Source organism: Apostichopus japonicus, chromosome 11 (assembly GCF_037975245.1).
Source record: "Apostichopus japonicus isolate 1M-3 chromosome 11, ASM3797524v1, whole genome shotgun sequence".
NCBI lineage: Eukaryota > Metazoa > Echinodermata > Holothuroidea > Aspidochirotida > Stichopodidae > Apostichopus > Apostichopus japonicus.
This window is the reverse complement of record NC_092571.1, coordinates 4,292,035-4,357,500: the sequence shown is the minus strand read 5'-3', so window position 1 is coordinate 4,357,500 and position 65,466 is coordinate 4,292,035. Positions and strand designations below refer to the sequence as shown.

The 65,466-nt window shown below is 36.8% G+C and overlaps 2 protein-coding genes across 12 annotated transcripts; both read left to right on the top strand.

Moving 5' to 3' along the window:
- The first annotated feature begins 5,384 nt into the window (after positions 1–5,384).
- Positions 5,385–20,427, top strand: LOC139976260 (scavenger receptor cysteine-rich domain-containing group B protein-like). 2 transcript variants are annotated; one of them, XM_071984902.1, is made up of 8 exons: positions 5,385–5,614; positions 8,520–8,834; positions 9,968–10,321; positions 11,249–11,563; positions 11,956–12,276; positions 12,898–13,227; positions 13,503–13,817; positions 15,609–20,427. In XM_071984902.1, the coding sequence occupies exons 1-8, from the start codon at positions 5,539–5,541 to the stop codon at positions 16,136–16,138; spliced, it is 2,556 nt and encodes an 851-aa protein (XP_071841003.1). In that variant the 5' UTR covers positions 5,385–5,538; the 3' UTR covers positions 16,139–20,427. The 2 variants fall into 2 exon arrangements, with proteins under 2 accessions (XP_071841003.1, XP_071841004.1); XM_071984903.1 differs by lacking the exon at positions 12,898–13,227 and having other exon boundaries at positions 5,386–5,614.
- A 19,433-nt stretch (positions 20,428–39,860) lies between these two features.
- Positions 39,861–51,573, top strand: LOC139976284 (uncharacterized). Of its 10 annotated transcripts, XM_071984934.1 has the most exons (7): positions 39,861–40,303; positions 41,470–41,784; positions 44,148–44,183; positions 44,747–44,828; positions 46,621–46,701; positions 48,160–48,255; positions 48,764–51,573. In XM_071984934.1, exons 3-7 carry the CDS (start codon positions 44,160–44,162, stop codon positions 48,907–48,909), a joined length of 429 nt encoding a protein of 142 aa, XP_071841035.1. In that variant the 5' UTR covers positions 39,861–40,303; positions 41,470–41,784; positions 44,148–44,159; the 3' UTR covers positions 48,910–51,573. The 10 variants fall into 10 exon arrangements, 8 of the variants coding, with proteins under 8 accessions (XP_071841035.1, XP_071841037.1, XP_071841034.1 ...); XR_011796072.1 differs by lacking the exon at positions 39,861–40,303 and having other exon boundaries at positions 40,352–41,784; positions 44,750–44,828; positions 46,624–46,701; XR_011796071.1 differs by lacking the exon at positions 39,861–40,303 and having other exon boundaries at positions 40,352–41,784; positions 46,624–46,701.
- The last annotated feature ends 13,893 nt before the right edge of the window (positions 51,574–65,466 follow it).

The window sequence follows — 65,466 nt, the reverse complement described above, 5'->3', positions numbered from 1 at the left end:
TTCTCTCCTATCCAGTTAGTGCATTTATCAATGGATTGTTACGAACAAGAAAATAATAATTCACTTTCAACCTTAGCTCTATCTGGTTCTTTACAAGGTCCACTTTGCCAAACTGCTTCCAGAGTTCATTCTCGTCTCTCGGTTAATCATTGTTTCCTACCAATTGCTTTTAGTACAGATAAAACAGGCTGGATAAGTTTTTTTAGGTTGCCTTTTTTTGGGGGGGGGGGTGGGGTGGGGTGTAAACATTTACCAAGTGAACAACAAGTGACGAAAACTTCGTGGAGAAACAATTTGACAGTATGATAACTGACCAAACTACAAAGAGTATTCCACGTAAGTGTTACAGTAAGTGTTAGGTGATGTGTTAAAAAACTTTTCAGTTAAATTAAATGTCATGCATAGTTAAATTTGCTTCATTTATGTCCTTCATATACAATAAAGGTCTATATGAAACTTCATCACTGCTTGAAAACACTCTGACTCTCATAGAAATTGTTATGTTATTTGATTCATACTTGGCAATATTTGAATAAATGCCTTAAAGAGGTCGAGACACAGTCACATGTCACTTATTGGAATGAAACATTCGGACAATTTGATATACAAATATATAATTTTTTTGCTAAAAAAACGATATTTTCGTGTAGAAAATATTAAATAAAATAACGAACTATGACGCAATCTGAGCCCGCAAGTGAGAAAATTTTGCAGCGATAAGCCTCGTCAGATCATTGCATGAACGATATGATGATAAAAGTCATACACATGAAAAATCCATTTTTTATCAAACTTTTTTTACATTTCTCGTGATGGTTATAGTCTCTTTCTAAAGCACTCATTCCAATCTTCTACAAGAGTTTTATGAAGTGACTTTCATAATACATCCCAAACAGCCATTAATCCTGAGACTAGATGCTGAAAAACCTGTATGCAGGTGTTACCGGCCAAAAACACAGTGACCAGGCAAACTATATTTTTTAGGTTTGGAAAAATTACAAGTGGCACCTTCCCATTAGGGTAGGGTCGGTTTACTCTGAGATCGTGGGGACAACTTGAAAAGGCGGAACGCTCACACAAAAAATAAACATATTATAAGGCAAAATAATGGGTTTACTATGCACATGAATCGTGTATTAAGAGCAATGAGGTACTTAAACAAGAGCTGTTACGTCTTATAAGAAATCCACTGAACTTACATGAAAATACGGGTCCTTTACTCTAACACTGTTGTTATTATAAGAAATAATGTTGATCTTGTGCACAACCATGTCAACTTATCCTTCCTCTGTTCTCCTCTTACAATGCAAACTTGGCTTATATTATCTTCCATTAACTTTGTCCCTACTATCATACCCTATTCATTCCATCCCATAATTCCTAAAATACATCCCATAATTCCTAAAATACATCCCATATTTGTAAGAAAACATCTCATATTTTAGTGTATGGGAACTCTCACATGACTGCCTTAAACCAATCAAACACAAAGGTTGATCATTGAATATTCATAAATCGTTTTTAAAGACATGTTTTTAAAGAGAAAGGTCACGCAGGGCCACCTGACCTCAAAGTGTTGCCATGTAGCAGTTAGCAATAAAAGTGAATATTTTGGGAAATCCCCAATCTACCAATGTAATTCTTAATCATTGTCAAATGAATAAAACAAATTAAGAAAATGAAAGGAAAAGATCAAATGGATAAAAACAAAAATAGGAAAGTGATTAACATAAACAACAAAAACTCATTAACTATAGGTTTTGCTCTGGTTACACAGGCAGTATCTTGCTTGTAAAGTATTGTGACCTTATCATAATTTATATGCAACTGAATACTGAAATTTACATTAACAGTAGAAAAGAAAAATGCATATCAACAACCCTTCCCTACTGTTGACTGGTTTTCTTGGACCTGGACTTCTGCCTCTCTAGTGCATCTTGCTTGGTTGGTTTGCTGACACCTGATGTCAAGGGTTGGGGTTACCCTAACCCATTAGGCCCACGACTCTTACCGACTTGACTTGCTGTAGGCATATGCTTAACGTCATGCTTAGGCCTAGTACTAGTATGGACACTTCGAAGTTCGGATACCTAAGCCTTAAAACACCCCAAAATGATAACTTCCTTTTATTGACAAATATGTAAGTACATACTTGCACACGGTCATTTTGGAGAGAAAATAACTATAGCTTCGTAGTTTTTCGTGAAATTGGCTCTTGCTGTAGGTTGTCATGGTGAAGTCGTGGATTTCTTAGGGGTGTGCGAACTTCGCAGTGTTCTGAACTTCGCAATACTGACTATACTTCTAGTAGGATTTGCAGTAGTACTTGTACTTTAGTGGTGATGGATGGCTCCCCGAGATCGGCCGTTTGTTTCCGTTTGATTGTGTGGTACTTTCCGGGCAAGAGTACCCTACTCCTACTCCCGCCAAGTCCAATCGTGCCTTTAATTCATGCGTTGAATCGAAACAATCTTAGTGGTTCAAAATGGTCACTACACATATAGCTATAGTCTGAACACGCAAAATCAGACCGAGTGTTGTGCACAAAATCAAGGTTTTTTTTTTTAACAAAACAGTTATATAATTGTCTATCAAATTGTCCAAATATTTCATTTCAATGAGTGACATATACCCGTGTCATAACCTCTTTAAACAAACCACAAAAGCTGCCAGCATGTAAATGAGCTATTATCATGCAATGCTTCCCACACAAGGTTATATCTACTAGATACTTCTTTAAGTATCTGGAAAGGAACGAAGATTATTCTCTCAGAAGAAGTTTGGCATATACAGAGAACAGTTTAAAAGGTTTAAAAGCTACATAATAATTTGTATTAATCTGTATGTGCACACCAATGTTATGAACGAGAGTAGCAGAAGAAAAGGTGCACAGGAAGGATGAAGTTAATGAACGATGAGCAATGAGTACTAATAGAACAAATGAAAGTTGCAACATGACACATGAAGTTAAATTGCTTGAATCAGTTTATTCATTTCTTGAAGACATCGAGGGGGCGTGTGAACATAATATTCTCAAGACAAATCCAGATATGTATTTGGTTTGAATAAGCACTGTCTTATTTCTCAGTGTAGTGTTTGTGTGCCATTGGAAGAGGAGCAGAGATGTCACATTAGAGTTGATAGGCCATCTTTTGTATGAGTAAACAGGCCTTTGTGTACTCAAACTTTTAATCCAGGGAACTATTCAGATCTAGTAAATTGATGTTGGCTAAGCAGTAGGAATGTGCCAGCATTATAAAGACATGTGTATGGGACTATGGGTAGATCAACAATGCTATAGAATTGCTCAATGTCCAGGTGATCCTACTATCTGTGCTAATAGATGCGATATATTTTCTTTACAATCTGTGCTAATAGATGCTAAGTATTTTCTGCACAATGCATTAGCCAATTCATGTAGGCTATTTTGGAGCAAACATCTCACTCTGAGCTGAAATTATCATGCTGTAAGGTGTCATACGATTTTATGTGTCTCTCTTGGTAAGGTGCTCGATTATTTTTCCATTTCAACACATGGCATGGGGTATCATGGGGTATATCCGTTGGGATTAATTTTTGGATCCCACTCGTTACTTTCACCGGATGCAGCGTAATCAACCTAAACTGACTGGTGTAAACATCTATATGGCAACATAAACAAATACTGAGATTTCGTTGGACAATGGATAGTCGTTAAAACTTTGAACTCTTAATATCGTGTTGACAAGAAAATACTCTTAATAGTATGTTTTAAAACCAGCATTATCTATGTTTGAGGTATGACTTAGCTTTTCTTGTGTAAACGAACCGCTGTTGTATTGAGTAAGCGTTACAGTGTAAAACAAAATCTATGTAGAAACACCCAACATTTGTTAATCTCGTGCAAATGGTGTCAACGTTGCGTAGTACCTGCACTACATGCTTTTACCTGGTTAATATTGATAGTTAAGCATTATACCCAATTATTAATTAAAGGAAGACGAAACTTTGTGTAACTTTGAAGAATTAAATTTATTATCAAGCTTATACTTGAATGTGCTGTTGAATTTCTTGTACTGTGTCTTTATATTGGTCGAATAGCCTCTATTCGAACACGCAAAATTGTACCCTGCTCTTGTAGGTGACAATTAATTGGGCGCCTGTCCGGGAAAACTATCCAACTTGTGTTAAGTGCAGAGTATTACAGCATAGTTTAAATAAATAGTGTACTGAGATTATTAATATTGTGAATTCAAATACTTGTACTTGTGTACTTATGATTATTGTATATTCTGACACACAGGCAGGTTCCATGAGTGCAGCTGTTGTGGTGGTCGCAGTTCATGGAAGCCGGTTTCAGTTGTCCTCTGAAGACGTATCAGATATAGGCACGGCTCTAACGTAGTTTTTTCTGGTAAGCCAATTTTTTCCAATACTTTTCTCGCCAACATTTTTGCGATTCAGCTCAATGGGTGTGTGTGTGGGAGGGGGTAGAAGAAGTGGTGTGCCAATCTAACACACAAATTTATAACCGTGTGTAAGTACTAAATGCATTGTGAGAAACTTGAGAGAGTTATTTATGTAAATCCTTACGATTAGCCAAAAACTTTTGTCTAGCCTTAACGATAGAGTTATTGTTAAAAAGTTTGAGCTTGGGCATACATTCAGGGTCTATTTCTGTTTTTTTTTATAACATTTGTGAATGAGTATATATACATATATATATATATATATATATATATATATATAAATATATATATAAATATATATATAAATATAGATATATAGATATATTATATAAAGACATATTATATATAGACATATTATATATAGACATATTATATATAGACATATTATATAGATATAATATATCTATATATCAATATATATATATATATATATCTATATATCTATTTTTAGAGATAGAGATATTATTTTTATATATGTATATATGCGTTTATATTTATAATTGTATATATGTGAATGAGGTTGCTTGGGAAGAGGTGCTAGTGGATAACTTCAGTTCTGATTCCATATGCGGTGTTAATCATAACGCTAAATTTTTAACTAACATTTATCAGACTATTACTGTTTAAAATGAAGGCCGCAACACTTGCTTGGATCACACATTTCTAACCATAGCAGTTTTGTTGGTCTTTCAATGTGTTTATTTATGTATTCGACCGTATATATCTATTCCTACCTTTTATCGTTCATGCACGAATGATGAACATTAACTGCAATTATAATGCAAACTACCCTGGATTTCTGATTATGTTTTGTTAGTATAGTGGTACTTAATTACTAACGCAGTCCAAACACGTCATACTTTCTTCTTTATAAAAAATCAATCTTTTCACGGCATATACAAGACCGTTGATCGATCCCACCGTACAATAGGGAGTGTAGATTCAAGTTCTATAGAATAATACAAAAGGCACTAGTCGCACCTTAATTGTCGACAAAAGCTGCACGCGCAAAGGGGAAGCGAGCTTTACACCATACGTATATTCATAACAAAAATTATATATATAGAAACGTTATATTTATTCCGTCATCATGGATATCATGAGAAGTGTATCGTTTATATTATGTGGAATAGTTACATTGAGTGGTGATGTCGTATCTGGACAAGGTGACAAATACTTTCTTAATTTCTAAATGATTATTCTTTGCTTTCTAGCTTAAGGAGAGTGCTTGAAAAGTTTCACCACATTAATATGAAAAGTAAAAGCCCTAAGGGAAATCGCAGCCTCGTATAATCATATATCACTTCCCACCAGTTTCTCGATCAATACCGTCTGCTGACTAAGTGTAAGTATGGTGTAGCCTGTTCTAAAAAGCTTAGGCTAATCTAGTGCATGCATATAATAGTGTAGTAAGTGGAATCCTCGTTGTCCGGCCGTTAAGGCATGGAATATAGTCTGGTGTGTCTCAGTGTTGAACGACCAAAGACTTGATACTGTATAAAATTTGTTGGCTTCAGTACGAAACCTGTCATGCTCACAATGTAGGCTATCTGATCCTCCAGTTATCTTTATGAAGTGAGAGGTGCTTTAGACCTTGATATAGGAAGTATAGTGTTTTATTTTTGTTATCTTTTTCGTTCATTATGCGTATTCATTTCACTGACACATTAAGGCACCAACATTACAACACGACTGTCTGCGTGTTCAGTTAGCCACATTACAGTTAATTTAGTTATTAGTGTTTTTCTTTATATTTAAATGTACCAAGGGTGTTATTCGTGAATGAAATCTGTCATTTAATGACTGAAAGTGACAGTGATAGTTGTTAAAACTAACGGAAAAGGCGTAAAATGGTTCGCATTATAATAGCAAGATGTGAGGTTAGTACGGTAATGAATATGCAACATGAAACAGCGACAGTGTCACCGGTATATCACATGCAAAATATCAATGTTTTAGTTTTATATTCCACATTTGACTTGATATGTTAACTTGATAGCCACCCGACATGATGAAATCCATAAGCCCTTGTCGGCTTCTCCCACATTCATGGTCCTAAAGTAACTGCCTCGTGTTTGTATTTATTATCTCCGTCAGCAATATTCCGTTCTGTATACTACATACTGCACACTGCAAATATAGTACACGCTAATTCTGTTAGATACAGTGGCGGAGTGTCCATAAAGTCAGGCGGGGTGGGGATGCCCCCCCCCCCGACGGACTCAAATGGGCTGCTGGCGCCCTTTTCTGCTTTTTACCACATTTTACTTATTCGCGATTATTAACTTTTTTACTGCGCTCTCATCTACCTATTGACATTTGTCACATTATCTGCAAATTAGCAAGGGTCATTTTTGGCAATCTATGGAGTATCTTTACTCAAAAAAGTTCTGTACGCTCCACGCCAACCTGTGGTGGCGCTCCGCTTAGATAGTGTCGAAAGCGCCCTACAGACCATTCTCGCCCGCTGACCAATACCCATAGCTCCACCACTGGTTAGATAGTAGAAGGCTGTTGTATTCTCCTCGACTCAATTTTTCTCTGCGTTAGGTTTTATCACAGGACAACTATTTTTATATCATATGACTTTAGAAGCGAGATTACTGATTAAGTGGATACACAATAAAGATAAGAAATTGTACCTTCGATCAGTTTCGTCGACCGTCAGTTAGAAATTGATCTAACTGTTACTGTTGGTAGGCGTACAATGACTAGATGAAGAAGCTTAGGTCTTATAGTGTAACATTAGTAGCCTAGTCTGAGACATTATTTTTGATAGGAGAGCTTCGTATAGGTTCTAAATATGCATTACATTGCGTTTCCCCATTCGCTTGTTTAAACCACTAGGCAAGGCGTAACAGAATATGGGAATGAAATTTGTCTTCAGCGGATACATTTATTGATACTTCTGATCACTACTGTTTTAATTAATGAAACTTTTTTGGCAAACTTAGATTGGTGAATCCTCGTTTCTCACGCAACTTAATCAGCTTAAAATATGTTCCATATTTTTTTTTATAAATAAACAGTTTATGCATTTCCTTTTACGAAACGCACACAATCACTTTAAGACCAAACACATGCAAATACTATTCTGAGAGAGAAATGTATTGACCATTCAAATCTTACAATGAAGGTGATCGTATCGTCCACAAGGGTAAAGTAGGAGAATAACTACGTAAATATATATCACCTGTTAGTTGTCTGCATGAAGATGGAGAATTGGCGTTTGTGCTGATGTATCCTATTCGGGAAACTATAACGAGAAAAAGAAAAAAGAAAATTATTTCAACACGCACACACAAGCACGCACGCGCAAGGGCACATGCACAAACAGACACGCTTTATATGCGGACACCCTTACCACTAGGCTATGGACGCAATGTCATGTAGATCAACTTACTACTTACTACTACTATATGGACGCAATACCCCTCCCCAGAACGGACCTGTTTCACCCTAACGTTCGAAATCAAATGGTGTCATCAAAAGTAATGTAAGTTGCAGCGTTAATCAAACTTTTATTATGTGTCTCTAAAAACAAGCACTAGTCATTGCTTGCTCGTGCTGCTATCACGTCTCTCCCCGGGTTTTATTTCACTACAAACATGAATAACATGTCAAGCTGTCCGCCCACATAGTAATTCATACAATAATTCATATGAGAAGAGGAAGGGTAAGAACAGCAGCATCAATTTAACAATTATACAAGATAAGTAATAACTTGATGGCACTATAGTATAGCAATAGATGTATAGAAAACACAATTGGTGTATTTTACTGCTACCAAAAGTATAATCCTATTGTATCAGCAACTAAAGGGATCACATTGTTATGAGTCTTAATTCATGGGTTTGGCAGGGATAGTGACAAAATGGATTAAGCATGCGATCTCTTATATACACTCCTAGATACGACTAAGATACAAAATACTACACAAAATAAAACATGGTAAAATCAGCAAGTCATTTCACTAATAGTATTAAGCGTTCTATGCAACATCTAAGTACAATTTGTGTTATTTGAGTAACCAAGAATGAGTGTATTTTCATACGTACCATCTGTTCTCAGCTGTTGGACAAGTTCGCCTTCGTGATGGTGGTTACTACTACGGGAGGGTAGAAATCTACTATGATGGACAATGGGGAACAGTATGTGACGACGCTTGGGATATACAGGACGCCACTGTTGTTTGTCGTCAATTAGGCTTTCTATCAGCCGTCGATGCTCGTAGCTCAGCTTACTATGGAGAGGGAACAGGACCCATTTTGCTCGATGAAGTTGTATGCGTAGGTTACGAGACACGACTGGAGTACTGCTCCAATGAAGGATGGTATATACACAATTGTGTTCACTGGGAGGATGCTGGTGTAGAATGTTTGAATGGTAAACTATTTATACATATAAAATGCTGGTTTACTGTTAAGGTTGACCGACACAATGATATATTAGACAGTTTGGCTATAAGGAGAGAATACGGTATAGCAAAGAGTGTAACGTCACCATTTTATACCCAATATAACATAAATGTTGCTTGATGCGATATTATTAGAGTGTTTGGTGCGTTTCCTGCATGGCAAAGTAAGACCAGTTACAGGAAAAGCTAGTCAAATAACCTAAGTAGCATAGGTTTCTTTTATTTTATTGGAAGGGTGGGCTGGGCTGGGTAAACTCTCGTCCCAGAATAAAGAAACATTCTTATCTAAATCATGACGCGGTTGCACGGTTTCAGTAGGACATGTCAGTTGTAAGTTAAATGTTCTACATAAACTTATTCACTTACTGTTATCTGTGACTAGCTAATCCCCGACATTTAATATAGTGGGGATAAGATAATGTATGCTGTCGATAATTTGTGCAAGAATTGTTCTAAACTTGCATCCCATTTTACAAACCATGGGGCACTGAACTGTGGGATGGGGTTAACTCTCATCCCAGAATAAAGGAACATTCTTACCTAATTCATGACGCTGTTTCACGGTTTCAGCAGGACATGTTGGTTGTATGTGTAATAGTCTACATAAACATCGATAATTTGTGCAAGAACTGTTCTTCCCGCCCACCTCACAAACCTTGTGCACTGAACTGAACTTGGTGGATTAGTGAGAATAAGTGGGCACAATGAGGTAACACATTGTAATAGGGTGTACATATGGTGTATGGATTGTATGATGTCAGCCTCTGAAAAGTTATACCGTATTTATAAATGTTATACACAAACTGTCGTGTGAAAATGTCTCCTAAACGGTCAGCCTGATAGCTGTGAAATTTAGTATATGCCTACCTTACTCCCTTTCTATTGTTTGCCGGCTGTGCAATATGTTAGTACTTGAAAAAAAAAACTATTCAAATTATATATTTATGTTTTTAAGTATGCATTATTAATTGTTCCCCTTCCAGTTTTAATCGGGGAGGGGGTTGCAGAATATCTGACACTTCATGGTAGCCTTTTACAAATGAGAATTTCTAACCTCACTGATCTTCGTTATCATTGATGCTTTTGACTTTTCCCTCGGCAGATATTTACATGACATCTCCATTACCCTGGGGGACCAACGGTGATGTCAGACTGATGGGAGGTTCAAGGTCAAATGAGGGACGTGTGGAGATATATTATTATGGGACTTGGTACACGGTCTGCGATGATTCCTGGGATAGCTCAGACGCCACAGTAGTTTGTCGACAACTAGGATACTCAGAACCTGCCCAGGCAGTTCATCAAGCTTACTTTGGTTCTGAGCTTGGTGATATTCTTCTCGATAACGTAGAGTGTTATGGATGGGAATCGACATTATTAGACTGTCCTAATGCAGGTTTGTTCCAACACAACTGTGTGAACTCAGAAGAAGCTGGAGTAATATGCGGAAGTGAAGGCAAGTGAATATTGTAAAATAGCTATGTGTTGACTGTGATGACTGGATGTACGTAATTTTATTATAAATGTCATTATGTCAAAACCGAGAACATCGCGTGTGAATGGAATGTTATCTTTCAGCTTGTATTACTTTTCACCATATGAACAACTGTAGTTGATATGCGCAACAACATATAACAAAACTGCATTAGTAATTATAGATTAGCAGTATGTTTTAAAGCCCACGCATTCGAAGTTACCAAAGTCACTTTTGTTTATGAAAATTGAGTGAAAAATAATTCAATTCAAAGTTTTGTCCTTGACGCCATGCAGCATAGCAGTATAGCATCTTTTGGTAATCCACTTAGTAAATGCCAAACTTACGTTCGTATACTATTTCAAGTAAAATCTGACTCGACAATGTACGCTACCTAAATAATATCATGAAAGTTTGACTCAGCAAGATATATACTACATAACAACGAACAGTTTATCAAAGAAGTGACTGTTTCAATAGCAACATGATTATCCCAGCCTTTCCCACCACCCCTGCCCGATTACACCCTGTTAGTTTTAAATCCATGCATCGTTTTATTTCTAAACTTGACAAGGTAACACACTTTAAGTTTGTTATCACCAAGTGTGAGAAATACTCGCTGTAAAGTATCAAGACTATTTAAGAGCCTTATTTATATATATATATATATATATCTGTTATATATATATATATATATCTGTTATATATATATATATATATATATATATATATATATATCTGTTAGCCTTATATTAATGCATTGTTTATAAAAATCGACAAAAAGTGGTGCATTGATTTGAAAAATCTGCAAGGTGAATCTAGGAATAAACTAATCGGCAAATTGATCAATGTCCGTAACATACACATTATTGTGATGAATAAATTAGTAGTTTCTCCTTGTAAATTCAGAATATGATAATGTTCGATTAGCTGACGGATCCGTTCCAACTGAAGGCAGAGTTGAGATATTCTACAACAATGAATGGGGAACGATTTGTGACGATCACTGGCAACGAGAAGATGCTGAAGTTATCTGTAGGCAGTTAGGATATAGTGACGTGGATGAATTCTACGACCAGTCTTACTTTGGTGAAGGATATGGTCCAATAATGGGACAAATGAATTGTGATGGAGATGAAGCTCACTGGCAGCAGTGCTCATATAGTACGTGGAACACACCTTACTGTGCACACTATGAAGACGTGGGTGTAAGATGTCTTTCAGGTACGTCTTCAGCGCTGTCTTTCAAAGTGAGCTAACACTGTAAATCGGACAGCCACTCGTGGAATGTAAGCCATAATCCATCGGCTGTCCCCCATATGCATAGGAGGCTGCGTAGCGATGTAAAATAACTGCATTCCAGGCCATCTCTATAATGTTCAAGATCAAACTATACTAGGTGTGAAACGTTAAATAACGTGAAAATTCGATTTGGTAGGAACAGAACAAACTAGACGGTCATGGTTTGGTTTTCATTTATGTGAAAGTTGTCAAACATTGTTAAAAGAATTGCTCTTTAGTTCATACATGATACTGCCAGGAAGACCAATCAAAATCAAGTAATATTTATCTCTACATTTACATTTTAATCAGTGTTATGTATCATGTATCAATAGGTATTGAAGGGGATGTCCGTCTTAGAAATGGTTACTCTATTAATTCTGGAAGAGTGGAGGTTTATCACCTAGGAGAATGGGGCACTATTTGTGATGACTATTGGTCCTATGAAGATGCCGCCGTCATATGTCGCCAGCTGGGATACAGTGGTGTCGATACCTATTACAACGGAGCACGGTTTGGTCAAGGATCTGGGCCAATACTGAGGTATATTAGGTGCGACGGAACAGAATGGTACTGGCAAGGTTGTACTTTTTATATTTGGGCAACTTCCAGCTGTAGCCACAGTCAGGATGCTGCACTCACGTGCTCTACTTTGGGTATGTTAACATAAACTATACTAATTTAAAGGATGATTCATTAACTTTTCTAAGAAACCCTTTAAGTCTGTCATTTCATTTTTGCCGGTCGCTTCCCTGTATCACAGTAAGACGAACAATACACATACACCCAATACGACAGTTTCTAGTAGTGTAGTGAGTTATTCAAGTAATGTTTATGCAAAACATCTAATCCAAATTGATGAATTGGATGCAAACAAATCTAGGGCTCTAGGAAGCAATTTAGTCTCAAGAAATTGTAAGCCAAAGAATCATTTGTGATCTAAAACTCATTAAAAATGCCTGGGGACCCGATGAACTATGGGACAAATATATATTTTCATAGTTTCTATACTTCAGGAAGGGTGAATAGTCCAAAAAGAAATAATTATCCGGTTACGTAAGTTTCCATGGAGCCCACTTATCCATTAACAGCTTGGATATTTACATATTTGATGATAGTTTAAAACAAGTTTAGAAGTCGTAGTATGTTAAGTGAGATGTTATACATGTGTTTCATGGGACTACATCGTTCGGGGAAATGTACCCAACACGTAGTCTCAAGTTTTATTCGGGTGTCATTAAATAAAGATTGAGACATCGTTTTCTCTTTATCAAAAGAATCTCCTATCGACGGCAGCTTAAGACTTGTAGATGGTGTCTCGGTATATTCTGGACGTATTGAAATCTATCACTATGGAGAATGGGGTACAATATGTGATGATGATTGGGAAGAGGACGACGCCCAGGTTGCTTGCAGACAACTTGGGTACCCTACTGTTGACAGCTATGGTGGTAGCGCCAACTATGGTGAGGGATCTGGTCCTATTATGTTGGACCACGTTAGATGTGATGGATCGGAATATATGCTTACCCAATGCGGTCACAATGGTTGGTATCAGCATGATTGCGAACATGGAGAAGACGCATGGGTGAATTGTCAAATCCCAGGTTAGATCAGTCGCTACAATCTGTATAAGTCTTAAAACTCTGGAAGTGTGTTGATCATTGTTTGTTCTTGGCTGTCTATGTTCGTCCAGCGTTACCACTAACCCTATCACACCTAGTCGTTGTTTGATTATTGTACAAAATTAAGATGTATTACGTTTAATGATGATTTGAGTAACAACATTCAGGTTTAAATTTCATTCGTTCGTTGTCTGCATTCTGCATACACCGTAAATTCTTCGTGAATAAGATTTTCTTCATGTTTGTTTTTCTCATAGTTACATATTACCCCCGCCTGGTAGCTGGCAATAATTGGTACGAAGGTAGGGTAGAAGTCTGGGATGGATTTCGGTGGGAGAGATTATGCATCGAAAACTTTTACGAAGATGAGGCGTCAACAGTTTGTAAACAGATTGGTTTTTCCGATTATGAAGAAATCTACTATGATGATCAGTTTGGAATTGGCAACTCTCCACCTTCCGACGTAAGCTTCTCCTGTGGATCTAATGACTACGAGCTCGGAAACTGTTTCACATATGACGTTACACACGGAGACAATTGTGCAACTGTGGATATTCGATGTAAAGTTAGCAGTAAGTTATATTATTGTCAGGTAGATATGTAACAAACTAGTATTTTACTTTTGTAACATAGGATTTAGGCGAGCGTATAGCATGCTAAGAATTGCTCTTGGTGTTGAAGGGCATTTTGCTGGCGTTGTAGCACTCCGTCAGTGGTGTAGCTAGGGGTGGGGGTAGAGTCAGGTAGGGAGGGTTGGAGTCGGGGTTGTGGGAAGAGGGGAGATCTGTTAACGATTTGTACTAACGTTTATTCTCCCTTGGCTTGATGTATACAATTATGTAATGAACAACATAGATAGAATGCATATTCATTGTTGTATGAAAGTGCCGTTTGTTTTCGTAGTACAGCGAGGTAAGAATGATGAATAATCTATATTTTGTGGGCTTGAAGCATGAGTATTCATATTCCTTGCTTCAGTCTAGTCACGACCAGTGAAAGTAAGTAATCAGAGATGACGTAACTAAGGCTATACAACATATGATAGTACCATTCATAGTGAGAGAATTACTGTCACGTAAAGTTTGTGGTGACTGTCGCGACCAGTGTAAGTATAGAGATAACATAACCAAGGCTACAACATATTAAAGTTTCATTCGCAATGAAAAGAATTACTGACACGTAAAGTTAATAGCTGACTGTCACTCTGTCAATGTATATATATATATATATATATATATATATATATATATATATATATATAATATATATATATATATATATATATATATATATATATATATATAAATAAATACTCAGCAATGACGAATTTTGACGAGATTTTCCAGCCTTTATCTCTCACTCGATCGGTACAGTTGAATCTGTGAGGGTTGTCAATCGAAGTCAATTGAAGTTACTGTCATTAGCACTGCCCTGCCGGTTTTGATTAAGCTGGGAAGGGGGAGGATGGGCAAGGATGGGCAAAGAAGGGGAATGGAAAGAAGAAGAGGACATAACGATGAAATCGAAAGGCATCAGAGAGTGGGGCAAACATTGAGATGGCTTTATGAAGAGGAAAGATTTCAGAAACATGAAAAGGGAAGTTTTGACAAAGAAATCTGTGTATAGGAATCAAGTACATCAGCACATTAAGTTCTGATGCCATTACGGACAGTAGGTAGAGGTGGCCAGTTTATCGATCCACAAGCAGTGAGGTAGTCACCATATTAACATTACATCATCTCCAGAAAGAAAAAAAGGTTTTAAACAAATTCATCCCATTGGTGTCATTGTCTGGTGTAGGGAAATGTATACTAGTCTATACGTAACATTTATTGTGAGACAGATGGTTTCTTTAGACAGAGAGATATCATTTAAGGAATTTTAATAGCACACATAAATTGGAGTCAATGCTTTCATGTCTTTCTTTTACAGAACTTTAAACATGTATATGTTCATAATTATAGATAGATACAAGTGTATGCCAATCGATAACCAGAGCAGGCCCATAGTCATATCTGCAAATGAACGCTCTTGAGCTTGTGCAGTTTAAAACAAACATTAATTAATTCATCGTGCAATATAGATGTATAATTCATATCTTCCCTCTCTGTACTACAAAAAATCCCTTGCTGCGCACATGAATATGTATAATTATTCAATATGTTCGTTTCCATCAAATACTTTTAACATAAAACATCTTCTACTTTGAGTCCATCACAGATAAAGTAAAGCATATAATCTCTGTCAATAAAAAAGATAAATGTAATGGTTGTTTGTTTTTACCTACATGTATACACGAAAAAAAAACTATTTCTTAACTACTCAATGCATGAAACGTTGAATAACCATTTTGTTTTTTTCAGACACTTCATTACAAACCGGTACCATCGCTGGGATTGTGATAGTCTGTGTATTTGTAGCAGTCTTAATCGGCATAGGTCTTGTAGTCACCTATTGGTTATCTAAGAAGAACAGAGGAAGTGTTCGTATTCAACCAATCATTGCTGTAATAAGTGGAGCTGATAATCCTGCTGGACCACCCGCACCCCAGAACAATTGGACTAACTTTGCAGCACCGCCCAGATATAATGACATAGTTAATAACTCTGTTCATAACCCACAGCATGTAGGAGTAGTCCCAACAATACCAGGATTGTACCTTCCTCCATCAAACTCCGAAACTTTAATCACACAACAAGCTCCGGCGTTTCATCCAACTCCGAAACCTGACTTTCTCATCCCATACCCAGCCGCAACCACTTCTGTAACAACACAACCAGCCAACCCTTCCCAAGTGCAGGCTAGCCAATCTCCATCCGACAATGTTCCGTTCATGCTGTCCTCACAAAACCAGACAGCAACCCAGAATAGTGGAGTAATGCATGCTGCCTGATGATCCTCTCTACCACTTCATTCAGCCAAACACTCCTCAATGATTTCCCTTTTCCACATAATCTTCTGCAAGGATAAGAACTATTTTTATTCGATCGAAATACTCGCTGGCCCTTTTGCAATAATTTGAAGAAATCCACCACAAGAAAAGTGTTCATGATCAATCGCCCTTACTTCTCTTGATAACAAGGAAAGGAAGGAGAAATACTCTAAACACATTAAATTAACTACTGCAAAACTGCAATACTTCAAAACTGCAGAAGGTGAAGAATTAAGATCATCAGGGATGATCACATGCCAAAGTTGTTGATATTGAAACTATCGTTAGAAGCCAAAAGATAATGGTGTTTGCAAATACGATACTAAAAAATAAAAAATAAAGAAAATATCCCAATAATGATAAATGTTACTTTAAAATATTGCCTTCTTATCATTTGTCAGTTTTTATCTTTTGTAATTAAGTATAGAATTGTAGAACTTGATCTCAATGAATTTCTCATATATTTTTTGACAGCTTTTTATTTTTTGTTTGTAAACAATCCATTGATAAATACACTAACTGAATAGGAGAGACAAAGTAGTGGAATGTTTTAAGCAACAGATATGCCATCTTGCTCTTCCCAAAGGTTTATACTTTTCACCAAATTGGAGTTTTCAAATTCATAATTTCATACAGGTTCAGCATAGATCCATGTTATATAGGCTAGCCTTTGTTCGACCAAACAGAACAGCCTAAGTCCTTAAACTCTAACTGTTATGCCAGTAACCCTAGGTCTTATATTACATCAAAAGTTAAGTTATAGGCCTAAGTGAGGTCAGACCTCAACTTAACAAGCTGATGATCTTACAATGCAACTACGTTTTGGTGTTCAGGACTATTGGTTTGCTCTCCCGATTACTTTGCGCTCAATGAAGTAGGCTAGCAGCTACAAGAGCTTACTAAAGTTCTGAGTGCACTGTGTATATGTCGACAATCCTGTAATGTAGTACTGAAATAACATTTGGAATACTTCAATTCATTATATAAACTACAAGACAAATGTACGTTTCATGCAATGTTACCGACCATGAAAGTGAAAGATGAATGTTCCTGTATGCAAAAATGAGTGGTTGAAAAGGTAACTGCTGTATACTGTTTGGTTTCTAGGCTTGGTTGTAAATTCTGTATTCACACATATTACAAGGCATTTAGGGATGTTACTACTTTATATATGTTTGCTTTGCTTATCAATGAGGCACGATGAATGCGGTTATAGTTGGCATAAAAGCAAACCTGCCTTTTTGTTTCTTTGTTTGTTTATTTATTTATTTTATCACAAAAAATACAATGTGAAAGGAAGTCTTCTATAAAGCTTGAATTGGCTTAACAGAATAGAAGACTCCCTAGTAAAGAAAAAATACAAGTTGAAAGAGCAGAATGATACATATAATTTACGGGGTAATAACTAGACAGGATAACATTGCCCTAGCTCATAAAGAATTTAGCTATACATGTAGTTACTTCATATATATAAATATAGCATAAAGACCGTATTAGTATGTTGTGATGATGTATTTTCTTAAATACTTCTTAAATAAACTCAACGACTTTTTGGTCTTTATATTATGTGAAAGGGAATTCCATGTTTTAAATATACGGTTACGAAAGCTATAGGTTTCTATAGTACGGTAAAAATTACGATGTGCATTATAAGATATGTCTCGTTTGATAATGATAAAAAGTTTTGTTACTATTATTAAAACTGTGTAAATTTTCCGGCAGTAACCCATTCCATGGTTAGTATAGGCAAAAGCCGCAAGCTTCATTTTGAAGACATCATCGAGTTTAAGCAAGTTTAGTTTCTTGAATAGTGGACTAGTTTCTTCCCGTGGTGCGGAAAGCGTCATGTGACGAATAACTCCTTCTTGGAGTTTGCAAAGGTGATCAAGATTCACATTGTGGGTCCCAGACCAAATAATTGTACATTATGTTAAGTGTGGTAAGATCAGAGTTTGATAAAGCGTTCTAAGTATATTATGTGGGAAGAAATGCTTCAATTTAGAAAGTATTCCAATATTTCTTTCGACTTTGTTACAGATCTATGATATGTGGTTGCGCCATGATAAAGTATAGTCAAAAACAACACCTAAAAACTTCGTAGTAGTTACGTGATTAATGATTTTACCGCTAATTATTATGTCTTTATCCTAATGAAATTTTCTATCAGTGTTGAAACAATATAATTCGTTTTCTCAAAGTTAATAGATTAGCAGTGAACCAATCATATAATTAAATTAATTCATTAGAAGCAGTACTTTGTAGTGTGTCTAGATTATCAGAATGGACAAAATATATAGTATCGTCAGCAAATAATGTAATTTTTGCAAGTGTAGAGACTTGGCAAATATCATTGACATATATAATGAAAAAAAAGGGCCCAAAATAGATCCTTGTGGTACCCCACAAGTGAATTTAGCAAGTTCAGATTTTGAGTTCTTATATGAGGTATATTGATATCTATTAGAAAGATAGCTGTTTAGCCAGTTGAGCGTGGTTCCCCTGATACCATAAAAGGATAATTTGTTCAATAAAATGTTGTGGTCGATAGTGTCAAAAGCTTTTGAGAGATCAAGGAAGACGCCAATACATGCTTTATTATGTTCAATTTCAGTATACAGTTTGTCAATATGCATCTGCCAAAGCAAGTTCAGTTAATGGTCAGGGCAAAATCCATACTACTCTTTACACAAAATATTGTATCTGCTAAGAAAGTTATAAAGACCATGAAACATAAGGCGTTCAATAATTTTAGAAAAACATGATAGCAAAGATATAGGGCGGTAATTATCATAGCCACTAGTGTCGCCTTTCTAAAATATTGGTATAATTTTGGCAAGCTTTAGTTTTTCTGGAAATATGCCAGTATTGAATGAAAAATTACAGATGTGCGTCAAAGGTTCAACAATAAAAGGTATAACTTGACAACAATATCAGGTTTAAAGTTAATATCCTGCTGCTTTTTGGGGTTTTAAACTTGAATTGACTATTTTTTCTTTAAATTTCATCTCCAGTTGCTGGGTAAATAAATATAAAATGACTGTTCGAATTGTTACTGTAAATGAAATGTTCTGCCTTGCAATTGTTTTTTGTTTTACTTTTCTGGCAAATGTAGGACTTACATTTATAAAGTAATTATTAAAATTGTTAGCAATTGTTTCCGCATTGCTAGTCTCCACATTATCTCATTTAAAAGTAGCAGGATATGACGATTGCTTACGTTTTTTTTTTGTTGCAGAATACTGTTAATTGTTTTCCAAGTGTTATTGACATTGTTTCTGTTTTCATTGAATTCATTATTAAAATATAACCTTTTAGATAATCTAATGAGATGATTAAGTTTGTTGCGATATATGGTGTACGTAGACTTGTATTATTCTTTTAATAGCGTCTAAACAGGAGATTTCTTTCTTTTGATGGATATTCAAATACCAGTCGTGATACAAGGATGTCTCTTCTTGCGTCATTTCGTTTTACTGATAATGAATCGGAAAACAATTATTATAAGTTAGATTAAAGCAGTCATAGAATGCATTATATGCAGTATTAGTATCAGTTATATTCAAAACATTGTCCCACGTTTTACCTTTAATCTCTTAATTAAAAGTTATTATGTTATTATTACTATAGTTACCGGATATACATAGGGTTGTCTGATCTGTTTGTTGTTCCTATTACTTTAAGAGATATGGGAAAAGTGATCAGTTACATTAGTTACAAGTATACCTGTTGTAAGTACAGTATCATCATTTGTAATAATGTTATCAATTAATGTTGATGAGGTACTGGTAACACGAGTTGATTTAGTAATTGTAGGGAAAACAACCCATTCAAATAAAGATTGTTTAAAAAGCAAGAGGATGCTTTACTATTATTTGATAACTTAATATTAAGATCACCCATTATGTTACATTTGCAACGACGTTGTTTTAGTTTGTGACAAATATGTTGTATGAAAAATCAAATCTCCCAGTGAGCTACTGGGTGGTCTGTATACAACACCAATTATATATGTATCCTTTAATTTTGGGGAATTTACCTCAATGAACAATGACTCAATTGAATCATAAAAAGTGATATATCAGGTATGCTATTGAATATAGACAAACCCCACCCCTCTTCTATTTTGTCGATGTTTTTCAATTAACTTTTAATTTTCAATACTTATAAGGAGTGGGATATTATCACTTAACCATGTTTCAGTAAAAGCAATTACTGAAAAATCATTCCTTAGTAATGTAAGAAAGGTTGTGATATCATTTAAATTTTGCTTAGGCTTCGGCTATTAAGATGGAGTAAAGATATACAGTGGTTTAGAGGTAAGTTATTGTAAGTATCAATGTCATAATAATTACATGAATAATTACCGTTTTCAAGACCACTGCAGTTTAGTGAAGTTATGGAAAACATTAAGATTTAAGGTAGGCTGGTCATTTTGATTTCGTAACAGGAGTTGCATATTTGGGATCATTCTTAAATGGTAATTCTTTTTCTTGTACCTGACAGTTTTAAAATTGTTCTTCAGCTTTAGAGATCTGTCTCTTCATTGTTGGGTTTGTTCCTTTAGCTGAGCTGCTGTGTTGTTCACTAGTCGTGGGTATGTTTGAACTTTTCCGGCTGTGTCAGGGGTCCTGAGGTGTGGTTTGCTTGGTCCTTTGTTGAGTTTCTCTGCTTGTGGTGGTTTGGTAACAGGGGTCTCTGTTGTTTGGTCTGTTTATTCCTCGGTTGTTTCGTCTTTTGATTCTTCGGTGTTTGTTTCCATATTGTTTGTTTCTTCGTCATCGTTGGCTCCATTGTTATTATCTTCTTCAAAATCTGAATCTGATTCTCGTCCGGTTCTTTCAGGCATGTTGCATAAGAAGCGTTTATGGCCGTATTGGTTGCAATTATAGCATTTTACTATATGGCATCTGATCCCTGAATGGCCCTGGGCTCCGCACTATGAAAATATCTATTCGCATTGCACGGATGTATGTATACACTGTGTACTTTGTATCTATATACATTTAAAATTAAGGCAAAAACATAAGCCGGAACAATAAGCTTAGGATTTTTGAGGCTTTATTAAAGAGTTAATTTTTGTACATTTGCAAACTGTGGGGCACAACGAAGGATCTTGATCACAAACTTGACACTTTTCAAAGGAGACTAATTCGTAATATTCTCAACATAAGATGGACCAATAACAATTGGTTATCAAACGATGAGCTCTACAATGAAAGCAACCAAACACCTTGGTCATCCATAGTCGCACATAGAAGATTGAGATTTTTCGGTCATGTAGCAAGACTCAAGGAGGACGCTCCAGCAAAGGTTGCTTTAAGAGAAGCACTGAGACATGTATCTGCTAAACCAGTAGGAAGGCCCGTGACTACATTGCTTGGAAAAATAAAGTCGCAATTTAAGGACGTTTCCATTAACAATTTCGAGGAAGCAATAAACCTTGCACAAGATCGTGATACGTGGCGGAGGTTAATCACTGAGCATGTCGGATAGACGAGACTCAACTAACTACTTACTACTACTGTACAGCTTTTTCTATCTTACTACTATATGCATGTATGTATTTTTAGATCCTCCTGCAAGCAGGAACTCGCGAAGAAGCCTCATTCGCTTATCAAAGCCGCAAGGTGACCGAAGTCAGTCTCTTAGATTCATACTTAACGTCTATGATTATGAATTGTTAATTGTCAACAACTCTGTAACTGGACGGCATACATTAATCTGGGAGTTACTCGAACCGGGGACCTTATGATCGAAAGGCACCGGCGTTAACCACTGAGCTAACACTCCTATCCCAAACATACCTATACATTTAAACTATAACACACAGTGTTGTCTGTCCAACGAAAAGAAAGTGCGGCAACCATAGATATGACGCAAGCAAAATATCTTTGCGCTTTGCGCGAATATATGTATACACTGTGTACTTTGCATTTATATCTATACATTTAAACTATAACATAGCGCGTTACATCTCCAACGTAAAGTAAATGCAACTAACCTAGTAATTACGTAAAAAAAAAAACTTCTGTGCACTTTGGTAAACGCTTCAATGTCCGGATGTATGTATACACTGTTTACGTGGATGTATATCTATACATTTAAACTATAACATACATCATACATCAAAATATCTAGGTGCTTTGCACGGATGTATGTATATACTTTGTGCTGTATATTTATATCTATACATTTAAACTTTAACATACATCAGCGTTGTCGATTTGCACTGAAGCATGTATACACTGTTTACCGTGCATTTATATCTATACATATAAAGTATAACATACAGCGGTGTCTGTCCAACGAAAAGTAGTCGCAACTAGCCTGTCTATGACGCAACCAAAGTATTCATTCGCTTTTGTATAACGCTTTCATGCAAGGAAGAATGTATACACTGTGTAATGTGTATATCTTTTGTTCTTTATATCAGATGTGCAGAAACATGGCCGTTTAAAACAGAGATATGCATAGAAACGTTACTAGCTCTCAACAACCAAACAACCAAAAGGTGCAAACGTACATAATATCGTGACGCAACATTAGTTTCTCAAACAAAAGGGATCTTTGAAAACGAAATGATTTCTAGCACGAATTTGTGGGTCCATGAATGTGTTCTTGAAAATTCATAATTTCATATTGCAAAAGTATACAAACTGTTCAAATGTACAAACAGAGATAAGGAAGACAGTTCGCGAATGACAGTGTAATCGGAAATGAAAATGAACAGGAAAAGTCAACAGAAATGTGAGAGATTGCGACAAATGTTTGTTTAACTTTATAACGTTAGAGGTAGCGAATAATTTCCAAAAAGAAATAGATAGCTGACGGGAGAAAGACAGAAACAAAGCAAAGAACAAACTCTGAGTGAATTTGCACACGAAAATATTTAGAGATGTTAGTTGAATTTGTCGAGTCAGAGTTAGTCTGTAACATAAGGCTGATTGCGTGCACACAAACACATATGCCGGCACGCGTAATTTGACTAAACAGAACCCAAAAGTGAACTGTGATGTTAGCATGCAGGTGTATCTACATATCCTAAAATGTGAAAGCGTTGTATCTTAATTTCTTTTTTTCGCTTACACGTGACTTGCAATCACCCCCCCCCCCTCTCAAATTTGGGAAATGTGCTGTAAACTCGCATTCAGCATTCGATCTTATCTTATAAACATTACTTAAAATAGAATCAACACCCTTTTGGACAATGTTTGACAATATGGAGCTTCAAAGCACTTTTATTGCCTGTATGAACTTCCAGTTTCTATTGGGTAAATGTTTGGAAGTACACTTTTCACTGCCAGGATGATTGCTTCGAAGCGTGACATGAACGAACACTCTAAGGCCACGCGGTACTAACATATAATCTTAGACCATTGTCTCTATATATGGTTCAAAGACCTATGGTTGACCTATTTTGACTTTTTTGCTGGAGGGGGGGGGGTTGGCTGGGGTTGGGGAGTGAGGTGTGAGGGGAAGTGAATCGCAGCATGTGCTACCGAATAGTATTACTCTACTATCTTCTGTCTAATTCTTCCTTAAAATACATTCGCAAAGATTTTTTGGTCTGTATGTAAAAATTCATCATTCATACTGCTGTTGCCAGATACATTCAAAAATATTATCCCCAAATTAAAAATATTCATATTTTGCGAGATCATATTCTATATACCTGCACGTGTTTGGTCAAAAGATGTTAACAATTTTGATCATCAGTCATGCCTAGAATTAACGGTGAAATGATGTTATATCGCTCTTATCTAGTTCCTAGAAAGTGGACAATCTGCAGTCTTTGAAATATCTGAGAATGCCTTTGGGTAATCTCTAACACTTCTACGAAAAGGGCCAATGAATTCCCTCTTTTCACCACACTCTATAAGAGCGACTAAAATACCTCTATTCAAATCAATAGGAAACAAATAGAAACTTAATTTTTATTCCGTTCGTTTATTTCTTTGTTATAGAGATTTGAGATACAATTTTCATGGTTTAGTAACGTATCGGCAAATGAAATGAGAATGAGAGGCGGCGGTGAAAGGAGAGTAGCTATGACTTTGAAAGGGATGCTATTGCCTCCTATAACTCATGCTTTATAGAGATTTTAGCTGCTGATATAGTCGACCATGTCAGAGTGTTGACAAAATGTTTTGCACATATAAAAGCTATAAAAACATTCAAACCGCGTCCTCGTCACCGTCCCTTCCTCATTACCATTCATTCTTTCAAAATGCAACAATTGTTAACAACGTGATCAAGTTGGCTGACAATAGATCATTTTTGATATTTATAAAGATGATTTTAATATTTTGTATTACACTAAATACACACTTCTGTATATACATTTGTGTGGGGAATGTGATGCACACCCGACGATGATCACACAGTCCCGATACAAGGGGAGCGGGTAGTTTGTTTTCATGCCCAAGTACTTTCCTGGGCGACTAGTGGGGGGGGGGGCTTTACACGCAGTTCAGAGGATCGATAAACACAACAAGTCACTGCTGACTTAACAAAGTCTTGTAGTTGACGAGTTACCGATCTCCGTGTTTCCCAAATCTACTGGCATAAACTCAAAACCCTATGAATCCTGTTTCAGGTTTCGAATTACTGTGCTATATTCACCTGCACCATTGTAAATAAGTCTTTTGCTGAAGGTACTTTTCCATCCATCTTAAAGACTGCATACATAAGACCATTGTTAAAGAAAACTGGACTGGACAAGGAGGTACTTAAAAATTACAGGCCTGTGGCTAATCTGGGTTTCTTAGGAAAGACAATTGAACGTGTTGTGTCCGCTAGATTGAGCACTGTTATTAATGAACACAATCTTTCTGACAAATTTCAAAGTGCCTACAGGCCAAAGCATAGTATCGAGACCGCTCTTTTGCGTGTCCAAAACGATATTTTGGCTGCCATGGATGAGGGAAATGCAACCGTTCTCATCCTATTAGATTTAAGCTCGGCTTTCGACACCGTGGATCACAATATTTTGCTTGTAGACTTATCCTGTTCACAAAATAATTCTCAAATACGAACTTCAGTATCATGTCTATGTCGACGATACGCAATTGAATATGTCTTTCAAACCAACTCAAAAATATGCCAATCAATCTATCAAGAGCATTGAATTATGTATTTGCGAAATCCGCAAATGGATGCAGGAGAACTTCCTCAAGTTGAACGATGATAAGACTGAGTTTGTTGTATTTGGTTCCAGACAACAACTTTCAAAAGTTCATGTTCCGCATATTACAATTGGGGATTCTGACATTACTCTTGCTGCAAGTGCTCGTAACCTTGGGGGTTATTTTTGACTAGTCAATGTCTCTTAAGAATCATGTTTCAAATATTGTTCGTTCTTCATCATTTCACATCAGGAACATTGGTAGAATAAGAAAGTACTTAAATCCTCGTGCCACTGACCAAATTGTACATAGTTTTGTAACCTCCCGGCTTGACATGGGTAATTCCCTCCTTTTCGGCCTTCCACAAGTTCAAATTAATCGCTTGAAGCGCATTCAAAATGCAGCTGCGCGCTTAGTTACTTTAACTAAAAAGAGGTCTCATATAACACCCACTTTGAGGGAATTACACTGGTTGCCGATGGATTGCAGAATTAAGTACAAATTGCTTCATACTGTGTTTAAAGCATTGAATGACTTGGCTCCGGACTATATGTCATGTCTCATCACACCATATAACCCATCCCGTCCGCTGCGCTCCAGCACCAAATTGCTTCTTTTTGAACCCCCTCAAATAATTCTTGGGGTGACAGAGCTTTCTCAGTTGCTGCACCTCGCCTTTGGAACAGCCTTCCCATCAAAATCAGATCTTGCACTTCATTGGCACAGTTCAAAACATTGCTGAAACCCACTTGTTCAATGGAGCCTTTGCTTAACTTATTGTTTAGCATTTCATGTTTTCATGTGTAGATTAAGTTGTTTTGTAAGTTAAGTTGTAATTTTAAGATTTTGGTTTTGTGATGCGCCTTGAGCGCCTTGTTTACTTAAGGTGGATTTGTGCGCTGTATAAATCCACATTATTATTATTATTATTATTATTATTATTATTATTATTATTATTATTATTATTATTATTATTTCCAGCCATTCAGATCCCTAAATAAGATTAGTCACATGTACTTAATGTGTTTGACTTAATAAGTATTGTCCCTTCCTCATTCAAAAAGGTCTTCAAATATGAATACGCATTGTTTGTTGAAATTTCAGGCTTAATCCCAGTTCACGATCGTCTGCATAGAATAAAGTTGTAAAGGGAGACAACTTACAGCAAGACCTCTCTTGCGAGCATAATCTTAAGCAACCTTTTGTGAATAAGAAGATTTCACGGAATACGTTTTTCTTTCACATGCTTGCTTCGAAGTCATCGATAGTATCGGGGCATAAGCCTATTGTACATTTACGTCTTAAAAGGAAGCGACATTCTTACTGCTTGCTGCAACGTAAACAAAGACATTGAAGCGTGAGCTTCTTGTTAATAAAGATATTCAGATCCGTTGTTCTAAATTAGAGTAAGACAGGATGAATAGAGATTTCGGTTGAAGGCAGTGTCATTCACTGTTACCAAATGATTGTATCCAACAATAATACCAATTTAAGCTCGCTAAAAGTTAACCTGTCAAATGGCTCAGAGGGTAGAGCAGTGGACTGGTAACCTGATGAACTGAGTTCGACTCCATCAATAGTTGGTTATACATGTTCAAAATTTCTTTTTCTCTTTCAGTAGTCGACGCTAAAGTCTTGATATATTAATTCAACCATATGATTTACTAGCTGATGTGATGGCCGATGCCGTTAAGAGGGTGACGAAAGACTCATTCCTCGTCGGTCGTGTAAATCGTGGCTAGGGTTCAAGACAGGCCTCTGGCGATAATACCTGTGGCATGGTGCTTGTTTGTGGCCTAGGATCCCGTACCATGTCTCCCTTGTTGTCGCAAAAGAACCCGGGAGGATGCGCAGAGGGTCGGTCAAATCGACCAGAAGCGTACTAGGTGGCGTGCGTGAATCCTTGCCTTTGGCCAGAGGTAGAGACACTCTCTGCGACACTCTCTGCTTGCAGCCACCGTCCACTAAATACGTGGCCTGATGAGGCGCTAATCTCCTAAAAGGGAATCTACGGATCCCTTTAAGAGCCATATAGTTGTGTTATATTTAAAACCACCCTGTTTCAAACTAGCGCCATCGATTTCCTTAAAAGCCCTTATTTTTCTTGTCACTCTGACGGTGGAATCAATTTTATTGTAATGGGTTATTTGTGGTTAGCCAAGCAAAATATTTAAACAGTCATGCGATTCACAAGGGTTTGCATGAACTTAATTACACTCATTGTTTGACATAAATGTGTTGGCAAAGATTTACACAACCTATATCACTGAAACAATCATTATATTCGTTGCAATGCGAGAGACATACAAGCCAGCAAGACCATGAGATAACATTTTAATATACGAAGAATTCAATCTATATCACGTTTGCGAGAAAACCAAAGTAAACCAGTGTCAATATGGTCCCATTCTTAGCGACAGTGTTGTAGCAAATTATCATACCGGATAGAAGGTAGTTTCGGAAACTGAGTGATTCTTAAGAACTTTGTTTAAGATTCACAAAAAATACCCGTATTGTGTTTTGATAAATCAGGATTTTTTTTTAACTTTGTTATGCCGTGGACCGTTAAAAACCACTGCTCTCAGTCTTGCTAGGGTTGTATTCCTAAAGCACATTTACTTATTTCTTGTTTGTTTTGTGGAATGACCCTTTAAATAGTTGAGGTTTACTTGTTAACGTGACTGAACCTTTTTGTTTAGTACACAGCCCATCAGACTAGTTTCTCAGTTGCACTTGAACAAAACTTAATAGGAAAAATTAAGAATATATGGCCTCAAATGACATGTTTATATTTTTTTACAAATTTGTTAGGGACAAATGGTGTTGAATGCCATCCAAGGGTGCTCTGTTGCTTATATGAAGTTTAACGAACATATTTTGATTGACCTCATATACAACGGATCGACATGAACTATAAAAACTGCAATGAGGGGCCGACGTCACCATCAAGTTAGCCTAAACGAATATTCCAGAAATTAAGTATATTTAACGATTAATATCTTGAAAAATACTGGAATAGCTACAGAAACAGTACTGGACTCAAATTTGTCTGTTCTCTTTGTATTATCACAAATCAAGACTAAAATCCTGCCATATTCATTATTTAACGGCGTACGAGGCGGGGGCAGGGGGGCAGACTGCCCCCCCAATTTCCAGAGGACAAGAAACTCGGGCAAAAGTCCTGAAAAATTCGAGCAGCCTAAGAGGAGAAAAAATATATATATATATATATATATATATATATTTTTTTTTTCCCTCTTAGGCTGCCCGAATTTTTCAGGACTTTTGCCCGAATTTCTTGTCCTCTGGAAATATATACGGTATATATTACATATATATATATATATATATATATATATATATATATATATATATAAACATGCAGTAGCTTGTCCGAATCTTTTTCTAATTTTTGCCCGACAATTCTATGATTTTCTTTATTTAGCATCATGATGCCCGAATATTTCCGTGTAACAACACTGTAAGCGCAGTTCATCTGGGCTACCACGCTTTTTGCACGATCAATGTTTTTCTAACTAGTCAATTGTTTATCTGGACAAAGGGTGGCGGAACCGGGGGCACAGGGGCACGTGCCCCCCACTTTGCCTCAGGTTAAAAATGTGCCTTTTTTCTACATAAAAATTGAGGTGCCTCAAGTTAGCAAGAGGCCAGGGAACCAGAATGAACACTCGGGAAGGGCCGTTTCCGGCCATCTGAGGGGTTTGTAAAACCAAAAATTTTCTAGTACGCTCCGCGCCAACCGATGGTGGCGCTCCGCTCAGATAGTCGTGCATACAACTTTGCAAATCCTGGCTAAGCCCGTGACTTTTAATGAATTTCTGTGGGGCAAACTCAAAGCTATTTCGAATGGAGAAAATTTGTTAAGATATTAACAAGAAAGAAAACTCTTATTCGGAAGATTCCTACATTAGCAACTAGCATGATTTCACCTCATTTTGTCTCAAAAGAAAACTTGTTCTTGGTTTCCCAATTTGCGCATTGGATATTGCAGTGCTAGTATGCATATTTTCCTTTAGGAGGGGGGGGGGGGCGTTGATGGAGTGATGTGTGTACACAAATATGATAATGCAATAAGAGTTATAAAGGGTACTTAATATAAGGCTGCATCAGTCCAATCGAATTTCTGCAAAGTGCCCTTTGATGTCGGTGCCCCCCCCCCAGATTAAAAGTGCTTCCGCCGCCCTTGACCTGGACATCCCCAACATGAGTGTTTATAAGAAACATTTTCTTTTTCATGGATGGTGGGGGGGGGGGAGTGCAGGTTTATCATATTCTTTGTTATATTTTATACTTTTTTGTGAGACAAATTGCAGTCTCATCCGACACAGCGACATTATCGCGCCTACCTGTCGTTGAACAATGTATGTTTTCCTGGAGGTAGCTGAGTACTGCTACCTCCAGTATAAGGTAACTAAATAGGAGCTTAAAAAAGATACTGTCCCATTTTTCCCCTTCAAAGTGATGTTACCTGTTTTTCTTCTTCTAATTTACCAAATTTTTGGGGAAGGGTAAATTTCTAAAACGTGAGATTATAAAAAAAAGAATGTTTAGATGCAACTTGCAAGGCCTCAGAAGTGCCGTTTCCGGCAATCTGAGAGGCATTGTTTGCCAATAATTTTCTTGTACGCTACGCGCCAACCGATGGTGGCGCTCCGCTTAGATAGTGTCATGGGAACTTTCGGACACAAAAAGTTCTGCCCCCCAAAACTGAAATGGTCCCGTACGCCTATGCCGGGGATACTTTTTAAGAAAAGACACCCAGGAAAGAACCTACATGGGCACGAGAAACAAACTACCGAACGTCTGATCCGCTCTCAACCCCAGTCATATTGCATAGAGACTGTGACTGTGTGATCATCGTCAGGTGTGTATCACCATTCTCCTCGAAAGGGAACAGATACTACATATGATCGTTTAAATAGGCTACCAATAACACGTATCGTGCATTCAATTGATGACTATATCGACGAAAAGACATTGAGCACATGGACATTAATATCCTCTCACTTGAGGTACGTAGTGAGGCTCATTTGCATCCATTATTATCAGGAGTTTAGCTCAGTGGTTAACGCCGGTGCCTTCATATCACAAGGTCCCCGGTTCGAGTCACTCCGAGATTAATGAATGTTGTCCAGTAACAGAGTTGTTTCCAATGGCGAGGGGGTGATGGCGGGGGGGGGGGGGTCGGGGTTGATCATTCAGCTTATGACAGACAGAGATGACCTTTTACAAAATCTTGTAGTACAGTTCCTAAATTTAAAATATTAATGTGCTGTGCAAAGTATAAATAGTCGAAAATTATTCTAGATTGTATCAAAAGTTGCGAAATATTGAGACAATTTCGCTTTCCAATATACCAAAATTTCTCACAGGGGCAACCCCACCAGTCCCTATAGACCCTTCCTCTCTACGATATACCATCTAACGATATACCTCCCCCCCCCCTCCCCCCCTCCGTAATAATATTAAATACTGTGAAATTTTAGGGGAACAAAATCTAAGCAAATTGTTGGTATTCCAATGTTACAAATTGCATAATCTGGAGAACTATTTTTTTTTCAGTATGGTGTCATTGCTAACCACAAAATTGTAATGAAAGGCTGCATCCCAGGATTCAGAGCTGGATTTACAATATGAGCCTGTATAGAAGATACCCTTGACAAGCTTTTAGAATACTTAAGCTTGATGGTAATTCTCATAATTCTCAACTAACAGTTCCTGTGAGGGGGGGGGGGGGATGAGGCAAGACGTAATGATCTCATGGGTTTGTTGTGAGATGGACGAGAGAAGAAACTGTTTGGTGCTTTTGTCACAACTATTTACTAAAAGAAGCTGTACATTATGTTTTGTTTTATGTCAGTGTTTGTGTAGGACGTTTATAATCCAAAATACTTACAACTGAATCCATGGCACTGTCATCTCAAGCACTATCACTGCAGCACATCTAACGATGTCTTTAGCAATGCAGTGTTAGGACACTACATCTCACGTAACCTTATCATTATGTAACTATGCAACACGCTCTTATCTTGCCTGGATGATGATCAAAGTTTTAGTCTACTATTTCGTTGATCTAGCTTACATAGGATCATCAGAAAAGAAGAGACAGGGTTTAATTTTATTTATCCTAACAAGGCATATTTTGTTTAATATCATTTTGAAGTGATTTAGACAGAGAGAGCCATGATTTTGATGTTCTCAAAGAGAAATAACCCCATTTAGCTACCTTTCCAATCGAAGGGAAAGTCAGGAACGTGATTTGGTGTAATAATAATTCATTTTATTAAAAACGCGAGTACTATTTAAAAGAAATAAGATTTTGTATCTCATTTTCACTCAAAACACTCATTCGGACGCTGATTTTTCATTTTTTAATGCGTTTAGAGGAAGTAGGCAAATTTTACCATATTATAGTAAGAAATGTTGTGTTTTTCATCAAATTTTCGCAAAAAAAAAATTATTGCTAGCCATTTTTCCTATAACTAATAATTTTTTTCACGAAATTAAGTTTAATGCTAACCGATCAATGAATACAATCACCACATTAATATTCTTATTGAACACTATAAGGTCCAACAAAATCCAAAGAAAGTTTTCAAAGTGTAGTGTATCGATTAGACGGATTCATTTGTCATAACTTCTAAAAGCATTTAAACACAAGTCAATCCACTATACTTTTACTTAAAGAATCTTTGTTAATGCCATTTGTCAGTAAATTTAATTCCAACGTCTTGAAGCTTGTTATGCTTTGAATTTTGAAAGTAAAATCCGGAAGTGTAATTTCTTTCTATCTTTCTAATTTCTCTGTTTATCCTTCATACAGGCAAACAAGTTGAATAATTTGTTTTGATTCGATGAGGAAATTACTTCATTCATTGATTGTTTCTTATTACTAAAAGGTCAAACAATGTTAAATATTGAAACAAAGCACACTATATTTTTATCTTCTTTTTATGATCAATTAAGTGATTGACAATTGTATCGGACAAACAGGGATTTTTCTTTGAAGAGGTTCTTTTCAACACATTCCAGGTAGAAAGCCATCATTTCAAAGCTAGCTCTTTTACGTGGTCATCGTTTGTGCAGCGTATCCGTTTCTCCAACATACATCATTAAAAATCATAACAACAAACAAATTCACGTATGTTATTAAACTTTTCAACTCTCGGTTTGCCATTTATTTCTAAATGCAACAATTGTTATGTATTTTATTTTCTTTAACCAGACATCGTCGGTTATATCGTTGATTTGACGGCCCGGATACAAACAAGTCAACATTTTGCTATGTTGTTGCAGGTGCTTTTAAGTAATGCGCTAAGCGGAATCCAAAACCAAACCCTACACAGAGTAAGTAAACTATCAGCAACGGATCAACCCAGTAAAACACAAAACTCTGCCCTACTGACAATGATCGGTCACCAGTAATCATGTCCGAAAAAGCCTTGTATTATGTAATCTATAATGTACAGATAACGATTCTGTGCGGACAGCTCGGTCAAACAGCTTTTACTAATATGATCTCCTGAATATTAGAAGGCCGAGACAAATCCACAGAAGACTCTGGTAACGCAATGTTTCAATAATGCTAACAATAACATTATATGGAGTACTACGTTGTGGTTCCGAGTTCTGTAACATATTTGGAACCAAACGACGCACATGTAAGCCACCCCAAAAGCTGCAAAAAAATAAAAATATGGCAAATTTTCATTTTCTACTGCTAAGAACAGTAGCCTCATTAGATAGTTTGCTGTTTGCTGGGCAAATAAACAACACCCGAATCCCCAGTGACGAAAATCTTATATAAAATCATTCGTTTAACAAGTTCTGTTTTACCAGACCAAATGAAGTAAAACATTACCCTCTCAAGTCAAGTTAATACGTTGCGATGGATGGCATAAGCCGTGCTCGGGTACCACGAAACAGGTGCCGCGAAACGGTTTACGACCATCACCATTCCAAGAAGAGACAACCAGCGCTCAAAAAAGCTATCAAGTCTGCGCTCAAACAAGCTTGCCATCCCTTTCCACGTGACATTACCAGGTGCGTCACAGCCAAACCATATAACATTGATTTGGATATCATGATCCGACCATGACGCACTGAAAGACAGAGTCTTGAATCGCCAGCTATCAAGACGAAGACCGTTTGTCCTCAGAGGATTTAACTTTGCCCAAGTAACTTTCTGAATCACCACCAGGTTCTCAGACAGGGCTTTGCAAGAGGGCCGACTTGATATACATGTAATATCATCTGCGTATTGAACTTATTGGACACTCTTACCACCCGGCAACACCAAAGGAACGAAACGAACATCTTCATGAATCATATGACATTGCCTCTCTAAATAAAACAAAGCAGTGGAGATAAAGGGCATCCTTGACGTTCCCCTTCTCCACAGAAACAGAACTCAAACTTTTGGTGTATAAACTAGAAATCCAATGCAAACATTTGGGTTAAGTCCAAACTTTCTGAGAACTTTCATTAAAAAGTCGTAATCCACCATATCGAAGGACTGTTGATCAAAAGAGACTGTCATCGTTGCCGATGTGTGCTATTTGCTTAGCGTGACCAAATGGAAATTTCCGCTTGGTCGAGGTCGGGCAGAGGTCAATACTGCCCATTTACTAGTTGCCTTTCATATCCACCTCGATTTGCATGCTTATGTAATCGATGCACAATTACGTAATCGATGTATACTTGCGTATTTTGAAGTGCACATGCTTCATTCCTCTCCTGGCTCAGAGAGGCGTCGCATGTGTTCCTGTAGCACTGTTCCTTAGTATGTAAGTATTCTAATTGTTTTATATAACTATTAAGGGGCTTAATATTGTAATTGTATATCTCTTTTAATATCGCATTATAGATATTTGCCTTTAATTTGATGTTGCTGCATGCTCGTGCCTGTTATTTATTATTGCCTTTTTACTGTGTATTTGTTGTTCGCTTATTTGTAAGAGTATCTGGAGTAGAATATATCGCCAGAGGTTATTACTTTGTTGGTGTTCTGTACATTCTCCAGAAAGCCGCCGTTAATCCCAGAAAGCCGCCATTAACCCCAGAAAGCCGCCGTTAATCCCTGTAAACCCCTGTACACCGCAGTTTGTCGTGCTGTTGGTTTTGCCCGGTAACGATTGTAAGTTAATTATCAAGAATGTAATTGTCGCCAATCTTTCTCTATGTCTTGTTTCATGTTACCAAATGTTATTTGTTATACTTCTTCCTTTTTGTGCATTGTTTTATAAGAAGAAATATAATGCATTATTATGTTATTATTGATTTGTTCAATTCATGTGTTTATTTCACCAATGTTTGTATATTGATGTATTGATATCTTTACTTTCTAGTTTTCACCGTGGTCTTGTTCAAACCACGCGTGTGAATAAATGGGCTAAAACATACAACCACCTTGTTCAGCTTCACTGAGCGTCGTCTTGGTGACAGTGAAAAAATCGTTACCGGGGATCTCTTGTTTACCAAACCTTAACTCGCGTATTAAACGCTCAGTGACTAGGTGCGAGTTCCCAAACCGGTTTTCTAATATGGACCTAGTTTTAGCATAACCGCTACTACCTCCAACTAACTGGCAACTCCTAATGGCCTCTTTAGCAGAGCCCGATGTATACTGCATTAACCTAGACAACTTTAAATCGTTGTCGTCACATACCTTATCAACATTGGCCTCGAAAGCCCTGATGAAATGATGATAATGTAATGGGTTGCCATGAAATATTTGCAGCTCTACCTTAGGTAAATTCAATAAATGTAGAAATTCTTTACGAGATAAATCTGCATTTGGATTATCCTTAAGGGATTGATCCTCACGTTTTACTTCAGAAGAATTCAATGCATCTTTAACTAGATTTAAAGCGGAAATGTAATCTTTCTGCTTGTCACAGAAATAGTCGTCGCTCTCGTCAACATCCTCCTCATCAGTAAGCGTCTCGTGGTACTTGTCGTGGGCCAACGTAAACACTTTGAAAAGATCTTTCAATAAAATTACATGAATGTTAATGTCCACGTTACCTTCCGCGATATACTGCCTGACACGATTAATCTGCGTCGTAACAGCCCTCTTTGCAGAAGTCCTGGCAGTCTTCAGGTCTTCCATGAGTCAGCAGGCTGACGACGAGTACATTGGTGCTACGTGAATCAGGCACGTGGTACACTATTTCTGTCACTGGAATACGATGGTGAGCTTTTATACGACAGGAATTGGTAGGCTTATAGACGACAGGAATAGGTGAATAAGAAGCGACGGCCAGATACCGGACAACGGAGGATATGCAGGACTTCCGGTTGTCGATACCCAACGATTTTTTCGAAGCTGAACGAAGCTGAACAAGGTGGTTGTATGTTTTAGCCCATTTATTCACACGCGTGGTCTTGCTCAAACCACGCGTGTGAATAAATGGGCTAAAACATACAACCACCTTGTTCAGCTTCATTGAGCGTCGTCTTGGTGACAGAGACCAACCCACACAACAAACCAAGTTCTATGACAGATTCAGTCGAGTGACTCATTGACCAAACATTTTGCCGGATACAATACCCTCTAACGGAACAAGTCTGGAGATCACTTACAATATGTTGCATTGCGAGTGATAAACGTTTTATGTGTTTTATCGATTTGTTTGTTCTCCAAGTTACTAAATCGTGATGATCGAGGTATATGATACTAAAATTCGACCATGTTGTTTGTCCATTCTTACTTTAAAAACAGAAATATATCTCTCCCTCCCATTTCCCCTCCCGAAGTCCCCTCCCATTTTAAACCCCTGTTATGGCAATGTGATAATGAAGTCATCCGAAACAATTCTGTGTAAATTATATTACCTGGCTTAAAGTCGAGGTTTCCTAAATGTCAAATAACTCATTACGAAGCAAGTTCAGTCATTATATTTATTAGTCTCTTTTACTATCTTGCAATGGACGAAACACAGTGCGTAGAACTTTGAGAAAAAAACGTGCTTACTTGAAATTGTTGCATTCCTGGTAAAAATTATGAAATATGACCTGTGAATTTCAGATCAATGAAATCATATGTAACAAAACAAAAGCAAGCAGAATGCTTGTTATTTGTGTATTAATCGATCACGGTGTTGTAGTCTGGCTTATATCCTGAAGATCCCCGCACAGAATTTGAAATTAAGAATGCCAAGCACCGTACGTTTACTTTACTTTAACGCCGTAACTATTCCAGGAAAAACTATGGATGTTTTCGTTAAGCGAAAAGCGGAGTGTTCTTAGATGTTTCAAATAAGTGCTATTTGGCGGATATCAGATGAGACTTGCGCCGAGTAACCTGAACACCTATCCAATGAAATGCTTTTGTTAATTATAAATTCCATAAAATGAGAAGTTTTGAAAGTACCAAACGAGTGTCTCGAGGGTAGTTTCATGCGGGTCCCGAGAAGTGATCGATGAGATAAGAACCCAGAGGTAAGGGTACGGTTGGTATGGAGAGTCCAAATTAGAACACCAGTAAGTACCAGGTGAGCGCCACTACTGATATAAGATGTGCATTAATGATGGAACTCGAGTCATCCTTTGGAAAGTTGCTGATAGGTGATCCTGCGTTACACAGCATATCTGTAAATTAACATGCCAATTGCAAAATGATCATCTGAAAAAAAGTAGTCCGTGACTGGAAAAGTTAATTAGACTTTTGCACAATGCAGTAAATCAAGAATTGTGCAAAAAGGGTGTTAAAATGAAGTATTCAAATTAGATTATCTAATTTAAAAATTGAAAATTGAAAAATACCAAGCAATATATCCAGACCGCTTATACACTACATGAATTAGAATTTTGAAACACAAATACCGCAACGTTACATCCAGAATCGTTCAAAGCAATGTGATGAAATGAAACCCAAATATCTAATTATGACTAACTAAAGCTAAAAACAATTTTGTTTAGACTTGCTTGAGACAACTGTAACCGTGTAAGAAGTACCTCTAAAACACGACATCACATTATCCCAAACACCAATAGGAACGAGAGGAGAAGTAATAGCACATCTGGTATCGTTAAGTATACTCAGAGTACATTCTATCCTAAGGAAAGATCAATCATTTCAAGTCTCTTTTAAGCTAATGGCTAGCCAGACGAAACCAAGAAACGTCCCTTAAAGCAAAATATGACTATATAAAAAAAAAATTTGAAACACCAAACGATTATCTATAGAGCCTACTGAAATATTAAAAATGATATTTCCAGAACCATGAAAACATTTACAAACCCTTAACTATAATATAGGAAAATACAGCCACAATTAACAAAAACAAAAACACCTGTTATCGTCAAGTGTATTATTCTACCATTTGAATCTGTTTTTAAAGGTGTAATTATAATAAATGCTATCATTTTCCCTTCTGTGATTATCTTGTCATGTTATATACTTAATTTTGAAGTGCTGGTTTCCATTAAATATCATTAAACAGTTGAATAATGTCGTTCAGCAGAGTTTTCCATTATTTATAGTCGATTAAATGATTATAAATTCAGGTGACTATTGGTTTTTATTTTTTCGTACACAGCTTCAGTTGTCATTATTACACGTTGTCTCTTGTAATTAATGTGACCTAACAGGGTTTTACTGAATAAATTCAATAATCGTTTAATATGTATCAAACGTAGTTTTAGGACAGGTTTATTAAAAGTTACTATAGGAAGATATGCAAGAATGGATAGACGAAAAACTCCTCCTTTTTTCATTTAAATACCGTGTAGGACAAATTTCCTTTCATTTCCGTCAAAGCTTACAAAACTCAATTCTTTTTACATCATTTACAATTATTAAGCATACTTGTAGGCCTATAAAAGTATAATTATAGAGTCAAAGTGTGTGGCCTACAATATGTATGACTATGTGAATCGTTCGTCTGATGTATAATTTATACATGCATGGTCTTCACTTGATCGTCTGTACTATGGTGCTTAATATTCATTTCCTTGTTTTCTATGACAGCATCGGAATTGATATTGCAATAAGGTTTAATTAAAAAACTTCTCCGAACGATTAAGCGTTGTAATACAATTGCAATCATACAAGTATTAATTTATAAAAGAATAGAAATACCCACACAATGCCAGTTGCGTATAAATAGAAACATTGTTCAAACCAGCTTTATATAAACTCTCATGAATAGGTGGTTTCGATTAACGAATATGACAGAGAATCACTTTATACTTTCACTTTCCCGGGTAACAATAGACACTTCACACTAAGTAGTGTTTACTTTCCCCTCTGTTTATAAATGATCAATGTTGTCTGTTTTTCTCTCTATCTCTCATATTCAAGTTAATAGTACACTCATATGTAAATGACCTGGCAGAGTACATGACACTGACGTTCGTTAACATGGTTTTACATAGTCTTAAATGCTTCTTCTCTTCAAACAGATCTAAAGTCCTTTAAAAATGACATCAGAGAGAGGTCTTCAATACACCCAAGTTTCAATCGAAATCAGTATGTGAACAATATTCAGAGGCTTTATTGACGCATGTTTTTTACTGATCAAAGAGACTAACAAAATTCAAACACACGTATCATTTGATACGGGTTCACTGTTTCATCTGGTATAGCAGTCTACGGGAACCTTAAATATGAAATCCTATAAGGCAAGACACGATCCACTTTATACCACTTTACAATCAATATGTTGAAAATCCTATTGCCAACGTTCACAATGTTATATTTCGGATGACTTCATTATCACATTGCCATAACAGGGGTTTAAAATGGGAGGGGTGTTCGGGAGGGGAAATGGGAGGGAGAGATATATTCCTGTTTTTAAAGTGTGAAGGGACAAACAACATGGTCGAATTTTAGTATCATATACCTCGATCATCACGATTTTATAACTTGGAGAACAAACAAATCGATAAAACACATGAAATATCGTCACTTAAATGTTTCAATATGGCTACAAATGGATGCCTAGAACGCCTGACGGGTGCTGTGGTCCAACAAAAGGATATTGGGAAACTATGAAGGTATCTTAGTTTGATTTTTACAGTCTTTATTTTTATTAATAAGCGGTAGACTTATGCGTGAATTGGATGTTAAAATAAAATGCCAAAAATTCGAAGCGATGTCAATTTTGTTATATCACCACAGAAAAAATAGCTTAATCAGTACGAAAACTAAAGTTGAAAATCTTAAATGCCCCGATCGTTATGGCAGACATGAGTATTCATCATACACGTCATAAAATACCATATCCTATTTGATAAATTATCTAAAGAGATGTTTTCATGTACCTTTTTGGCAGTCATCACTGGTGACCTGTCACAGCCAAATATATAATTTCATTATTATCCTGATCAGTTTTATTATTTATTCAAATGAAAACCCACACAAGTGTAAGAATTTGCAGGCAGGTATGCAAGCAATACTCTGTTTTGATTGATAAAAAACGCTAATCGCCTTGCAGACGTTTTGCGAACAGTGTTGCATTAACTGCGGTTACTACATACATCGACTTACGGTTAATAATAGTAATTTTACCGTAATCTATCGATGTGGGATTTTCGTCTGCTTTACCTTATTCTTTCATTTTTCTTATCACGTTGTCACTTTCTGAGGCTATTGAGTGTGATTATCACTGTCAAGATGGACCTACAGTAAATTCTATTGACTGCTATGTGGTTGTAAGTTGTGACTTATCGTTTCCAAATATTTGTAGATTAGATTTGAACTTCACCGAGCTGGCTACCGATGATGCTGATCATCGAACTCCCATTCTTCACTCTGGTACGTTCCGGTGGTAATAGGATCATACTTACGATCGTTATATATTCCAAGTTGAACACCTGTTCAGGAATTCATCGGGGGTGTTTTACAACTTTTCGTTCCGAATCCAAGATATACGACCAGGAGATGCTGGGAGTTACCACGTCAATCTAAGAGAGATAGACTATTACGACGGAAATAACGGTCCGATTCTCTTACACCACACATACCGTATAGTTGGTAAGTTATATGCCCTATGAATGCCATAGCTTACATGGAACTAGGCCATTTGAGGACAATAAGAAATAAAAATGCCAAGGACTTGAACTAATACATCTTCACTTTGAATCAAACTCGATGTATTCTATTAATTATTCGCGACAGGAGTAGTTTCCCATCCTCCACATCTCTAGCACGGGATGCACTCCAAATCGTTGTTGGGTCAGTTGGCTGGAATATTGAATTATTAAAAACATAAACATCCAAGTGGTCGTTTTTTAGGTCATTGAGAACATGCCAAACATATTGGAAAATCACATGAAATATTCTTAATAACCTATTAAAGATTACGTCCAAATTCTATAAAGCTGCAGCCTCAGTTTCAGTAATAATCGGCAGATTTGGTAAAGTTTTTGGAATATAAACGGGCTTCAATTATAGAGATCTTCATTTAGCCCAAAGACATGGTTTGATTGATAGATATAAGAACTCCATCCGTTTTGAATCCGGTTGGGTTCGATTGTATTGATGTAAAAATTACTTGACAATCAAATGTATACTTTTAACGCTTTACAGAATACAGACACATGAAAATGTTTGAACTGCATGTATAAAATAAAATCATCAATGCTATATCATCTACCATATATCCAATACTTCAATCAGTGAAAGGTTGTAACATAACTGCAGACATCAGCAGACTACCTTCTCCGGAAACTACAACTTAGATTGAATTTCATTGTGACGTAACCATACAAACTTCACTTCCTTGTCATCCTGACCATTTTCATTTTGGACCCGCACATTCACTATTCAAATGAAAACATGTACATGTACGGGTGTGTGCGTGTGCGTGCGTTTACGTGCGGTACTTGTGGACGACTTGCCGTTTTGATTGATAAACGACGATCTACGCTTTTCAGACAAATTTTAAGTCTGTATTGCATTTACTGAAGTACTACATACATCATAATTCCTGCGAATTATTGTCAAATTATCGTTATCCATCAATATGGAATTTTTACCTGTTTTACCTTATTTGTTCCTTTGTCTAATCACTTGGTCTTTTTCCGAAGATATTGATTGTGATTATCACTGTCAAGATGCACTAACAGCAAATTCAACAGACTGTTACGTGGTTGTAGGCTGTGACTTATCGTTTCCAAATATTCTATTTTCTTATATAGCCTATATACATATATATGAACTGAGAATAGATTTGAACTTCACCGAGCTGGCTACCAATGGTACTGTTCCTCGAGCTGCATTTCTCTACTCTGATATGTTCAGGTATTATAAAGATCATATCTATGATCGTTATTTTTTCCACGTTGAAACCCTAAACTTCGAGAACTCGTCAGGGTACTTTGACCAATTTTCGTTCCGAATCCGAGATATCCAACCAGGAGATGCTGGAACTTATCACGTCAACCTAAAACAGATAGCTTTCTACAAAGAGGCTGCCTCTCCGATTCTCTTTCAACACATATACCGTCTGTTTGGTAAGTTAGATGCCCCATGAATATCATATCTTATATGGAACTAGGTTATTTGTGGTTAATGGCTATTTTATCTTCACTCATAAATGATGGGTATTGTTTTATATAAATATACATATATATACATATATATATATATATATATATTTATATAAAGTGCACATTAGGTGCCCATTGCATATTGAAAAATGCTACCTTAGAGGGACAGTAACGTTAGGGGAACATATTCGTGTTCCCCTAATGTTTAAGGGTATGTTCATTCTGTTATGAGGGCTTCGGTGTACAGGTAATTAGTACCCATTGATCGTGGATGCTGCCCTCTACACCCCTTTATTTTGATTGGACGATTATACATCTGAATGGATTTTTATAGCTTGGCAATTTTTGTAGTAGTATATGTGACCTGTGCAAAATTTAGCTATTAGGGACCCATCAAGATATATCTCGTTTATTTTATCGTCCTATCGGTATATGTTTTACTATCGATGCTCTTTTAATGCTGGTAAAACTGACCAATGGAACTGTGACCTTGAAAGTCCCAATTTCGATCCCTTTCCCTTTCGGTGATACATATACTGATATCCATGTTCATATTGACGCATTTTCATTTGGTATACAAACCTTGTGACGTCATCACCGCGCAATGTCGCTAAGTGTAATGTAGAGCTCATATGGACGTATGTACAGTGTGGTAAACGTGTTGTCCGTATGGCCGCAAGTGTTCACACTGTATGCAAGCAAGATCGGTAAACCTAACTTATGTTCGCGAATCGGCGCGGTATCCATGTTGCACTATCAAAATGAGAGCCGTCGAGATTGACTTTGGAAGCCTAGGTAATACCGTAATACTTTCTTGCAACTGCTAGATATTAATTCCTTTACTAAATGCTCTATTGACTAGCCTAGGATTAGTAATAGTATAAAGTACGCCTCAGTTCCCTGTGCAGCTGCCTGATTACCAATCACAATTTGTGCAAATTATAGCTCAGCTCTCACTTGTCTCACTCAGTGTAAGCCTAACATTAACAAGATCTAGCCTAAGTTACAGTAATGTTAGTTTTGCCCTAGATAGGCTAAACTTCATTTTAATTACATGATCTTTGTCCCAAAAACTCTACAAAAACATAAATAGTGATGAATGATGCTTACATAGCACCGTTTTTTGATACAAATGATACAGTAAATATACCCTAGGCCTAGGCCTAAGTTAAGCCTTAGCCAACAGTAGCCTATTGCTGAAGACAGGCAAGGCTGGACAATGCTTAGCCTACATTAGTAAAATGCCTTATTGTACGCTATTGTGATTTTTTTGCCCACAATTAACTTAAAATACAAAGCCAATTTTCAATTCTGCCCAAAAATTTAATTTATAACAGCTAGCCTTAACCAGGGTAGGAATTCATATTTGGCTTTGGGGGACTAGTTTGGATAGAAAAGTTGAAATGCCCCTTAATGTATTTAGGAGGGTTTTTTTTAAGGTTTAGGGGGGCTCTTTTCCAAAGTTCAATATATGCTGTTTACGGAAATGAATTGTAAGCATTCAACAAGATAAAGTCAGCACAATTGCCCTATTACTAGTGTTGCAATTTACTGTATAGCAAGTTCATTAAAAGTTTGATAGCAAAAATTTGCGAGCATTTAGCAACTTATGTCAATCCAGCGAATATATGACGAAAACCAATATCCCATCAACTGAAATAGAAAACACAGGTTTACTTCCGCTGGTGACTTTTCCTAAGGCATGTATGTTTTTGTGTGTGGATAAAATCACCTACCTTCCAAACAACTGCCAATTTCCAGCAAATTTAAAGTTGTAAACAAAGCTATGATGTTTTTGTTTTGATTTTGCAAACTGATGGTTAGGCTACATTTCCCATTGACTTAGTGTGGTTGTTAGGCTAATATTTGGTTAAAGATAGCTAACTTATGACAACATAAAAGTTTTCTGTCTTATATAGGCTACTTCACATATATGCTATATTGTGAAGTCAAAATTGACCCCCACACATACACAGACATCAAACATTTTTTTATTCCCCCACCCAAGTTGGTACTTGCCAGCCAATGACATAAGGTTATCATAAGGTACCCCATTAAGTGCCCACTAGCCCCCCAGCTTACAGTTCTATACCACAAGGGATGGAAATTAGGCTACTTGTCTGTTTACAGACCATTGGTTTGTTCTAAAACAGGTGACCCAATGGAATAAAACATCTCCCTGTCTCTAAATGTATACAAGGATGAGATAATAAAGTCACAACACAAAAAGTGACAAATATTTTAGCTCCTTGTGAGAGTTTGGTATTAAGGTGGTGATAACTTTATTAAACAGATCATGGAACATACTTCTTTCAAACATTTTACAGGGCAGGTTGCGAATGAAGACCGAGAAGAGGCAATGGGTAAGATCAAAATTATACTTGTAAGAGAAAGGAAACCATTTCATTGTGTTTTGGATAAAAGCTTTGTCACTTGAATGATGGAAACAAAACAATCCAGCAATGGCGCAATTGAAAAATTTCATGTAAGAAATTTTAGAGGCTCAGCCGCAAGTGTTTGTTTTGTGGATATACTATGTGGTGTCCTTAATAGCTAGGTATGTAAGGAATGTGCAATCACACAACTTTTCATGTGGATTTTGCGATTATTCCTCCCATGTTTTCCTCTGGGCACATGCATGCAATGGTAGACAACCTTCACTGAAATGTATTCCACATGGAAAACAACCCCAGCGAAGTTGTAACCACCTAAAATATTATTAGTGTTTGGATGTACCATTGACCACCATAGAGTGGAGGACTGGTAGTCCTCGGGGGGGGGGGGGGGGTGATGGTTCGAATATCCTATCTAAGCCTCAGTTTCTTTGCATATTTCAAATTTCATAGACGTTTCTCCCAGCCAGTCAGTAGTTCTAATATGGTGACTCATGAATTAATGTTGTTAGTTCATTTCTTGCTGTGTCCAGCAGAACAGGAGGCTGATGTTCAACAGAGAAAAAAAAAGAGCAAGAGGAGAATCCCCATCCATGAACAACAGGTCACCTGTATGTAAGTATGACAGTTTATGATACTGGATATGTAGAGGCACCAAGAATTATGGGAAGAGGGATAAATGGCAAGAATGATGTCGAAAAATATAAAATGTTATTGGATTAATCTTCAGCAAATTGAGGATAAAGTGAGACTTAAATGAGGGAAGTCAATCAGCTCCTTTACATTTTGCAGGCTAGATCATTGCCTAATAAATAAAGTGATGTTATTGAAGTTTTTTATCAAGTCAGTTTAAACATTACATAACTAATTTTGTCATTAAAAAATTAGATATTAGAGGGACACAGAAAAAGTTTTTAATCTTAACTGAGACAATTACCTGCACTGACCTATAATATACTGAAGTAGAACATGGTAGAACTAGATGTATTAATGTAATAACTGGTGAGGCTTATATTCCTCTAGCTATGCTGTAGATTTTGAAAGCTACATACTGTAAGTGATGTTCCATGTGAGAAACAGTTATCAGCTTGACATTGTATTAAAACTTTTGTATTTTGTATCTGCTTTAGCTGTTCATTGCTCTCAAGACTCAAACATCTGCATTATATCCTTTATGAAATACATTTCCTACCTCGAAACAAAGAACTACAGAACTGTAGTAAACTTACCAGACCCTGTAATAAAATACCTATGCTACATCATTGACCTACTCTATATCAAAAGAGGTATTAGTTAATAGTACCAACTGGCTGTTTGACTTTTGTCATGCAGTCTTACCAATACTATAAATCAGCAATCAAATTGAAGAATATAGAGTGATCCTTAATAAATAATAAATATACCCCAAATATTTATTTCTTGTACAGAAGGACTCTCATATGCATGTGACATACAAGTCAGAACTATGTTTTCCCTAATTCCAGTTCCTTTTCTTTCTCAGGCAATTGTAATTGCATTCCAAATGAATTATATTGTCAGCCTTAATCTCCCTGACACATGCAATGGTTAACAACCTTTACACAGTAACAGAAGGAAGAAAGCCTTCAGACTTTGTGACCCCATAATGCTTGTGTTTTGTAAATTTGGTTGGATGGATCATTCAATTGATATGAATTATCATTATTAGAGCAATTGGGCAACTAAATTTAATAAACTACATTAATATACTGTAATTTTACATGTAATTTCTAGTTGAGTCAAGGGATGGATATAATTTGGTGCCATAAGTTCTAGTTATTTCCTGGTGTCTGTTATCATTTGGTTGAATAAGATAAAGTAGTTGCATGTTTTAGGAGAGATGAAAAATCTGTGACATTTGCTTCAAGATGACTATGCAGCTACCGGAATTATCAATTAGTCTTGAAGCATAGAAATTTTAATGGCATTGAACACTCGCCCCAAACCGCGTGCGGCCATCTGAAAAAGTTAACTTTCTGTTGCTTGTGAGTGACCTTTTTTTCGTGTCACTACAAAGTGCAGATAGTACAGTAATGAAATGCGATACTTTGTTATCTTTAGCTGGACCTGAGATGTCCATCGCTGCATTGGTTTTTACACTATGCTGTGGGTATTGACCGCAGCATGAACTGACTGTACACTAGTGTCTAAATACCGATGGTAGCAAGCTGTGTGTGTGTATTTTCTGGGATCGATGGTAATGTCTAACACTTTTGTTACACCTCATTCGAAACTAGGTCAGATTACCGGCATTAGACTTTCTTTTTGAGCGAGTCTTGACACCCTTAAACTAAATACATGCTGTTATTATCTTATTTGTATTGATTTGTGTATCCTCATCAAACTCAATTGTTTTAACGGTGTTCATTTAATTTCTTGCTGTGTCCAGCAGTGCAGAGGGCTGATGTACAACAGAGAAGAAAAAGAGCAAGAGGAGAATCCCAATCCATGACCAACAAGTCACCTGTATGTAAGTATGACAGTGTGCGAAGATCTTTATGACGGAATGTCAAAAAGTGTGTTTACAAAATGTTACAAAATCTTTAAGAGTAACAAGTTTATTAAAATAAAGCGACTAGGATAATGGGAGGCTCAATTTGTCACACTTTCACTAGGGAGAGGTTTTTCTTGCATCATGTTAACATGATTGCCTTGTAACCATCAAATTTGATTCAAGTTTTTTCATCGGCTGTTATGTCGTATTCTTCACTGAGCATGTCAATTTGGCCTGCATTCAGGCAAAAAGGAATATACCAATCACTGCAGTATTGGAAGGCTGACAAAATGCTGATCAAATAAGAATTAATATTTACTTTTCTTCACAATACAATTTGATCGCCCTTGTGCGTGGGATCAGATCCTCCTTGCATACTCACATGGATGTAGGAAGCAGCTATGGTAAACTGATTTCAGTAGACAGGACTCACTTGGTTATATATGCTCCATTAGTATACTTTTGGGCAAGAATTAATCAGTTGCAGTTAAAGGTGGCAACTGCTCTTATTGTGCTATGGAAATCTGTTAAAACAATAATATTGTTTATGCTTTAGTTTTTTAGTTTTTATTTTGGGTAAATGCAATAATCAAATCATGTGGAAATCTGGCAAATGAGTCAAAGCAAGGAAGGACAGCTATTTTGAAAGAAACACCATTAGATGAGCTCCTTTGGCATGCAAACAGCTGGAGTTTATTTGAAAAAAAGTAAAACAAAAAATGTGTACAATTCTTTGTGGGAATCAACTCAACCAAGGAAAAGTTTGCAGAAGTGCTCCCATAATAAAGAAGATGTTTTTATGCTTTGTCTACACAGATGATTTTAGGCTTTGCTTGTATAAATATTGAGCATCATGATGCACCTTAGTAAGAAAGCAGGCTAAATTTAGTTTGCTCTTTTCTGGATTTGAAATGACAGAGTAAAGTTTTATGTAAGGACTGGTGACACTCTTCCAGTACCTTGTTTTTATCAATTCGTATGTGATGAAAGGAAGGTTGTTATTACTGGTGCACCTTTATATAATGAAGAAAAGGTTTAATCCTATTAAAAAGTTATACAACTTCACATACCCTGACCAGAATCAGGTAATATTACATGTGGAGGATTTCCAAGTTTCCCAATTGCCTCTACAACTAGCTGTTGCAGCAATCATTTCCAACACCAGACAAATTGGGTATAGATGTTTATTGTACATAAATATTCAGACATTATGACTGCATTAGTTTCAAATCTGCTGAATATTAATGAGCATTCGCAAGACAACACTTCCTCTGGTTGCTTTACCTAGTGTTTTATGTCAGGCATCAGGTACCTTCCATGGTGTATAACTGTATCATCAAACATGATTTCATATAAAGTTCTTTCTAATTTTTGAAGTCATGTTCTAGCTCAATTAACATGGATTTCACTTTTTATTTTCCTCATTTGTTTCAGGTAGGAAATACATTAAATGGAGTGAAAGTGCTTCAAAGTGTGTGGTGGAAAATTTTGAAAGTTACATCAAAGGACTTGCAGGAAAGAAGCTCCCAAGTAAGTATGCATGCCTAAGTTAAGGCCTGATTAAATTATATAATACATATTTGCTTTATCTCATGAATATTAATGAGATCCAAACACTTAATGTTAATATCTTTAAATTGGGAAATCAGGCAACTGTAAGGTGTGATTTCTTCAAACATATTCCAATTGCAAAAGTACAGCTACCAAATGTTGGAGGTTCTTCAAACTTTGATATGTTGACATTGGCAGATATTTGGAAACCTGCTGATATGTGCTGTACAACTTATATCAAGCACGAGGGACAAGTCTTAGCATTATTTGCAAACACAAATTTTTGCTCTTGTTTCCATAGAGCTTTTTAAAAAAATCCCTATGAAAGTAATCAGTGAACATTAGCAAGGAACTGTGTTTTCATTCTAGTTGTGTTCCTATCAAAAAGTACCACTGGAGTTACCTTTCATGATCCTAACCCTCATAATATTTTATAAGCAAAAAAATTCATTTCTAATTTGTAGAGTTATTTTTTTTTTCCAACTAGGTCGCAATGAGATTGAAGATTTTCTGGAGGAAGGAGCAATAGACCATATGTTTGATTGGTGGACCGTCAGAACAAAAATTTTCAACGAGACTAATAAACATAGATTTAGGGAAAGGGTGAGATCAGTAGAGATGAAGATGTTATAGAATAAGTGTGTTCTAATTTTACTGTGTTGACTGTAATGGATATAATAAACACTGACCAGGGACGTAGCTAAGGCCTGATGATTAGGGGGGGGGGGGCTACTCACATGAACAATTTTTCAATTGTTCACTTTATTCCAACTGAATATTTGGAATGAAGTGAACAATTAAACATTTTGCAGAAAGATGTTGAGCTGACCAGATACAATAAGTTGTCAATTAAACATTTTGCAGAACATTTTTCAATTGCTCTGATGGAATGAAGTGAACAATTGAACATTTTGCAGCAAATGTCCAATTGACAAGATATGATAAGTTGTCAATGAAACAATTTGCAGAAAAATGTCCAATTGACGAGATATGATAAGTTGTCAATTAAACATTTTGCAGAAAATTGTTCAATTGCTCAGTTAATGCAACTGAGCAATCCAACATTGTCCTGATTTTATATAAGATTTTATCTTGTTATCTAAACAGTTTACTAAAAATGCCAACTTATGGGGCAAACTTTTTCTTATGTTGATGGCACTTTTAAGCCTCTGTAGATTATCATTTGAGTGTTTTATTGTATCCCATAGAGACTAAATCATACATAGTTTTGTACGGTGGAGTATAAGGATCGCGAGATACATTTTCTCAAAGTGGCAAGGAAAATGTGCTAAATATGACTGATTAAAGGTCAGTTTTAACCGAAATATTAAGGTAATTCACAATCACAAGAATATATGAATAGGCCTAGGTAAATTGGAGTGCGACAGTCAGAAATTCTGATTGTCGCACTCAAATTTTCCAATGTCAATTTTACCAAGATTGGGGGGGGGTTGAGACACTCCCACACCCCCGCTCTAGCAAGGTCCCTGCCATTGCAATGTGGGCACATATGTTTAGCTGTTCAAGTGTTATAAAAAAAAGTACAGAGAAGGAAGAGAAACCTGCTAATGAAGAGCTTCTGTGTTCAAACTTGATCTCATTTTCTCTATTTTCTCATAACTCGGGTAGCTAGGCTACTGAAAGTGTTCTAATTTTAACTTGAAGTGTTTACAATTGATGCGTATGTTATTTGCATTATTGAAACACAACGTAATGGTAAAAGAAAAGATACTTAGAAAGTTGTAAACAAGAATAACAAACTGAAGGAGCTTCAGATATTAAAGGGATAAAGTCCTTGATTATTTGGGGTTTTTTTTAAGTCAAATCATGTACTATATAAGATAAATGATTGTTATATAGCATAATAAAGGTAATCTGATCCATTGAAGGAATATTCTTTGATGGTAAGACACTTTCCATAGAGATCAAGCATACCTCTATATGTATGTTTTTAACTTTTTATGAGTGATATGAATATTAACCTGCTCAAGTTTATATTGAGTGGTATCAATGTTCAGCTGTTCAAGTGTGTTGAAACAAAGACAGAAGTGAGAAGAGGCTGCAAATTAAGAGTTTGTTCCAGTTTTATGTTTACCAAATCTTGTACAGAATTGTATTTTCTTTCTGTTTGCCTGTGTAGTACATAAGGACACACGGTAGACAACAAACTTCAAGCAGAGGTTTCAATATGAAAACGATTCATTTTTTAAATGAACAGTACCTTGTTTCGCAAAGGGAACCTCTTAGAAGTGAATGCAGAGGTCAACATGTTTAAAAGCTGTATGTAATTTGCATTTTCACTGCAGCTTAATCAGTATTGACAGCCCAGTATCTGTTGCCTCATATTTATGACATGGCTAATTTTCTTTTTTTTTCATCAAGATAGGTCAAGTTTTCCTACTATAGATCTGTTCATGTGATTATTAAATGTTAGTTCACTGTTTAAATATTTGAGAGATGTTGAGGTAGTTGTACCTTTTCTTTTGCTGTATATTAAAAGCATTTCTGGTCACTTGTCTATTCTATTCTATTCTTTTTTTTATCTCATCCTGATAAAGCATGCTAATACTAAAGATCACTCACTGATCTGCTTTAAGTCAATCATTGGTATAAACCAACACACATGCAGACAAAGATACATTGCTTGTGAGAACCTGTACACAAAGCTCTCAACAAGATGCAAGCAAGCAGGTGTAGTTCCAGCAAGTAATTATTATACCACAATTGACAATCGATTACGTAATCACAGAAACTTTTTTTTTTCAATTCAGCAGATTTTCAAGCTTATTGTATTGTGTTTTGTTTTTCAAAAATACTATGTAATTTTATTGGTCATTGAAACTTCTCACGGAGCACTCACAAAGAATTCACATAAGATATGAATACTTTGATATACTATGACTCTTGTCAACACTACTGCTAAAATCTAGTTTACTATGTATGTTTTATTCAAGATTTCAAAGCCTTATGTTTCCTTCATTTAATAACCAGCAATGTTAACAGAAAGGGATCCACACTTCTCTTGTGGTGTACTTTTGTATTATGTTCTCATTCCAAATGTTCACAAGTTGACTAGTATATTGTACTCCTGTAAACAACACAACATATGCATTTAACTTGTATTTTCAAGAGAGTGTATGAGTAATTGATGACCTTTGGAATGGTTCATACTATGGAGATAGTGTCAATTGCATAGTATACTCTACACCCAATGATCAGTTTTAATCTACAGTAATTTCAAAGCTGCTGATTTTCATTTATTTTTGTTGTTCACGTGCCATAAGGATTTTATTAAAATTAAATTAAAAATATCTGTGCTTGAATGTTTCCTTTCTTAGTATTTAATGCTTTCTGGCTTGGCTTGTGAAGTACTGTGTTCATATGTATTGTGTTTCTGGTAACATTGAAAAAGGCTTAGGGAACATAGGCTGTGATGGGGAAGGGAAAGGATGTATGATTGATGAATTGCTGACCAATGTCATTGAATATACTAGACATGGATCTTCCATCTAGCCAAATGGATTAAAGCCATATCCGTCAAGATAGTCACAAGTCTGCCCCCCAACCCCACTCACACAACCCCAACATTTTACTCCCTATGCACGCTAGTGGTTCAACAATAGAGCCAAGAGTTTACTGAATAAAATCCGTAGCAAAAACACCTTCACACCCATAAATACAGCCACCCCACCCCACCCCCTTCCCCACCAACAAAAGAATGCCTCTTATAATGCAACTTGTACCCTAATTTAATGTCATGTGGTGACCACAGTATGCCTGAAGTATACTGGCTTTAAAAGACCAAGCTTATTAGGTTTTCCTCGGTGGAAAAATCTCAGCAAGCTATGTTTGAGGTTAAATCTACACAGATAAGAGAGGTAGAAGTGTGCCATGAACACTACAAACAGATTGCTAAGACTAGAACTTCGTAAAAGACGAGAAGGAAAGCACCGTACTTATCAAAATAGCTACTCCGAGGGAATCTGACCAACTTTTGCTAATTATACATTGACAGCATTTTCTGATCAAGAATAGTGTTCGTCCGATAATAGGTTAGATAATCGGCATCGGGCCGATTATCAGACAATCGGTAACCGGCATCGGCAAAATCCATTGCGCTACCGATTATTTGGAACCGATTATTAAGTTCCACATCAAGGATTGTATTTTTACGCGTTTTTGATTCACCACAACTACAACGGGAGAAGTTCGATTCAGCGCTATTCATAGCCGGGGAAGGTGCGCTAATCTACCGTGAAGCGGTATCGCAAGTCCCTCACACGAGTTTGTACTAATGCTGTTCGATATAATATCCAGTTTTAGCAGTTAACATCGTACAGTATACTCGTGATAAGCTTAGAGGGACGACGTCATTATTATTTTTTTCACTTCGTTTCTTGCATCTAACGAAACCTCCTGTTATCAGGTTTAACGATTGATATGAATGATTATTTGTTTCGAGTAAATGTAAAACCAAATCAATATACTTTTAAACCACTTTGGCCATTTCACCGCAGGTGAAACTGGAAAGTGAGCGTGACATTACGCTTTGTTCATTGTGAGTTCTACGTAGGCCTACATTAGGCTAGTCTGACTAGAGAACATGTGCAGCTTAATAACTGTTTAGTTTGAAAATACGCCCAATTTTCTACAAATGCCATAAAATTATGCAATCAAGGTGCCAAATACTCCTAAAATTCCCTAGAAATGTTTGGCGACAGTCCTCGGTAGTTCTACTGCATTGCCATTTGTGATTACTAATCACTGATTAGGCAAATATTCTTACGCATATTTTTGCGAAAAACCCGAAGCAACTTTTTTCCCCTGACCTAATGTACTATACGTGCTAAAATATCACCTTTGCAGTAATTATACTCACCGACTAAAGCATGTCTGATTTCCAACGACAACGTCAATGGGACTTTAATGTGCGGTTTTCCCACGTGTAGTAATGTCAATAGAGAAGCGCCATTGACTTACTGTGTATGATCGTTTAAACAACGTTCCATCGGAAGGTTTTCCTTGCATATGGCAAAACTTGAAGCAAACGTTCGGGATTGTGTTATCTTTTTCAATAAAATATTAAAATAAAACTGCTTATCCACTAAAGGTAATAGGCATCGGCCCGATTGTCACAGAAACTAATCGGTACTCGGTAAAGCTGATTATCATTTAATAGGTCGAACTCTAATCAAGAAATCTTTACCATAATTTGGGTTTTTGTCACACCGTAACATTGGAAAATAGTGTTGTTATAATCTAATAAAATGTGTATACTGACAATTAAAAGTTCTACATTAGCTGGTTATATTTTGAGCAAATTTATTGCTTAAAATTGCCGATAAAGCAGTCAACTTTTTAATATAAGATTCTTTCCTATGACATGCAATGAATGAATGACACACACACTTAAACCGTATACCGATCGGAGAGTTGTATAAATGCACACATTATGTGAACATATGTACTGTACTCTTAACTGTGAATAGAGGGACATATGCAAGTGTCCCTCTATCGTACTAAAAATTGTTTGAAGTACGTAAAGAAGACACAGTTACTATCGCTTTTCTGATATATCTGTCAATGAGATGCATGAAAGATGCGATCCAAGTTGAATGCACTGCTATCAGTCCCTCCAGTCTGCGGTGAATTTAGCCTTTACGACGCATTTGCATTAAGACTTATATGTGGCTTTAAATGGAAAGTCCATCCAAGGTGGGTTTTTTGACGGTGTCCTGGTACTGTACACTTTAGGGTTATATATATATTTATATATATATATATATATATATATATATTGATATATATATATATTTATATATTGATATATATATATATATATATTGATATATATATATACATATATATATATATATATATATATATATATATATATATAAACAATACACATCATTTGTCAATATTGAGTCACATCTCATTTTTCTGGTTTCTCTAATATATGTCATATGTGTACTTACGTTCACAGCACATGGAATTACTGTACTTCTAGTCCCGCTGCCTCATTGCCATAACTATGTATTAACGAATGTACATCTTTGTGATATAATGGCAGAAATAAACGAAACGAAACTCAATTATGGGGACTTTACATGTAGTCTTTTTTTTCTATTTCAGTTTATGCAATAATGTTAGTTCACATATACGACTCATATCTGAAAATTAATTTTTCCCATAGCAAAACTTGGTGCATATAACAATTTCTTCGAAATTTAACAAAAACGAAAAAGAAATGATGTAAATAATGGTTTGTTAAGCAACCAACTGTTTGGTAAATGAATGAGGGTTATTATTATTACGCTAATGATTCCTTTTGTGTGAAAACCATTAAGCCAAAGGAAGTTTTAAATATTCAAGTCATTAATTTGAAATATGTTTTTGTTCAATGCGTGTTATCTGATCTTGCATTGTTTGTCAGCCTATTGCTATATAGCTGTAAAAATAGTTGTTCTTTTTGTGGTAATTATGCAAAGCTCTTCGTTAAATGAATAATTGGATTTCTTATATTAAAAGTAGGCTTTATATATATTGTTATAAAGTTTCAATTCTGCGCTTAGTCAGTTATATCGAAAATCTAGTTCAAGTAGAATACTCACACGGAGATTATCCATCGTACTTATATGATTTTGGTTTTAAATTCTAAACCTTCAAGAAGGAGATGTTGGAACCTACCATCATCTGTTTCGTAATTACTTTTCCGGGAATGATCTTCTCCTTTTACAGCATACTTATCATCTGTTTACCATTTATTATCATCCTTCAATACTCGTCTGTGAAATGAAAAGTCCTTCTTTAGTTCAGAATAAAAATGTTCAATTCTAGACGCATATCCAGGTATAGACTTGAACGTTATGAGTGTAACTTTGATCAAAAGTATTCCCTCATTGATAAAGTTAACATGTACCTCGTGTGGAGACAATGCAACGGTTGTTTGTGTTGCTACTCAGGGACAGTTGGACTTAATGTCCATTACAAATTACAATTCCAAAGGCAGATAAGATAGTTTGTACTCTGATATCTGTTTTTTTTTTCAACGTTGCATGGTTGTGGTGGCACAACAATTGATTTACAAGCACAGGGAGGGGTGACATGCAGGGGACAATACCGGAGAAATCGGCGTAGTAAGATTCTGTAACAGACCGGACCACCAGAAGATAGATAACAGTCATAAAACACGTTGAACTGTTTATAACAGCTTTATGAGATGACATGTAGTTATATTGTAAACCATGTTATATCGTACCATATTTCAATGCTTGATATTTACCGTTCAAATTATGCTGAAAAGCTCAAATTATGAAGAAAACTTATAGCGAAATTGTTTGTATCGAATCGAATACATTTCATACCCATTACTTAAATTCTATCTCGTGCTTGAATTATATTTTTGGTATCATGGTTTGGATTATTTCTCCGTTGGTAGGGCTGTTAAAAGTTGTTTTTTTAGTTTTTTAATGTGTGTACACCCCTCGTCGGATCGACAAGACGCTATCACTTTAACCTGGAAAAGCGTCTTGCAAACAAAACACTTTTAAAGAGAAGTCACCCAGGAGAGAACCCAGGAGAGGGCTGTTACGACGCAGATTAATCGTGTCAGGCAGTATATCGAGGAAGGTAACGTGGACATTAACAGTCATGTAATTTTATTGAAAGATCTTTTCAAAGTGTTTACGTTGGCCCACGACAAGTACCACGAGACGCTTACTGATGAGGAGGATGTTGACGAGAGCGACGACTTTTTCTGTGACAAGCAGAAAGATTACATTTCCGCTTTAAATCTAGTTAAAGATGCATTGAATTCTTCTGAAGTAAAACGTGAGGATCAATCCCTTAAGGATAATCCAAATGCAGATTTATCTCGTAAAGAATTTCTACATTTATTGAATTTACCTAAGGTAGAGCTGCAAATATTTCATGGCAACTCATTATATTATCATCAATTCATCAGGGCTTTCGAGGCCAATGTTGATAAGGTATGTGACGACAACGATTTAAAGTTGTCTATAGGTTAATGCAGTATACATCGGGCTCTGCTAAAGAGGCCATTAGGAGTTGCCAGTTAGTTGGAGGTAGTAGCGGTTATGCTAAAGCTAGGTCCATATTAGAAAACCGGTTTGGGAACTCGCACCTAGTCACAGAGCGTTTAATACGCGAGTTAAGGTTTGGTAAACAAGAGATCCCCGGTAACGATTTTTTCACTGTCACCAAGACAACGATCAATGAAGCTGAACAAGGTGGTTGTATGTTTTAGCCCATTTATTCACACGCGTGGTCTTGTTCAAACCACGCGTGTGAATAAATGGGCTAAAACATACAACCACCTTGTTCAGCTTCATTGAGCGTCGTCTTGGTGACAGAGACCAACCCACACAACAAACCAAGTTCTATGACAGATTCAGTCGAGTGACTCATTGACCAAACATTTTGCCGGATACAATACCCTCTAACGGAACAAGTCTGGAGATCACTTACAATATGTTGCATTGCGAGTGATAAACGTTTTATGTGTTTCATCGATTTGTTTGTTCTCCAAGTTACTAAATCGTGATGATCGAGGTATATGATACTAAAATTCGACCATTATGTTTGTTCATTCTTACTTTAAAAACAGAAATATACCTCTCCCTCCCATTTCCCCTCCCGAAGTCCCCTCCCATTTTAAACCCCTGTTATGGCAATGTGATAATGAAGTCATCCGAAACAATTCTGTGTAAATTATTTTACCTGGCTTAAAGTCGAGGTTTCCTAAATGTCAAATAACTCATTACGAAGCAAGTTCAGTCATTATATTTATTAGTCTCTTTTACTATCTTGCAATGGACGAAACACAGTGCGTAGAACTTGGAGAAAAAAAAACGTTGCATTCCTGGTAAAAATTATGAAATATGACCTGTGAATTTCAGATCAATGAAATCATATGTAACAAAACAAAAGCAAGCAGAATGCTTGTTATTTGTGTATTAATCGATCACGAAGGAAACAAGCACACTATCTTATTCTGCTTTCATTTATCAGTTAAGTGATTGACAGCTTTCTCGGATAAACATATATTTTCTCTGTATATGGATTCTTTCAACACATTCCAGCTAGCAAGCAAGCATGTAAAAACTACATGTTTTACGTGACAAGATATGTCGAGAAATGAAAGCTGTTTTATTCATGTGAAAACAATCATATCTATATAAAGACTGCTTCTTAAGTCGGAGTGCCAGAACCTGGGAATCAAAGCAGTCCTCATCGGAGCTTTCATGTGAAACTGTCTAGCGGAATCGAAATCGTCACCGTCTAAAAGGCGCTCAAAACCAAACCCTAATCGTATTGTAACTAAAATCAGCAGCATAAATTACCACACACACCCACCTAATCCCCCAACCCCCGACACTGAGCTAAATAGGTTACCTTTTTCAAAAGTGCAAATGGGTCGGCACGCCCGTAGCCTTGTACTCAATCGTGAGTACAAGCGGCCCGAGAAAACAGGTCTCGAAAAGCGATAATATTGGCCTTGATTTGGATCCGTAGGTCACTTGTTGGCAGTTGATCCGTAGGTTACTCTCACCTTATTGGAGTAAAACCCTCTGTATTGTACTATTATTATATTGAAACTCAACCAGCATGGATAATTTTCGACATGACAAAGTCCTACATGGCGAGCTACTTTAAAGTGGCGCGGGTCCTCGAGTACTATATTATATAAATTAATGATGAACCGCCTTGATCGAATCACAATTTTGAGTATACATTTACCGATGACGGAAACCATCAATGCGTATCTCTACACTACAATTACTACAAGGAGGTCGAGCTTTTACATTGTAAAGTATTGTAATGCCAATCTTGTCTTGTGTTACAACGTTGCAGTAAGTTCAATGTTTTTACCTTCACAGACTCAAGTATTAGATAAATTTACGCATAAAGTGATTTAACAATCTTTGTTGAAATACATTAGATAACGGATGCTTCTGTGTGTTCTAATCTCGTTTTTTTTTGGAACGTCAAACACTAGATAAATATGATATTGATTTCTAACATAAACAGGAATTCTATCTAGAATCTCTAGCAATGATTCTAAAGTGTTCTACTGAGAGAACTAATATTAATACTTTTTGCTTAATACTTCAGCTGGAAGAATGGTTAACTTAGTCGTGATTCACGAGGTATAGGTGTCTACACTGCAACGTCACATTGTGGAATCTTACGTCGATTATTCATAACTGATTAAGTTGTTAACACTTCTAATTAAAGTTATTATAAAGACTCTTTATAAATGACATTCGTGAGAAAATTTAATTCCAACTTATGGAAACAGATGTTGCTTTGAATTGTGAAAGTAAAACCCGGAAGTGTAATTTCTCTTCTGTTTTTCCTACATACAGGCAAACAAGTCGAAGAGTTGCTTTAATTCATGGATGAGTCCACTTCATTTGTTGATTGTTTCTGAATCCTACAAGGTGTAACAATGCTCAAGAAAGAAAAAAGCAGCTATGTTATTCTGCTCTTATTAATCAGTTAAGTGATTGACAGCTGTCTCAGATAAACAGAGATTTTCTTTGTATAGGGAGTCTTTTCAACACATTCCAGCTAGCAATTCAAAAGTACGTGTTTTACGTGACAAGATATGCCGAGATATGAAAGCTGTTGTATTCATATAAAAATAACCGTTATATATATTAAGACTGCTTCTGAAGTCGGAATGCGAGTACCCGGGAGTTAAAGCAGTCCTCATCGGAGCTTGTATGCTAATTATCTAGCGGAATCCAAAACGTCACCGTCTAAAAGGCGCTCAAAACCAAACCCTAACGGTCCCAACCAAACTCAGCAACACAAAATTACCACACACACCCACTTGAACCCTACAACCCCTAACAGCGAACTCAATATGAAACCTCCACAAAAGTGCAAACGGTCGGCCGGCCCGTAGGCCTACCATTCCCCTAATCTTGAACACCAGCGGCCCGAGAAAACAGGTCTCGAAAAGCGTTAATATCGTCCTTGATTTGGATCCTGAGGTCACTTTTCAACGCTACAAGAACCAGCTCCAACGGATCGACCCTCCCATGAAACACTGCATGACATATATTGAGCCATACATGTTTCTTAAGTTAAAAGGGATATGTCACAAGGTACCCCTAAACAAGGTCCTTGGAACAGGTGCAGGTCTGACACATAGACTCGATAAAAGAAGCGATACGAGGTTTAAACACAAAAATTTACTTTATTATATGAAACCATAAGTTACTTGAGGCCTCCTACAATAAAACTTAGAAATACAAATGAATAATAATAATAATAATAATAATAATACGAATAATGCAGGTTAGGCTCGACACGGCTTTCTCTCCAGTTCCAGGATAAAGACTCTATCTCTGCCTCTCAAGCAGTCGAAAGGAACATCGCATGTCACCTCTCAGCCAATGTCTGACCTAATTCTCAGGTCACAAGCTACCACCAGGTCACGGCTCCAATCCAAAACCTGGTTCACGCAATTACGTTGACTTTCACAATACGTTGACTTTCAAAATACGTTGAATTTCACAATACGTTGACTTCACTTTCAAAAATTATTATTTTTTCACTGTGCTGGTCCCCGACCAAATCGTCTCCCAATCTCTACAGCAGGACGTCAGTGAGCGAAGTGAGAATCTCTATGCCTAATTTTCCACAGAGGCAACATTCCAAAAACCGCTCAAGGAATTTAAAGGTACGACTACTAGTATTAAGTCTATTGTTACACACACATTTATGCAAATGAGATACGGTACTGCAGTTACATAAGTAGAGATTCCTTAAGTAGTACAACTAAGAGTGTTATTTTGATAGACCCCCTGACAGGATACATACAACAGAATACCCAAAACACCCCCGGGATAATTCGCGGGATCAACAACGTATAATAAAAATCTATGCCTCGACCATAAACGATGACCAGTAATTCCTTCCGAAAATAAGCTTGAAGCCACTCCCATAGCCGAAAAACAATGTCACAGTCAAAAAAACAAACGTGCAATGCTTTCAAGGCTATTTCAGGACTACATTTTACGTGACCCGCGCTGCGGGGATCTAAACGACACGGCCAAACGGCACTACCAAACCAGCCCACTCTGACAAAGAAACCTCAAGTCAAGCGAGCCGAAAGAAAGAGTAAGTACGCCCTCCGACCAGCAGAGAAAGACCCCCCCACCACCACCCACTGGAACATTCAACAAACTAAAAAAGGACGACCAGTACGCAGCAAAACAAAACATCCCTCCCCAGCACATCAGCGTCCAAAAAAGGCAGCCCCAGATAAACGGCGAAAATCGCCTGCAACCTGATAGCGAATGTCAGACTTCACCGCCTCCAGGACAGCCTGCCAACAAGCAAATATTCCCCTAAAAACTATATGACATCTATTCCTCTAAATAAGTAATTTTCAAAATAGAAAAAAAAACACAAATAATACGGTGTAACACAGCAACAGAACAAACTGGAGGATCTACCCCATATAAAACAAAGCCCTGTCCTACCGACCATGAACGGTCTCCCGTTACACGGTCGGTCCAGGTCTGAAACCTCTCCCACAAATCTTGAAACAAAGAAACAATGCCTGCAATTATTCAGCCTTGAATGCACCGAACGCCATACTTTGGCAGGATGACGTCCCTGTACTAATAATGCATTTAAGGCCCTTTCCCGCAATGAACTGTGTACAAGGGCCGGCCGTGACAGGTCAACATGGGGTAACTCAAAAAGAGCGGAACAAATGACACGCACCACCCTGCTCGGAATACTACTATGTGGTTCTCTGTTGCTAAACAGCGACGGACCCATCGACGCAAGTGCAACATGCCCCAAAATCGTACAAAATCTGGACAAGGCAACCCTGGGTCAGTTACCACTACAAACAATTGCTTAAATAAGCTCTGTGCCACCCGACCAAAGAATGAAAATGGCGCTCTCTCCAACCGCACCAGGACGCGACGCGGAATTGGGTACACCGCGCCCGGGTACCACAAGATGGGCGAAACGAAACGATTCATAACAATGACTTTACCCAAGATCGAAAGCCAGCGGTTGCCAAGGTTTTGAGTCTGCTCTCAAATACCTCAGCCCTCTCGTTCCAGGTGACATCACAAGGTGCCCCGTAGCCGAACCATACCATTAATTTTGATATTCTGATCCGACCACGATCCACCCACTGGTAAGTCTCTGTATCTCCAGCTCCCAAGGCGAAGGCCCTTTGTCTTGTTCGGATTCAACTTAGGCCCGGTAGCTCTCTCAAAGATATATAAATCCTCCGAGAGGGCACGAAAGGAGCCCAGATTCGAAACCAAACACGTGACGTCATCTGCATATTGAACGTATTTCACTTTGACACCCCCTGGAACAACGAAAGACGGGAGAGAGACTCGCTAAACAAAACACAAAGTAATGGAGACAGAGGGCACCCCTGGCGCACCCCATATCTACGTTAAAATCCTCTGAACAAACCCATTTACAATCACAGAACTTAAACTTTCCTGATACAAAACAGAAATCCATTAACGAAAATTTGGGTGCAACTGAAACGTCTCCAATACATTCATTAAAACACCGCGTCAAAGGCCTTCTGCTGGTTAAGAGAGACAAATGCACATGGCAGATCACGCTCAATAATAAAGTCAGTCAAGTCGCGCACCAATCACAAGTTCTGTTGGATGCAATGACCCTTCACTGCACAAGTCTGGAGATCACCCACAAGATGCGGCATAGCCAGTGCAAGACGGTTGCACAAACCTTAGCCAGCAACTTGTTGTCCACATTTAACAAGGTAATCGGGCGCTTATTACGAGGATCCAAGGGGTCCCCGGACTTGGGCAGCAAAGTTACCATGCCCAGACTATGCCCAGGCAATGCCTTGAGGGTCGCTAACCACGGTCCCATCAGTATCGCGCACAGATGGGACGCGTCTGTCGCCCGCCGATATATATATATATATATATATATATATATATATATATACACTGTTTACTATATTCACTGTTTACCGTGCATGTATATCTATACATTTTTACTATAACATACAGCGTTGTCTATCCAACAAAAAGTAAGCGCAACTACCCTATCTATGACGCAATCAAAGTATCTATGCCTTTTTGTATAACGCTTTATATCACGGCTGTATGTAAACACTGTTAACGGGCATTTATATCTATACATTTAAACATTAACACACAGCGTTGTCTGTCCAACGAAAAGTAAGCGTGACGACCTAAGCTATGACGCATACAAATATATATGCGCTTTGCACGGACATATGTATACAATGTGTATACTTTGTATTTATATCTATACCTTTAAACTATAACATACAGCTTTGCCTATCTAACGAAAAGTAAGCGCAACTACCCCAACAATGACACATCCAAAGTATCTATGCGCTTTGGTATAACTCTTTAACGTCCGGATGCATGTAAACACTGTTTAACGTTCATTTATATCTATACATTTAAACTATAACATAGAGTTTTGTCTGTCCAACAAAAAGTAAGGGCAACTACCCTATATATGATACAACCAAAGTATCTATGCGCTTTTGTATGAAGCTTGAACGCACGGATGTAAGTATTTACACTGTTTGCGTGCATTTATATCTATACATTTTTGTATAACGGCTTAGTGCACGGCTGTATGTATATACTGTTTACATGCAAGTATATCTATACATTTAAACTATAACATTCAGCGTTGTTTGTCCAACGAAAAGTAAGCGCGACGACCTTAGCTATGATGCAAACAAAATATATATGCGCTTTGCACGGATATATGTATACAATGTGTATACTTTGTATATATCTATATCTTTAAACAATAACATACAGCTTTGTCTATCTAACGAAAAGTAAGCGCAACTACCCCAACTATGACGCAATCAAAGTATCTATGCGCTTTGGTATAACGCTTTAATGTCCGGATGCATGTATACACTGTTTACCGTGCATTTCTATCTATACATTAAAACTATATCATACAGCTTGTCTATCCAACAAAAAGTAAGCGCAACTACCCTATCTATGACGCAACCAAAGTATCTATGCCTTTTTGAATAACGCTTTGATGCACGGATGTATGTATACACTGTTTACGTGCATGTATATCTATACATTGAAACTGTAACATACAGCTTTGTCTGTCCAACGAAAAGTAAGCGCGACGACCTTATTTATGACGCAATCAAAGTATCGCGCTTTGGTATAACGCCTAAATGCCCGGATGTATGTATACACTGTTTAACGTGTATTTATATAACGTACAGCTTTGGCTATCTAATTAAAAGTAAGCGCAACTATACCCTAACTATGACTCAACCAAAGTATCTATGCGCTTTGGTATAACTCTTTAACGTCCGGATGCATGTAAACACTGTTTAACGTTCATTTATATCTATACATTTAAACTATAACATAGAGTTTTGTCTGTCCAACAAAAAGTAAGGGCAACTACCCTATATATGATACAACCAAAGTATCTATGCGCTTTTGTATAAAGCTTGAACGCACGGATGTAAGTATTTACACTGTTTGCGTGCATTTATATCTATACATTTTTGTATAACGGCTTAGTGCACGGCTGTATGTATATACTGTTTACATGCAAGTATATCTATACATTTAAACTATAACATTCAGCGTTGTTTGTCCAACGAAAAGTAAGCGCGACGACCTTAGCTATGATGCAAACAAAATATATATGCGCTTTGCACGGATATATGTATACAATGTGTATACTTTGTATATATCTATATCTTTAAACAATAACATACAGCTTTGTCTATCTAACGAAAAGTAAGCGCAACTACCCCAACTATGACGCAATCAAAGTATCTATGCGCTTTGGTATAACGCTTTAATGTCCGGATGCATGTATACACTGTTTACCGTGCATTTCTATCTATACATTAAAACTATATCATACAGCTTTGTCTATCCAACAAAAAGTAAGCGCAACTACCCTATCTATGACGCAACCAAAGTATCTATGCCTTTTTGAATAACGCTTTGATGCACGGATGTATGTATACACTGTTTACGTGCATGTATATCTATACATTGAAACTGTAACATACAGCTTTGTCTGTCCAACGAAAAGTAAGCGCGACGACCTTATTTATGACGCAATCAAAGTATCTAGGCGCTTTGGTATAACGCCTAAATGCCCGGATGTATGTATACACTGTTTAACGTGTATTTATATAACGTACAGCTTTGGCTATCTAATTAAAAGTAAGCGCAACTATACCCTAACTATGACTCAACCAAAGTATCTAGGCGCTTTGGTATAACGCTTTAATGTCCGGATACATGTAAACACTGTTTACCGTGCATTTATATCTATACATTTAAACTCTAACACACAGCGTTGTCTGTCCAACGAAAAGTAAGCCTGACGATCTTAGCTATGACGCAACCAAAGTATCTATGCGCTTTGGTATAACGCTTGAACGCCCGGATGTATGTATGCACTGTTTACCATGCATTTTAAGGTATACATTTAAACTATTAGACACACAGCGTTGTCTGTCCAACGAAAAGTAAGAGCGACGACCTTAGCTATGATGCAAACAAAATATATATGCGCTTTGCACGGATATATGTATACAATGTGTATACTTTGTATTTATATCTATATCTGTAAACTATAACATACAGCTTTGTCTATCTAACGAAAAGTAAGCGCAACTACCCCAACTATGACGCACCCAAAGTATCTATAGTAGTAAGTTGAGTCTCGTCTATCCGACATGCTCAGTGATTAACCTCCGCCACGTATCACGATCTTGCGCAAGGTTTATTGCTTCTTCGAAATTGTTAATATTAATGTCCTTGAATTGCGATTTTATTTTTCCAAGCAATGTAGTCACGGGCCTTCCAACTGGTTTAGCAGTATGTCTCAGTGCTTCTCTTAAAGCAACCTTTGCTGGAGCGTCCTCTTGGAGTCTTGCTACATGACCGAAAAATCTCAATCTTCTATGTGCGACTATCGATGACCAAGGTGTTTGGTTGGTTTCGTTGTAGAGCTCATCATTTGATAACCAATTATTATTGGTCCATCTAATGTTGAGAATATTTCGAAGTAGTCTCCTTTGAAAAGTGTCAATTTTGCGATCAAGATCCTTCGTTGTGCCCCACAGTTCGCAATTGTACAAAAAAATACTCT

Coding starts and splice junctions, on each gene's coding strand:
- LOC139976260 (XM_071984902.1), top strand. CDS start 5,539: ATGGATATCATGAGAAGTGTATCGTTTATATTATGTGGAATAGTTACA. Junction 8,835..9,967: donor TGGTGTAGAATGTTTGAATG/GTAAACTATTTA, acceptor TTCCCTCGGCAG/ATATTTACATGACATCTCCA. Junction 13,228..13,502: donor GGTGAATTGTCAAATCCCAG/GTTAGATCAGTC, acceptor TTTTTCTCATAG/TTACATATTACCCCCGCCTG.
- LOC139976284 (XM_071984934.1), top strand. CDS start 44,160: ATGAAGACCGAGAAGAGGCAATGG. Junction 44,184..44,746: donor AGACCGAGAAGAGGCAATGG/GTAAGATCAAAA, acceptor TGCTGTGTCCAG/CAGAACAGGAGGCTGATGTT. Junction 46,702..48,159: donor GACCAACAAGTCACCTGTAT/GTAAGTATGACA, acceptor CATTTGTTTCAG/GTAGGAAATACATTAAATGG.